At 37.2% G+C, this 72,089-nt stretch overlaps 1 protein-coding gene across 1 annotated transcript; it reads right to left on the bottom strand.

Moving 5' to 3' along the window:
- Positions 1–61,450: 61,450 nt before the first annotated feature.
- On the bottom strand, positions 61,451–65,705 carry LOC149208306 (uncharacterized). The gene is made up of 3 exons (XM_089398296.1): positions 64,025–65,705; positions 62,840–63,621; positions 61,451–62,281 (listed from the first exon to the last, which is right to left on the bottom strand). The coding sequence occupies exons 1-3, from the start codon at positions 65,703–65,705 to the stop codon at positions 61,451–61,453; spliced, it is 3,294 nt and encodes a 1,097-aa protein (XP_089254422.1).
- Between the last annotated feature and the right edge of the window lie 6,384 nt (positions 65,706–72,089).

Here is a 72,089-nt window from a genome sequence, read left to right as displayed (position 1 = left end):
CCATTTTGTTGTATTTGTCGATCGTGATGGTCTTCGTCAATTATCTGATTGGAATAGGATCCTTCAGAAGTGAGGAAATTTACAATATCAGGATCGTCATTGAATACTCTCAAATTTGTAATGTTGTCAGGGATGGACGGTCTAAAGATTAATTCTATTGAGAATCTATCTGGACTAAAATCTTCGGAGGGAATAAGCTTAGAGGCTATGTTAGCCAAAAGGTCTGCACTTGCGTTTTGGAGTCTCAGGATTGACGAAATATTGAATGCTATAAAATGCTCAGTCAGATCTTGTACTAAAGATTGATAGTGTTTTAAATGACCTGATAGGCAATGCATAGTATTACGTACCTGTTTGGCGACAATCTCAGAGTCTCCGAAAACTTGAAGATACTTGACGTTCAACCCGATTGCTTTGTACAAGCCTTGCACCAAGGCCTCATATTCTGTTGTATTGTTTGTGCAATCGAATTCGAGTCTGCATGTGAGCATGGTTTTATCTCCTTCTGGACTAATCAGAACGCATCCTGCTCCTGCTCCTTCGTTAGATTTAGAACCATCAAAATATAACTTCCAAAACAAAGATGTATTTACAGGTTTATCTAAAAAATTAACACATTTTGAACTATCAGTTTGAGAAAAAAATTCGACTTGGGATAAAACTGAATTTTCTAAGTAAGGTGACGTATGAGCATTGAAATTGCCGAGAAAAGAATCTACCGAGTAATTGCCTATGATGCTGTTATTATATGCTACTGCTTCATTTTCTCCCTCTAATTCCGTTACTATGTACTTCTGGTGTAACTCTCATTCAACCTTTATTTGATTCGGTTTACCATTGTAGGGCAACCACAAGTGCGACCAGTCAGTTGAAAAGTATCCATGGAGTTTCTCAGACCAATCCTTGCTAAGAATTAAGCCATAGAATTCTGGAATATCAGCCACTAGAATGTCAATAACCTGACATACCTTTGGGTTGGATGACAATCTTATGGTTACTTGGTTAAGCTCACCAATCACTTCGACTTGAGATCGATCAAGCTGAACTATGCGCACCGCGGATTTTTGTGGTTGAACATTTAACTTGGCACATATTGATCTGGGTAAAATATTCGTTGAAGCACCAGAATCTACCAAACAATTGTGCACATTTTTATTGAAAATCTCATAAGTGAGAAGAAAAGGGGGAGTATGAGACCTTGATCTTCCTCCAATCAAGGCGATGTCATTTGGATTAATCTTATTGGTCGCGTTGGTTGGAGGTTTTCCCATGTTGTGGGGAGCTCCAGCTGTAGGCAAAGATGCAATAAGTACGGCATGTAATTCTTTCATCATTATCTTCTGTTGATGTTTCAATTTGCTCAATTCGTAAAGGGTAATATTAGCCCTAGTCTTTTTCATGTCATCAATAATATTGTATTCCATTTCATCCGACACTATCAGTGTTTTTGATGGAGTTGTTTGTTCTGATTGGACTGGGCTAGATTGAGTCACTTTAGTGGTCGTTTTCTTTGTAGCGATTTTATCTTTTGCTGTAGAGCTTGCGCTCTTCTGCTTAGGGGTATTTTGGGGAGGATCAAGCTGATTTTTGCTTCGTGTACTAACTGGAAATGCTTCTTGATCTTCTTCTTGTGGGAGGATGAAATCCCACATTCCTTGTAATTCCACAACTTCTTCGTCATCAGTCTGCCCTTCAGGGGTACTTTCTTCTTCTTCCTCTTCCTCGGATTCGACATTTGAAATAGCATTGGGTGGTTTTACATCCATTGAAGGACCTCTTTTAAAAGCTCTGTAGGGATTTTTTGAAGAAGTTTCTGCTACTTGTTTTTTTATGTCAATCATCTCATTAGACATAGTCTTTAATACTTTCTGCAATCCTTCCAAATCGAAAGGGTCTTTTGTTTGTTTCTTCTTGGAGTCCTCCTTGAAGGTGACCTTTTTAGACTTGCGTTCCTCTATCGCGGATCTCTTTTCTAGGGCTATTACGCATTTATCCACTACTATCGCCTCTGTCAAATTTTCGACTAAAGTTGTTTTATTAGCCCTATCTACAAAGATTGCTAAGTTTGATGGTAAGGCAGTAATATACCATTCACATCGTACTTCTTCACTGGGTTGGGAAGCAGTGGGAATTTTGTTGAGAATTTTATTGAACCGTAAGTTGAAATCTTTGATAGGTTCTCTAGCCTCGGCTTTAAGATTGGATAGGTCATTGATTAACGTTGTCGTTGATCTGTCATCACCAAACTTGGTAAGGAATTGATTTTGGAAGATATCCCAACTTGTGATAGACCCGGAGGGTAATGAAAAGTACCATGACCCGGCTGTCCCTTGCAGTGTATAGGGAAAAAGCCGAACAACAGCATCTTCGTTAGTAACTCCGTTGAGATTGATAGAAAGCATGAAATTGTTTATGTGTTCTTCTACTAGCATGCCTGCTTCTGGATTGAATTTGGGTAGCCATTTCTCAGGATGGGCCGGTATTGGACTCAAGGGCGCAGGCATTAAAACTGCCCCAGGGTTGTTCCATGGAGACTGGGCCATCATTGAGCTGCTAATAGAGGGAAGTGTAGAAGATGATCTTTGTAGTTGGGAAGATGAAGATATTATGATCACAGATGGTTGAAGAAGAGGGGTTGTGGGAGTTCCGGTAGAAGGATGGATGATGGTTTGGAATGAAGGTGTGGGTGGTTGACTTCGCGGTGAGATAGTTGAAATGGACGATGTAGATGAAAGAGTCTCACTGTCAGACTCTTGTTGTAATTTCCTGGCTCTTTTCCTGGTGGGAAGAGGTAATTCAGTTGGCTGGATGCCAAATTTTTCACTCTTTAATCTGGTCAGGGGATGAGCAGGGTTGTACTGCGAAGTCACGCTGCTTTGAGATTTATCAAACCTCTGAGTAGAAATGGAAAATCCCTGAAGTTTGTGAATCAGAATTTGAACTTCAGAAGGTTCAATGGTAGATTGGTCTGAAATATTAGGGTGTGTTGCAGCGGTTATTACTCAAACGACTTCTGACTCTGGATTTAAACGTACCGGGGAAGTCGAGGGAGTTGATGAGGGTGATTTACTCTTAGAATGGTATTTAGATTTTGATTTAGGTGCCATTCATAGTTCAAGCCCTCCTTCTAGCGCCAAATATCCCGAAAATCGCGTCGACAACAAGGGGGATACCCACCCGGTCCGGACCTTGGTTGGCAGCTCCTTATCCATTTGGTATAGCGGGTCCGACTGGGGATAAAGGGACCAGTTTCCCGATCTAAGGGTGTGTGTGTGCAGAATTGGATGTTTCTGATCTAAGAGTACTTAAAGCTAATCTAATTCAAACTTTTAAACTAACTCTATGCTATTATAATCTAATGAAAACAACACATCTAATCTATGCTAACCCGAGTGTATTTCTTCTATTATGCGATCTAAAGAGATTTCGAATAATAACTAGTAATAAAGATAATTCAGCTATTATAAGAACAGAAATCAATTAAGATGAACCATTTTACATAAAAAGTTAGGCAAAACAGTCGTGAACAGTGTATCGCATAATAAGTTATTCATATATCAAACATAAATAAGTGGCTCCACCGTACAAAAGTGCCAAATGGTAACTCAAACATTCATGCAATAACATATAAACAACTAAAACTGTATATCACTTTAAGAATATAAGCAGAAATGGTCAAGAGATAAAAGTACCATTTATGACTGGTCCTACTCATAAGCTTCAAGCAACAATGATCTATCTCTCTTTGTTCTAATATCTACCAAGAGTACAGAAGTGCAACATCAGTGGCAGACATTAAAATGCAAACATTAATAAACCTTGATCCATTCATTCATCAAAACCTCCTCTGAGGGTGCAAAAGTGCATGTTCTGAGGATGAGTTTTTTGACAAATTTTTGGACCCTTCTCTAAATGCATGGTAAGGGTTTAAGTACTGCTAACTAAATAACTTAATTACATAAATTTAGGACACGGTTTAAATGACCTCCCTTTTTCTAAAGCAAACTTATTTCTAAAAAAAAACTGAATCTAATTCCTAACTATTTTCTGCATTCGCTCCTTAATGCTGCGAGCATTCAACATTTGTCTGGGAAGAGTCGGCTGGTTGCCTTCTGCTTTTGTTTGAGTTACGCAAACAAAAATGGCAAGCGCTGGCACCATTTTTAGTAAACTAGAAGATATTTTTGAGAATCTTCCTCTAACTGAGTGGATTTACTGCGTGTATACTTGGTAGTAACCCAGATTTCCTTGAAATCGCTTCTGCTTTTGCTATCTCAGTTTCCGGACTTGTGGATGACTAAGCAAATTAAGGACTTTGTTTTCTGAACATTTTTCTTAGCGATGCGCGATTAGAGCTAGGCGCTAATCGTGCATCGAAAACTGCCTCTGTTTTTGATCCGGGCTTTTCTGGTGCGTTTTCCGCCTTTTGCGCCTTTTTCCTTTACCGGGTATAAGCTTCAGATTTTTTGCAAACATGCTGCTTTTGTGAGCTTTTGACCCTGAGTGTCGAATCGTCTATTGATATCAGCATCTGTTCAGTAATACTCTGCAATCTATGTTTTCCGTTGCATGTGGCATCCCTTCTCTTTTTCCTTAGATGTTTCCTGTACATTGTTTCATTCCTGCAGTTCACGCAAAGGAAAAGAGTAATGATAATGAATATTGCCATGAAAGCTCTAAGTTCTACGAATATATAAAATAATGCCACTCATCATGACTTGAATCTTCGAAAAACACAAAACTGTCTTTCATTAATGTTTGGCGTATGATCATTAATTTCCTATAAGGCGCGCGCTCAATTTTGGTTTATGGACAGTTTTTTCTTAAATGTTGAGCCAAGGAAAATTTGCGATGGGCGATCGCAGATCGCAAATTATCGCAGATCGCAGTTCATAGATCGCAAATTATCGTAGATCGCAAATCGCAGATTATCGCAGATCGCAGTTCATAGTTATGTCATTTAATCATTGTGCTGATATATGCGATGTCGCATATCGGCCATCGGAGATTTTTTAACATTTTTCATTCATAGGCACTTCTTAATGTATGCGATGCGATATAATTTTACGGAGTATGATGCACTAATTTTTTTGAATTTTTTACTAAGGGTCCCCCTTTGCTTAGTGTTATTGCTAATACTAAACAAAGAGGGGGGTTGTTGGTGGCCACAACACTCTACTGTTAAATGTGTTTAAATTGTTTTATCTGAAGATTAATGATTTGAAGGTGGTGAAATTCCTAGATTTGGGATTGAAATTGGTGGATTGTTATATTTTGTGGTTGATTAAGATTCTTGTATCTTTTGAAATTTAAAGCATTGTGCATCTAGTGAAATTAATCATTTTTTTGGAAGCCATGGCTATGGAGCAGTGCTTAGATCTACTGGTGCAGGATAAACGGCGGAGTGTTATTATGGAAGCTGACTCTGAGATTATTATTAACACAGTCAAAAAAATTAGTTGGGGCTCAGAGCCGGAGAAGGTTTCTAAACACTGGAGGCTGATCCAGGTCTTCCAAAGGATCCAGATCCACCTCAGAGGCCTACACACGGTCAATTTTAACCATGTGCGAAGGCAGGCCAATAAACTTGCTGATCTACTGGCTAATCAAGGTGTGAAATGTACCATGTATAGGGTTTCGACAAGCGGGAATAGGTTGCCTCAGGATAATTTCATGGATCAGTGTGACACCTAAGTAGTCGAGGATATGATGGTGTACCACACCAAAACAATGGAAGCTCTGTCCAATAATTTGGTTGATTTATGAGATGCAAGTTTTACCTTTCTCACTTATTCTTATGTTGCCAGGAGGAGTCTACTACCAGAGTAGTTTTTTGGAGGTAAGGGGTAGTACGTTGCTCAGGCTCTCATACAGCGGCAAAAGCGAAAGTGGTTGCTACCGAAACCAAGATTCCAAAGGCGAAATGAATATTCCTAATACACTGTCAAATGTTGCATTTCCATTAGTGGAGTGGTTTCCGGCATATCGGGGGCCTCTCGGGTGGAAAGTGGTTTTAAAAATTTGGGTGCGATCACACTCCTCGGGTGACACGTGACTGTGTGGCAGTTTTGTTCTCCACCCTGATCGTGCGTTAAACAACAGCTCCTTAGCTCGGAGTGATATGTTCCTCTGCCGTAGGATCAAGTCCAGCGGATCTACGAGTGTGATTTATCGTGCATGTCTATGGGGCCTCATGGTTAAAGGGCAGACTTCTAGACGGTGCAATATTCAACTCCACCATTGGATCAATTCGAGGGGATCGACGGTCAGGAATCTGTCGCGATCAATGATGCTTCCAAATGGTTTTTTGGCGGGAGCCTTGGCTTTGTGAGGTACTCAACTACAGTTGGTGGAAGCAATGTGTTTTGAAGGCAAAATGTATCAGACTTTCTCCTCCTTTTTTAGATTGGTCGGGTTGCTTATGTGGCCTTCGTACTTGTTGCTTTTTTGGGTGTTGTAGATTTGTGGATTAGGGACGGAGTTTTAACACTTAATTCATGACCCTAGGTTTTTTGAAAGTAGGGTTTGTTTAAAATCCATGTTACCTTGTGGATGGTTGTATTCTATGTAAATATTTTTTGGTTTTAATGATTAAAAAGGTACAACTCTTGCTTCAACAAAAAAAAAAGAAATTAATCATTTTGATTGAATTATTTAATTCTCGTTATATGTTAGATATTTTGCAAATTTTTCAAGCAATCATTAATTATTTCATAAGCAGCAGTTGATAATCAATTACTTGGATCATTGACTCCATAAGGCACTAGTATTAATCATTTAAAATATAGTCAAATTCTAAATCTTGATAAGCCTTAATCAAGTATTTGATTGCCTTGACGTGTCTCCCAAACCAGCTGATTCCCAGCTAGTTCTCCTTTTTCCCATAGGGTCTACCCCCCTTAGCCTGTTATAGGGAGATGGCTTAAACAGAGAGATCGGTGATTAGGGTGGCAACCCCCGATCTGAGCGTTGTCACGGTGCTTAGACACTCTATGCGACAACATTTTTTGGCACCGCTGCTGGGGAAAGATATATATATATATATATATATATATATATATATATATATATATATATATATATATATATATATATATATATATATATATATATATATATATATATATATATATATATATATATATATATATTATTATTATTATTATTATTATTATTTTTTTTTTTTTTTTTTTTGTCCTTGGTTTCCTCGACATTCATCTCATTCCTTTCTTTCATCGCTCGCCAGGATACGTTCCTTGTCCTTGGCCCCTTCCTTTTGAATTTTTCTGAGTTATACTTTTTGTCCGGGTGGCGACTCCACTTCCTCTATCCTCTGCAAGAATGTATACTAGAAGACATCCAAGAAGTTTGGTTAATCCTGCTCCTGATCCTGAAAGGGCTCTCAGAGTACGATTACACAAAATCTCTTCTCATACACTTCTTGTTAATCTCGAACAAGAATCCCTCTCTGATATCTGCCTACTTTTTACTAACCTAGTTGAGCACAACATCATGGACATATTTGCCCCTTGCGATTTTTCTAACATTCAAGGTTATCCCAATGATATTCCAAAGCATGGGATGGATAAATTATGTATCTTTCAGGGAAATAATGCAATTAGTGCTAACTCGCATCTGAAATCTATTAGTTCATGGGTGGGTAAATATGCAAGGGCTGCTGATTTTAATCATAAAGACGTAAAAATGACCCTTTTTGTTCTTACCTTGGAGGGGGATGCTTTAGATTGGTTTACAGAAAAGCCTCAAAATTCATTTGATTCTTTGCAATCGATTGTTAATACCTTTAAGGAAAAGTATGGGGATAAGAGAGAAGGAAGGAATCTCGTAAAAGCTATCAGTATCATTAAAAAGAGAGAAAATGAGATTGCATAATAATTTAACAAGAGATTTAATGATATTATTAAGGAATTACCTCAAGATTATAAACCTACCGACAAATCTCTTCGAGACTTTTATATTGATGCCTTTAGCCCTAAGCCCTCTTACGAGTTAAGACATGCTAAACTTCCTGATTATAGGGATTGTCAATCTTTAGTAGTAGAGCTTGAAAAAGATAAGGCAGCATCTGGGAAGTCTAAAATCCCAGGTTTTGATAGGGCTTCAATGAAATTGAAAGAACCCAAAGGAAAATACATTCAAGAACCTGATAATGATCTTGTTCAGAAATTACTGCAAAAAATTGAAAGCATGGAGATTAACCAAGCGAAATTAACCTCTAACCATGATAAGGGAATAACTACTTTTCAGAATAGGTTGGTCCAAATGGAAAGAGCTCAAACATAAAATTTCCAGCCTAGAAATAATAATAATAATCGAAATAATAATTGGCAGAAGAAAGGTCAATCTAGTGAGCAGAGACCACCTAATCTACTTGAACATACTAATTTGGTCGATGATGCTCTGCCTTATTTTCGGGCTTGTGATGCTCTTCATGAGGAGGCAACTTGTCTCATAGTTAGAAGGATTTTGGATAATGGAATGTTTGGGGCAGGTAATCAAATAAATTGTGTGGGTAAATAGTTTTCTTTTTCTATGGAAGACTGGATGGAAGTTAAGGAAAACAGTCGAGATGTTATGCATCCCACATCAGCTTTTAGTGTAGATAATTTCGAGAATGAAGATGATATTATGATTAAATTATATGGCGAAAAACCTTCTCCAGAGAAAATCATGGAAATCGATAAAGATAAGGGTTTGACTTATCAAAGAATGGATAAAGATCAAAGCAGGAATCAAATTCCCCCTCGAATTTTTAACCCGAGTTCAAACTCTGGATTAGATGTCGATTTGGGAAGTTGGTTTAATAATGCAAAAAACTAGGTTCCTGTCTCCGAGATTTTGAAAATTCCTTCCCAAAGGGCTAAGTTACTAAAAGCTATCGAAGCTCCTCAAGTGACTATTTATCAACAGAAGGCACCAGAGGTTGATTATCAGGATGCTCCTATATATTTGCAAAGTTTAGATTCGGATAATAGGGATCATCAGCCTTTATTTATCACTTTGATGGTAAATGGGTATAAGTTAAATAATTCCATGCTAGATTTTGGTGCATCGGCTTGTGTCATGACCAAGAGGGTCATGGAAAAACTTAATTTAAAGGTTTATAGGCCTTACTACAATATATGTGCCATGGATTCTAAGAAGATTGAAGTTCATGGTCTGATCAAGGATTTACAAGTTCATTTATCAGTTTACCCTAACATTATGATTGTTATGGACATTGTTGTTGTTGATGTGCCTGATGCTTGGGGTATGCTTTTATCTAGAAAATGGGCCTCTGGTCTAGGACGGAGTATTAAAATGAATTGGTCATATGCTATGATTCCTTCTCCTAGAGGTGATAGATTTGTGAGACTAAATAGAGAGCCCAAGAGAAGATTCCATGTTGAAGACCCTAAGAGACCTCATAATGAGATAATTAAGAACAATCTGACATTAGGAATTATGCTATCATTTCTAATTTCATAATTCCTCCCGATGATAAGGTTGATAAAAAGATTAGGGATCTCAATGATAAATTTTGGTACATGTATTTTGATGGTGCATCATCTAGGCATGGTTAAGGTGCAGGAATCATATTAAAATCTCCTCTTGGTCATATTGTCAAATTTTCCTATCGGCTGGAGTTTGAAGCAACCAACAACGTTGCTGAATATGAAGCTTTGTTGTTGGGTCTTGAGTTGGCAAAGGCTTTAAGAGTTAAGTTGCTTAGCATCAAGGGGGATTCTGACTTAATTATCATGCAAATTAAAAATAAATTTACATGTAAAAATCAAAGGTTAAAGAGTTATCGAAATGTCATGTGGGATACTATAGAATAATTTGATGCCCTTGACTTGGAGGCTATCCCAAGAGAGCATAATAGTTCGGTAGATGAGCTTGTTGTAGTTGCTTCTACTTTACTCTTATCTGATGGGCTAATTAAGGATAAGATAAAAACGGAAGTTATATTTAGACCTTTTGTTCCAGATAACTCAGAGCATTGGTAAGTTTTTGATGACGAGAAATAGGTGGTTCGTTTTCTTGATAATTTGGATGAGTTCGAAAATTTTCGGATAGATTCTAAGGAGGATGGATCTGATGATCAAGAAGATATCATAAATCCTATTCCTAGAAATGTGGTTGCTTTAGAATAGCACTTTGATCGACATGATGCCACAAAGATGAAAGAGGAAAATGAAATGGATCCAGGTGAATACATCGAGGTAAACATTGGTACTTCTAAGGATCCAAAGATTATTAAAATTGGTAAGGGTACTATCATTGAAGAAAGAAAAAAGTTAACCAATTTACTTCATGAATATCAGGATGTTTTAGCATTTTCTTATGATGAATTAAAAGGTTATAGGGAAGAGGTCATGGAGCATACTATCCCTTTAAAAGATGAAAATGCTAAACCCTTTCGTCAAAAGCTTAGGCATATTAATCCTAAGTTAGCCCCTTTGGTTAAAAAGGAGCTTTCGAAGATGCTTGCAGCAAGAATTATTGCTCAAACGAGGCATTCAACATGGTGTTCCAACCTGGTGATTGTTAGGAAAAAGAATGGTACAATAAGACTTTGTGTCGATTTTCAAAACCTTAATCTAGCATGTAAGAAAGATAATTACCCTTTTCCAAACATGGAGACTATGTTTCAAAGAGTAACTGGTTCTAGAATGATGTTGTTGTTAGATGGTTTTTCTGGGTATAATCAGGTATGGGTTAAGAAGAAGGATCGTCACAAAACTACATTCACCACTCCATGGGGTACTTTCAAATATATTAGAATGTTGTTTGGATTAACCAATGTTGGGGCTACGTTTCAAAGGTCTATGGATTATGCCTTCAAGGGTTTAATTGGGAAATTTATCAAAATTTATCAGGATGATCTTACTGTTTTTTCTAAGGATGGTATTAGTCATATAAGTCATCTTAGGCAAGTTTTTGATAGATGTAGAGAGTACGAGATTTCTTTAAGTCCGGCTAAGTCTGTTTTTGGAGTAACTAAAGGGAAATTACTTAGTCACGTCATTTCTAAAGATGGAATCAATATTGATCCTGAAAGAGTTGAGGCAATCCAAAAGATTCCTCTTCCCCATAATCTTAAGTCCCTTCAGTCTTTTCTTGGAAAAACAAATTTTCTTAGAAGATTTATTCCAAATTACACAGAAGTAGCTAAGCCTATTCAAAGTCTTTTGAAAAAAGATGTAAAATTTGTTTGGAAAGAATATGGCAAAAGGGCTTTTCAAGAGATCAAAGGTGCTATTGCAAGAGCCCCTGTTTTAGTCAATCTCAATTACTCTAAGGATTTCATGATTTTCTCTTTCGCTTCTGAGGATACTATTGTTGGTGTCTTATTGCAGAAAAATAAAGATGGTCACGAGCAGCCTATTGCTTTCATGAGTAGAGCGCTTCAAAAGTATGAATTAAAGTACAATACCATGGAAAAGCAAGCCTATGCCTTAGTCAAATCTCTTAAGCATTTCAAGACTTATGTGGGTTATTCCAAAATCATTGCTTTTGTCCCACATTCTGCTATTAAGGATATATTAACTCAAACTGATTGCTTAGGGACTCATGCTAGGTGGGTTACTAAAATACAGGAATATGATTTAGAGATTAGACCCACCAAGTTAGTCAGAGGCCAAGGCTTGGCTCAAATGATGACCGAAGGTAATGAAAAAGCTCTTGGTTTGATTGTCTTAATGATTCATCTTAGCCTGAGCTACAGAGATTAGGAGAGCATGAGTTGTACAAGGACATTATTTATTACCTAATAAATCTTACATGTCCTAACCATTTAGTTGCTTATAAGAGAAGGGTTCTTAGATTAAAAGCCACTAAGTATTGCCTCATAAAACATGGCCTTGGATGGAGAAATCCTAAGGGCATAGTTCTGTTGATGCCTTGAAAATTGCTACATCAACATCGAGGAAAACCACCCGGTCTGAACCTTAAAGCAGCTCCTTTTCTGTTTGATGTGGTGGCTCTGACTAGATATAATGGGACCAGTTTCCCAATGATATATGGGTTGGATGGATGATTGGTTTATAATATCTAAAGGGGGTGATAAGTGCTCTATTATAGAATGCAAATATATATATATAAGTAACTAATATATCCCGAGAATTCTTTCTCTTAATGCAATTCTCGATTGTTCTTATTGACAAGTAAACATGAAGATGACTTACTCATAAATAAAAATATTCATTCATATGATAATTACTTTGTTCAAGTAATTGAACAAAGTAATAATTAAAATATTATCGCACTGATCGTTATATATCACTGACATATACATATGAAAGATGACAATTCAGAAACATTCAATAGTGACAGGTTAAAGAATTGTTATAGAAACATATACACATCAATAATAGCAAAGCTGATAAATGTTGATTCATATAGAAGCATATAGCAAAGACATAGATAGCAGTACCGTATGCATTTGGGTCTCCTCCGATGTGAATCTCATTCAAATCCTGCCTTTTAATATGAGAATACTTTCATATGAAGCAAAAGTGCATACACATAGAAGCCTTCTTCATCAAAATTCCGAATTTTGGTCCAGTCTTTTATAAAAATATATATATCGAAAGTACAATAGTGCAACCTCTAATTTAAGTCTTAATACAAAAAATTGAGGACCCTTTCCAAAACATTGAAATGGTCTATAAATACTACAAAAATAACAAACTATGAAAGAAAATATGTTATGCATTGGTATAACCGAAACATAAAAATATGGGACTCATCCCAAAATAGCAGTACTGCAGTCGGTCAAAAAGGTTCGCTGTATTGGCTGATCATTTTGTGATCAGAGCTGACAAATGCCAAGCATTGGCTGGACTTTTGGCAGATGACTCATACGTGAGTGTAACTGAGCTGTGTATATGGCATCGGCAAGCTTGGGGATCATGTGACCAATCGCATCAGTGAGACATTTCATCGTTGTTTGCTGACTATGTGGTTTCACAAGGAAAAACCAAAAGGTTTCCCATGTTAATCTGTGAATGCCTGAGATCAGTTTTTCCTTTTGCTCAAACTCCTATTTCCACTGATGTTCTAATGATTTTACTTGTGCGATTTTGCCTGGTGAACATTCTGTTATTAAGTTTTATAGATACAGACTGTTGTTGATTAATTCAACCAGGTTAGTTATTGCTAATCTGCATCTGGATGTTTCTCTCTCAGCCTGCATTAGCTGAGACTCCCATTCGGTAAACAGAAATTCTTTATGCGATTCCTGGATCTATGGTAAATTGGCGGTTTTTCCCTCCTTCAAATCTTTCCAAGACAGAAAAAACATTAATTTCTCATCTTCTTTCTCTAACTCCAGCCTTGCATCCACTGATTTTTCAATCATGGATGATGAGATATTGCACAGAGTAATTGCCAATGAAATATTGTGACATAGTAGGTTCAACTGCCAAGACAATGCCTTGGTAATTTCTAGGGCCTTAGTTCTAAATTCTCCTACTTGGGAATATTCCTTGAATCGCTCTATCTGAACTGTCATTTGAGCGATTTTCTCTTCTTTTGATTTACTTACCTATTCATTTAATAGTTGTAACTTGCTCAATGCTTGAGACAACTCCTACTGCTTATGAATGGCTTGCTCATCAATTCTTTGCTTTTCTTTGAGAAATTTCTCATTCAATTGTTCATTAAGCGGTTTCTGTGCTGCTAACTGTCGTTCCAGCTATTCTATCTTCTGTTGTTTTTCCTGTGACTGTGCCTCTAGCAGACTAATCACTTGGTCCTTTTCTTTCAATAAGTTACTGACCTCAGATGCCTTATCCATTGTTGTCGCTATATATGCTCTGGCATACTGAGAAAGTTTGGTTAGATATTCGGAAAGATTTACTTCCTCCCTCCACACCACATTCATCATTTCCATTTGAGGAGTCAAAAGAGGAGAGTGATCAATTTTCCTCTTTCTCCTTTGCCTTTTGACTACAACCCTATGCTTAGGGCTGTAGAAGACATCTAGTGGTGGTATCTCTTCTACATGCAAAACAATCCCATTAGAGGGATTTTCAGGGACTATCTCTATGTCTTTATGAATCTTGGGTGGGTCGCTTGTTCCTTCAGTGGGAACTGTGTTGACTACTGATTTTTGCGCTATGGACACCTCTGGTGTAGTGAATCCTTGGGTATTGATGATAGAATCGAATTGTTCCCATTCCTTGACCAACTTTGGGTCAACATTATTGTGTGTATCAAGGGGTTCACTACCTGTTACCCGTTGCTGCTCTGGTTCATGTGTCTTCTTCTTCTCCCAATTTAATCTTAGCCAATCCTTTAACCTGGAAAAACAATTCTGTTGAAGAAAACAATTCATCAAAGATATCCTCTTCATGATCAAATCTAGTGAGTTTAGCCTAAGAAGTAACATTATAGGCAACCTTTTTAGGGTCATATTGCCTTGTTGGAATAGTTGCGAGATTTAACATCTGACTTTTCTCGGCCTCTTTCTCTGCATGCTTATAATCATGCAATGTAAAAATGCCACACCGAAGGTGAATTTCTCTTCTCCAAACCAACTTCACACTGATGTTAGGTCAATTTCTGCTTCCTCAGATATCCTAGGGGCGGGTTATTGAATATAGCATAATATACAGGTAGAACAAAACCATTACAAATTCTATACAAATGATTCTTATAATGGACCTTCCATAGCTCTTTGTGATAGATATGGATAGGATTGAGATCCTGGGAAGTCCATTTCCATCCAGGAACGGGGTATTTAGAATTAAAACAAATTATGTCGAGAATATAGGCACTGTAATAAAAAGGAGGAATGACCCAGGTAGTTGCATACCTCTTTCTTCTATATTCCAGTATCTCGGTGGCTATTCTATCAGAGAGAATGTTTACCCAATCCATTACATAACCATGAATTGTAGCCTCCATTAATGGGACCGTGTCTATGGAGAACTTAGCATAATCGTGGACTCCCCACAGTCTACACATCATAGAGCTAGCATAGCAATAAGGAGAGGCTAATGAATCAAAAGAATACATACCCGATGTCTCGTGCTTATGTTTATTCAGGAAATGCCTCCAGTGCCTGATTGGGTCCAACTCTATGTCATTTTCTTTTGCGAATCCCTCCATAAATGCCTTGTTATAGCACTTTTCTGGCTAAGGTGGATGATACATTTGCCTGAGATCCTCTGGTTTAAATGACCCGAATATTTTTCCATCGGCCGTGGAAAATGTTCGATCTGTGGTTGGAATTTTTTCAACAACCCATCTAACCACATTCAGTATATGGCAAAACTTTGGCCCGCCCTGCTATTTTGTGTAGGTATGAACAGGCCGAATCTTTTAGAGTTACTTCTGATTTGCTTGTGGAATCAGTGGTAGCTTCCTCTTCTATTTCTTCAAGTTCTTCTGCTTCTATTAAATTATAGATACTCTCCCAACTTGTGTTTCCTAGACCAAGGCATGTCGTATCTGATATTAATCCTTTCTTATTCGGCTCTAGTTCTTTAACTACGACAGGGGCCTTGGCTTTCTTTACTTTCTTTCCCATTTTCTCCGGATTCATGAGCTCAGAGTAATTCTGCACAGAAAATGGAAAACGTAATAGAGAAATATTTGCCACTGAAAGCTAATACGGAAATGAAAATAGTTAAGGCAATTCACATATGATAAACCGAATGTAATTAAGAATCACCACGGGTGAAATCCTCAAAGGATTCACCCTTAACTGTGAAATTAATAATCGTCATAGCTGCCAATCGTAGTGAATAAATGTCATAATTACCTGTCACATCGACCATATGTTGAATGATTATTTCAAGCGTGTCTTTATATTTCTCCGATCAGCGATAAGTGATAAATCGCAAATCGCAATCGGGAGATTCAACAGGTAAGGTTTGGTGTGAAAGCCCTGATAGCTCCGATTGCGATAAAGTAAAATTATAATAAGGCGGAGGTATGCTTTTAAGTGAATTGGTTTAATTTATTATTTTAAAAGACTTATGCATGCAAACCATATCTCTTAACGATTTATCCTTGAAATGTGTGCCTTATTTATGAATCGCAATCGGGGAATCGGCTAGTGCTTTGGCTCTTTGTCATATGATAACTCTGATTGTCGATTGCAATTACGTTTATCAGATCGGAGGTTTTGATGAGGACCCTTTTTGAGTGTATCCTTTGATCATTGCAATATGCGATCTTCGATCGCTTTATCACATCGAAGAATTATTTATGATGATTTGTTCAAAGGAATACTTTATCTTTCATTCAAAAGGTTTCATATAATAGTTGAATTACATCAGGCCTTTTGATAAAAAAAAATTATATATGATATGATTAATGCCAGGCATGTGGGTTTATTAAATCACAAATTTCACTAAGTCTTTTTAAAGGGACCCATTTCTAGCAAAAGGTTTTTTGTAAAAGTTTTTTAGAAATGGGGGGTTGTTGTACAACACAACAATTTGCAATTCACTAGGAGAAACAGTTATCTCTAAGAAAATAATGCAATATTCTAATTTTCTTAATCTGAAAACTTTTGAGTATAGAGAAAATCTAAAATAACTAGATAATCATGAACTATGAATATAATGAAAAATATTTCTGCTATCTCTTTCTCATCTCCAAAACAAAAACATTCTAAGTTTAATTAAGCCTTGATTGGTTGATAAATATAAAATAAGAAGATTTATCCAACTTAGCTTATATAATGGCTCCATTGTCACAGGTAGAGCCTCTGCTGCCATCAAACATTTATAGTCTCGACAAGGTTACCTTTTAACCATTCAATCATTCATTGTCCCATCCATTTCAGAGTATAATTTTTAAGAGTAAATCCAAAAAGATATGTTCCCACATATTTTCATTATTGCATTTTCCATATTCTTTATTTCTTTATTTTTAAAAGATAAAAAGCCATTGTCCTGGTTGGGTGGCCAGTTATTGACAATGCCATTCACTGGTTGTAATTTAACTGAACAAGTTGGCTCGTGATGAGACCCCTTGTCTTATAATTATAAGCCATTACCCTGTTTTGGTATGCAGTATTGGTAATGTCAGTTGAATTAGTTCCCTATGATCATGGTAAGCAGGCTCGTAATGAGACCTCTTATCTCTTATATCAAACATATTTTAGAATTACACTCTGAAAAATCATAAACTTTTGTGGATGGGGTGAATGATTTACTCCTTAAGAGAACATGGATGATAGTTTAAGAGTTGAAGATGCAAAGTTTGGATCAGTCTTTTCTTTTTATTGATAACCTTATTTAGGCTTTTAAAAACTTAGGATGATTTACAGTATTTTCAAGGTTTGAGAAGATTTTACAAAAATAAAAGGGGTTTTCAGAGTTCAATTATACCTAATTTCCTAGAACTTTCTTCTTTTCCTTCAAGGCTTCCATTTATCATAAGTAAATATTAACACCATTTTCTTTTAGCAACTTTTTCAAAATAGTAAAGACCAATAGAAGGCGTTTTACAACCTTATTTTCTAAGAAACAAACAAAACTACAAATTCACACAAATATAGTTGAAAATTGAATATTTACAAATAAGAAGGGGTTACCTCCTCAAGTAAATAATTGTTTCAAAATAAGCCCATTGACAGGAAGAGAATCTCCCTTTCCTGATAGATCTTGCAATATAAATGTTGATGGGCCTATCTTCTCGATGATTTGAAACGGTCCTAGCCACATTTTTTTAAATTAAATGTGTTTTCCTTTATCCTCGTGTGCTTTGTCCCATTTCAAAACAAGATCACCAACTTGTAAAAAATTTGGGCTGGTAGAAATTGTATCAAAAGAAGACTTAATAACTTGTTGATGCTTTGCATGTGTAATTCTGGCTTTCTCTCTATCTTCTTCTAATTTAAGGATCTGATTGTATCTCAATTGAATAAAAGATGAGGGATTTTCTTCAATAAACTACACCAGGGCCAGGGAAGGGAGTACTAATTTTGTTGGTATGACAGCATCCTTTCCATACACCAGATTAAATGGAGAAGTGTGTATTGAGGCCTTCTATGTTCTGCGATCTTCCCATAATGCAAATATTAAAGACTTATGCCAATTCTTTTGATTCTGATCAACAGTTCTTTTAATGACTTTGATGAGATTTTTATTGGTGGATCCTACTAAACCATTACCCTGAGGATAGTAGTTTGCAGAGTATTTCAATTTAAACCCTCTTTTGATAGAAAATTCAAGTATAGTATTACTAGAGAAATAAGATGCATTATCAAAAATGAGAGCGTTTGGTACACCAAACTTGGTAATCATGAACTGATTTATGAATTCGATGATTGCCTCAAAGTTGACTGCCTTTAAAGGAATTGCTTCTACCCACTTAGTAAAGTAATCCATGGCTATAAGGATGTACTTGTGTTGTTCGGAAGAATGGGGAGTAATTTCTCCAATGCTATCCAATCCCCATTGTTGAAAGGGCTGCTCAATGTTGACTAGTTGCAAAGGAAAAGTTGGCTTTCTTTGTCTTCCACTGACAATTTGACACGTTCTATATTTCCTTACATATTCATGGGTATCTTTAAATAAGGTGGGCCAACAATACCCAGCATGTATAATTTTGTGAGCTGTTTTATCAGCTCCAAAATGTCCACCTGCTGGACCATCATGTAATTCCTACAAGACCTTTTGGGCTTCAGTTTTTTCTAGGCATCTTAACAAAATCGAATCATAATTCCTCCTAAACAACACATCAACAACAATCACGAAGTTTTTTTCCTTCAGTCTTATGGCAGGTTTATTTTTATAGGAAAGATTAGAAGGAGCATATCCATTTTTCAAATAAAATATCAAATCTGCATTTTGAGATTCAGGAGTGATGATACTTATCTCATTGATTTCATCAATATTGTTTGAATCTTCATGTTCTTGAATGTTAGAAGCTCCTGCTAACAACCTAAAAAAACATTTTCCTTTGACAATCTTTGTTGGTTTAATGTCCAAATCATATTCTTGTAAAGTCGTAACCCAGTTTTTCCTCTTTTCTCCTAATTCCCTTTGCACTAGTAATTGTCTTACTGCTGAAAAATGGACTATTACTTTGATATGAGTCTTTAAGAGGAAGGGACTAAAGTGTTTAATGGATTTGAACACAACGAAGGCTTGTTTTTCAACTTCAGAGTAATTAAGCTTAGCACCTTGAAGATTTGAACTATAAAATGATATCGGTGCTTCCATGTTTTGATCGTTGATTCGTGTCAATACTACTGCATAAGAGATATCAAATGCTAGAGTATATAAAATGAACTGATCAGAAAAATTTGGAGTATTTAATGCAGGAGCATTTATGGTTGACTGCTTGATTGAATCAAAAACCTCTTTTTCTTTATACCCCCATTTGAACACCGAATTTTTCTTGATCATATTCTGTAATGGTAAAACAATTAGGGAAAAATCTGGGACAAATATTTTTACAAAATTAATCTGACCTAGGAATGATTGCATTGACTTTTTGTTATGAGGAAGTGGAATATCATAAATCTCTTTGATCCTTTCTGGATCAATGTAAATACCATCTTTTGAGACAATGAATCCTAAGAGTTTACCTTGGTCGAGAGCAAAAAATGACTTCTTGGGATTTAATGAAATTCCATATCTTATACAACGTTCAAAGATTTGCTTCAAATCATGCAAATGATTTGATCTTTTCTTGGAAAAGACAGTAATGTCATCCAAATAGACAACTACTGACTTATTAATCAGACCTTTGAATGCTATATCCATTACTCTTTGGAAGGTAGCTCCAGCATTAATTAAACCGAAAGGCATTTTCTGGTAAGCATATGTCCCCCACTTAGTTCTGAAAGTAGTCTTGAGTCTGTTATCGGGGTGCACCAATATTTGGTTATATCCAGAAAAACCATTCAAGAAAGACATTAATTCAGAACTAGCTATTGAATGAATAGTTTGCTCCATTGTTGGAAGAGGGAAGTTATCCTTTTGACTAGCTTTATTAAGATTTCTGAAATCAATGCAAATTCTAATGTCACCATTCTTCTTTCTAATAGGCACTAAGTTAGAAACCCATTTTGAATGTCTAACAGGGAAAATTATCTTAGCCTTTAAGAGTTTGTTTAACTCTTCTTTAATCTGACTTTCTAGGTTCGGATGATAATTTTTGTTGTACTGGCTTCTCTTCAAATATCATTAGAATTGTATGATGTATGATAGAAGTATCATATGTTTTCAAGTCATAATAATTCCATGCAAAGACATTTTTATATCTATTTAAAAGTCTAATAAAAGAAAGTCTTTCTTCTGAAGTAATTCCTAATCCCAGATTGATAGTTTGTGGTTTGGCCTCAGTGCCAAGATTTATTAATTCAAACCTCAAAGTGGAGCTCTGAAGTTTTGAATTAGTAACCTATTTAAACCTATCCTTGATGTCATAAAGATCTTCAAGCTTGACCACTGCTTTAGGTATAGAATTCTCCTCAAGTCTTTGCTTCATTTGAAGATCATGCTCACTCTCATCAATAATCTGGTCATCATAGGATTTATCAAAAGTCAATAAATTCAAAATGTCGTTGTCATGATTGAACACCGCCCAGTTAGGAACATTGTCGGGAACCGATGGTCTAAAAATTAATTCAACTGAAAATCTATCTGGGTTTTAATCCTCGGGTGGTAGGAGCTTAGAAGCGACATTAGCTAGTAAATCAGCTTCTTCATTCTGGGATATAGGAATGGGAGAAATATTAAACACAAGAAAATGAGATATAAGATCTTGAACCGAGGACTGATAATGTTTAAGATGACTATAAAGGAAATGTATAGTATTCCTTACTTGTTTAATAATGATTTCAGAGTCACTGAATACTTTAAGATACTGCACTTTCAAGCCTATTACTTTGTAAATTCCTTGGATCAATGCCTCATATTCAGCAGTATTATTTGTACACTCAAATTCTAGCCTGCAAAATAGCATAGTCTTTTCTTCCTCAGGACTAACTAAAATACATCCTACTCCTGCACTTTCATTGGACTTTGACCCATCAAAATATAGATAACAAAATACAGGTTTATTTACAATTTCCTCAGCAATCTTAACACACCTTGATGTATTTGTATGAGAAAAATTTTCTGTTTGAGATGTGAAACTATTAACTGAGAAAGGTGATGATTAAACACTGAAATTACCAAAGAATGATTCAGTTGAGTAGTTGCCAAGGATGTTATTATTGAATGCTATGGGCTGATTCTCTTGATCAAATTCTATTACAATATGAGTCATGTGCTTCTCTCGATCGATCTTAATTTGATTTGGCTTTCCTTTATAAGGAAGCCACATGTGAGACCAATCGGTAGAAATGTAACCATGAAGTTTCTCAGACCAATCTCTGCTTAGAATCAAACCATAAAACTCAGGAATATCAACAATTAATATATCAATTCTTTGAACTACTCTTGGATCAGCTGACAACCTAATGGTAATTGAATTGATTTCTCCCAATACTTGGACCTTAGTTCTATCGAACTGAACAATATGCACTGCAGACTTTTGGGGTTCAATATTCAGTTTTGAACAAACCGAAGCTAGCATTATATTGGATGAATCCCCTGAGTCTATCAAGCAGTTATGCAAATTTCTATTATAAATCTCGTAGGTCAAGAGAAAAGGAGGAGTATGGGAATTAGATCTATCTCTGATTAAAACGACATCCGTAGCTTCTACTCTATTGGATGGTGGCTTCCCTGTTCCATTAGCTGCCTTGGATAGTACAGCGCTTGGAAGAGGAGAAGAAGGCACATCATTTAATTCTTTAAGTTAATTTTTGTTGATGTTTAAGCTTACTAAGCTCAAATAAAGAAATATTTTCCTTAGTCTTCTTCATGTCTTCTATGATATTATAATCCATAGTAGGGGTGATTTTAGGGGCGAATGTTCGCCCTTTGGCGAAATTAAGGGGTTTTAAATTTTTAGTGGGCGAATATTTTGTATCGTAGTACATTTTTACAAATCACCTCAAATAGCCCACCTTATTTTAAGGGAGAGGGTAAAAAAGGTAAATTTAGCCCTTGAAATTAGAAGTTACAACCTTCCATTCGCCCATTTTCAAGAATAGGTTTTATTTAAGTGAATCCATTCGCCCATTTTCAAGAATATGTTTTATTTAATTGAATCCTATGGGCCAAAGGCCCAAATACTATATTTATAAAAGAGGTATGGTAAATTAATGAAAATATAAATAAATGAGAGGTATGGTAAATAAATAAAGCATTTTTTATATTTACTCCATAAGTCACCTTATATACATGCAAGGGTGTAAACAAATAAAAATATAAGTAAAGTGGAGGTATGGTAAATAAATAAAACATCTTTTTATACTTACTCAAAAGGTATGGTAAATAAATAAAAATATAAATAAACTAGACACATGGTAAATAAATAAAACCTCTTTTTATATTTAGTCCATAACCCTCGTTCTATTTATGAAGGCTCAAGAAAGAGGTTTTATTTAAGTGAATCCTATGGGCCAAATACCATATTTGTAAAAGAGGTATGGTAAATTAATAAAAATATAAATAAGCGAGAGGTATGGTAAACAAATAAAACATTTTTTTATATTTACTCCATAAGTCACCTTGTATTTATGAATGGTATGGTAAATTAATAAAAATATAAATAAACGAGAGGTATGGTAAACAAATAAAACATTTTTTTATATTTACTCCATAAGTCACCTTATATTTATACTATGGGACAAATACCATGGACTAGATTGTTATTAATACCATGCAAAAAAACATTATTAACCCTAATATTAGTATTAATAAAAATAAAAATGGCACATGGTATTGACCCATGGTATTCACCAAAATGGCACATGGTATTGACCCATGGTATTCACTTGGAATGTAGCCTATTTAAATGGGGGAATTAAACCAGCATAGATCCATCTTTACTCTGGATCTACTAACCCCCGAGAGGTATCAAATATCGTGATATGCAAACTAGCATAGAGTGAAAAAATATTTGATCCGATCAAGAGTAAAAATGGATGTTGTAATTTAATGTATGTTAAACATTTTAGCTTGGTTAAAATAAAAATCAACTATAAATTTTATTAATTTTTATAAATTACTAATAGTAATTTTTAAGCTCCAGGTTTATGATAACCCATGGTATTGACCCATGGTATTCATGTGAGCATAGACTATTTAAAGGGGAAATTCTATCTTAGATCCATCTTAAATCTGGGTCTACCAAGTGCTCAGAGGGATAAATAGATTTCATCCCCCTAAGAGTGGTAGATGTGGAGTTAAGATGGATATAGGTTGGTTTTTATGATAATGAAGATATTAAATAGACTTAGGAAATTATATTTTAAAAACATCTTAAGGTGAATGGTTAAAGCATAAACATTGGACAAGTATATTTGTATACTTCTGTTTTAAACTGAAACAAATCCAGGGATAAAAGGAATGGATTGATTGCACTAGTCATCCTTCTATAACTTTCCAACATATGCTGGAGTAAACAGATTGTAATTTGGGTAATTTTTCTAATTGCAAACGGGAACATACTTGTGTATTGGCAGGGTGGTTACGAGGTCCTAGAAGTGGAGTAAACAGATTGTAATTTGGGTAATTTTTCTAATTGCAAATAGGAACATACTTGTGTATTGGCAGGGTGGTTACGAGGTCCCTAGAAGTGATGAATTTGAATTTTTCTTGGTTTTATATATAGTATTAGGTTTTTTCTCATGCTTTATGTGAATGGCACAGGTGAATTTTATCCTACACCCACTAGGTTATCGATATGTAATTTCGGTAATTTTGATTTCAAAAGATATTTTAAAGAAATGCAATGATTTCATTTGTGTATTCAATAAACACAATATTTTATAATTGAGTAAAATATTCGCCATGCCTGGTGAGAGATTCGCCAAAAAATTATATATACATATCATATTATTGATAAAATCGCCTTCCATTTTTCCTATATACCATGGAGATTCGCCCATTTATTATACATGTAAATTTAGGGGGGGTTCTTAAAATTTTCCCTGATCCATAGAGTCCGAGACTATCAATGTTTTGGATGATGAGGGAGGATCTATAGATGTTGACTAATTTCAAGTAGGTACTATTGTAGACTTCCTTGTGGGAACCTTATCTTTGGTAGTAGGACCCATATTTTTCTTCTTTGGAGTTGGTTGAACAGGTTCTATGGTTCCTTTACTCCTTGTATTTACTAGGAATGCTTCTTGTTCATTTTCAGTATCAAAATTTGGCAAAATGAAGTCCCACATACCATGACATTCAACAACCTCTTCTTCCTGAGCTTCCTCTAATGATAGGATCATATCTTCCTCCTCATCATTGTCTAGATCTGATTAATTAGCATTAGATATAGCATTAGGTGGTTTTGTTTCAACCCTTTTGAAGTTTCTAAATGGCTTCTTAGTTGAGGTCTCAGCTACTTGTTTCTTAATTTCTACCATTTCATTTGACATAGTTTTTAGAACCTTTTGGAGACCTTCCATATCATAAGGATCTTTAGCCACTTTCTTCTTTGAATCATCTTTAAAAGTTACTTTTTTGGATTTTCGTTCTTCAAGGGAAGCTTTCTTTTCTAAAGTGACGATACGTTTTTCTACAGCGATAGCCTCTTTCATATTCTCTGCTAGAGTGGGTTTTGCTGCTCTGTCTATGAAGATTGCTATATTGGATGGTAAGGCAGATATGTACCATTCACTTTGAACTTCTTCGCTAGGTTTATAAGCAGTAGGAATCTTGTTTAAGAGTTTATTAAATCGTGAGTTAAAATCTTTTATAGGTTCTCTTGATTCTGTTATCAGATTTGAAAGATCATTGATTAGTGTTGTTGTGGACCTGTCATCACTAAATTTAGTTAAGAACTGTTCTTGGAAAATATTCCAACTATTAATGGATCCTGATGGTAATGAAAAGTACCAAGAGCCAGCTACTCCTTGTAGGGTATATGGAAAAAAGCCTAACAACCACGTCTTCTTCAGTAACTCCCTTTAAATTGACTGACAACATAAAGTTGTTTATGTGTTCATCTGCCAGTATACCCATATCTGGATTAAAATTTGGCAACCATTTATCAGGATGAGTTGGCAATGAATTCAAAGGTGCAGGCATTGTGACTATCCCTGGATTGTTCCATGGCCTTTGTGCCATTGTGGGACTACCAATAGAGGATAGTGCAGATGATGTTACAAGTGGTTGGGAAGATGATGTTGAAGTTCCAGTACCTTGTTGAGTAACAATATGAAGTGGAGGAGTGGATGGTTGACTTTGAAATGAAGAAGATGAAATGGATGATGATGATGAGAGAGTCTCACTATCAGACTCTTCAGGTGTCTTCCTTGCTCTTTTTCTTTTAGGCAGAGGGAATTCTGTGGGTTCAATACCAAATTTTCCACTCTGTAATCTAGTAAGAGGATGGGAAGGAACGTATTGTGAAGTCACGCTACCTTGAGATAAATCAGATTTCTGTGGTGATATCGAGAATCCTTGAAGTTTATGGATTAGAGACTGAACTTCAGGAGGTTCAAGAGTGGATTTATCTGAAATTTTTTGGGGTTCAACAGTGGTTGTTGCTTTCTCAACTTCTCGCTTAGAATTTGGAGATTGAGAATGCGAGGGAGAAGTTGGAGGTGATGTGGAGGGAGATTTACTCTCAGAATGGGCTATAGGTTTGTATTTCCTCGCCATTCACAGCTCATGCCCTCCTTCTAGCGCCAAAAATGTTGATGCCTCGAAAATCGTTGCATCAACATCGAGGAAAACCACCCAATCCGGACCTTAAAGCAACTCCATTTCCGTTTAGTGTGGTGGCTCCGACTAGATATAATGGGACCAGTTTCCCAATGATATATGGGTTGGATGGATGATTGGTTTATAATATCTAAGTACTCTATTCTAGAATGCAAAAATATATATATAAGTAACTAATCTATCCCAGGAATTCTTTCTCTTAATGTGATTCTTGGTTGTTCTTATTGACAAATAAACATGAAGATGACTTACTCATAAATAAAAATATCCATTCATATGATAATTACTTTGTTCAAGTAATTGAACAAAGTAATAATTAAAATATTATCTCACTAATCATTATATATTACTGACATATACATATGAAAGATGACAATGCAGAAACATTCAATAGTGACAGGTTAAAGAATTGTTATAGAAACATATACACATCAATAATAGAAAAGCTAATAAATGTTGATTCATATAGAAGCATGTAGCAAATACATAGATAGTAGTACCGTATGCATTTGGGTCTCCTCCGATGTGAATCTCATTCAAATCCTGCCTTCTAATTTGAGAATAATTTCATAGGAAGAAAAAGTGCATATCACATAAAAGCCTTCTTCATCAAAATTCAGAATTTTGGTCCAGTCTTTTATAAAAATATATATATCAGAAGTACAATAGTGCAACCTCCAATTTAAGTCTTAATACAAAAAATTGAGGACCCTTTACAAAACATTGAAAGGGTTTATAAATACTACAAAAATAACAAACTATGAATGAAAATATGCTATGCGCTGGTATAACCGAAACATAAAAATATGGGACTCATCCCAAAATAGCAGTACTGCAGTTGGTCAAAAAGGTTCACTGTATTGGCTGATCATTTTGTGATCGGAGCTGACAAATGGCAAGAATTGGCTGGACTTCTGGCAGATGAATCATACGTGAGTGTAACTGAGTTGTGTATGTGGCATCGGCAAGCTCAGGGATCATGTGACTAATCGCATCAGTGAGACATTTCATCGCTGTTTGCTAACTATGTGGTTTCACAAGGAAAAACCAAAAGGTTTCCCATGTTAAGTTGTGAATGCCTGTGATCAGTTTTTCCCTTTGCTCAAGCTCCTGTTTCCACTGCTGTTCAAATGATTTTACTTGTGGGAGTTTGCCTGGTGAACGTTCTATTATTAAGTTTGATAGATACAAATTGTTGTTGATTAATTCAACTAGGTTACTTGTTGCTAATCTGCATCTGGATGTTGCTCTCTTAGCCTTCATTACCTGAGACTCCCATTCGGTAAACAGAATTTCTTTATGATATTCCTGGATTTGTGGTAAATTGACAACTTTTCCCTCCTTTGAATCTTGCCAAGACAGAAAATTCGTTAATTTCTCATCTGCTTTCTCTAACTCCAGTCTTGCATCCACTGATTTTTCAATCATGGATGATGAGATATTGCATAGAGGAACTGCCAATGAAATATTGTGACATAGTAGGTTCAACTGTCGAGACAATGCCTTGGTAATTTCTAGGGCCTCAGTTTTGTTAACGCTCGAACTTTCCTCAGGCTGAGGAAGGCAAAACTCAAGGCAACATCAAACCACCCTCAACCTCGTAGCTAGCCCTACGAGGATAGGAGAGGGCTCTCTCCGGGTCAATCTCGGAAAATATAATCAAGGAGGCTCGAGATGACTGAATTGATAGCTAATTTTAGGCTAGGTATGAAGTACAAGGGGTTTGAAATAGATTTTTTGAAATTTTGGTGAATCAAAGGGAAAGGCAATTTTGGGTGCGGGGATGAGACACAGTTTTTGCAGAGGTCTGAATGGAGCAAGGTAGGCAATTGTTTTGATGCCTTAAAAGCTAATGAGGTGAGTTGATCAGACAGGTGAGGAGCTAAGGAGAGCAAGGAAACTTCAACAATTCTCCTTAAACAGATGAAAACATAGAAGATCAAACAAACTTAAAGGCAGAGCATACAAGTTATGAATTCTACCTTAACACTTCATTTGTTCAATTGCAGAAGATGAGAGAAGGAAAAATGATACACATAAAAACTTACAAATACAGAAAGAAGCACACCATCAAAAATAAAGCCACATGAATTCCAAAAAGTGTTGGAAAACCCTGGTCTTTCCTTTGCCAAAATGCTAAAGTAAAATGTACAATAGAGTCTCACAACTTTTCCCCAAGAGTTCAACCATGAAAATGACTAAGAAAATACATAATATAGGCAAGCTAACTCATTCCCTTGCCTCTAGGGGTCAAGCTCATCATCCTACGAGCTGTTTCAACCAATTCTAAACATGGAGCAGGAATCTAGTTGACTAAAACAACTTATCTCTACAAAGAAGGAAACTGATTCATTACATTATTTTCTTGGTAATTTGTGAATGAACCATCTAGAAGGAGATAAATAAGTGTCAATTGACCTTACATACATCAAATTACATCATGTTTGGTCAAAAATCACATCAAGGAGTGAAAATGGTGAAAACTGGCCGAAATCCTGAGCTGAAAGGTGAAAACTGTGCTGAGAAACCCTGTGCGCCGCGCGCCTGAGCCCTATGCGTCGCGCACCTTTTCACCTACTTTTGGGGCACTTCTTGGCATCCAAATTGAGCTCACGATAGCTCGTTGGAAATATCTGGATGTCTACTTTCCAACCCAAGTATAATTTTCCAATTTTGTGTCCATTTGCCCCTCCAAAAGTGAATTCTCCCAAGACTGCTTCTTGTGTGTCCAAAAAGGGGCAGTGAGGTCATTTTTTGCATGTTTTTTGACCTTTTGGGGACCCAAACCTTGATGAAATGTCTTGGCCATAACTGAGCATGTATATTTTATCATGAAAAATCCAAAAATGCAAACCATTTGTGATTTGGATCTCCCAATCGTATGAGTCGCGCGCTACGCGTTGAGCCAAAAAACCTGTTTTTAAACCAAAAATTTCAAAATTGACAAAATTTTCTCCAAATTTCTTGAAATTTGGGCTGGCGGTCCCCAATAAAGTACCATGTTCAGCTAAAGAGGCTTCAACCAAAATCTGAAGATGATCAACCTCCTTTTGTCTTTTTTGCCTTTTGACCGCTTTCTTCAATTTTGCCTTAAGACTCCTAATTCACGCCTTGCAAACTAGGTTCCGGGTCTTGTAATGCATAGTCGTGTGTTTTAATAATGCATTGTCTCTGTTGGCCTTTCTTAGCCGCTCCTCCAAGTAGATACATGTCGGATGATATATAAACTTACCCTGAATGAAACTGTGGTGTGAAATTGAATGTAAACTGACTTTTGATCTAAGAATGTTGTGACCAAGGGGAAAAACAAATGCACAAGGGAATATTAGGAAGGGGAAAATATCAGGGAATTAGGGAATCTTGAAATAAAATGTAAGTAGGTAAGGGAGGGGAAATGTAGATAAGGGATTAGAGTTTTAGGGTTTGAGGATTTTGAATAGTGTTAAGGAGTTTTATAGGGGTGAGGGATTAGGATTTTAGGGATTGTGGTGTAGGATTAAAGAGGGAATGAATGAGGGGGTTTGATGAGCAATTTTGGGAATGAGGGACATAGGGAAATGAGGAAGAAGGAAAACTTGGTGACAAACTGTTCTCAAACCCGACAGCAATTTTTTCATATTGGCAAAGGAAGGCTTTCAAAATCTTGTCTCAACGGCCATTATCCATGAACACACCACATTCACCATCAAATACAAAGCAATTGCAGTGGATGAGAGCCTACCTGGCAAATTGATGCAAAGCTTGGAAAATTTGATGATTTTCCAAGCAAGTTTGTGAAGTTTTTGATGGCGTGTGGCGCATCAGGGGCACGCAGCGCATCAGGGAGTAAATCATAGTGTAAAAATACACTGGCGCGGCGCATCAGGGGCGCGCGGCGCATATAGCCCTGTGCATAGCACCTTTTTGCAGGAGACTTTTTGAGGCCTTCCCGGTGTCCAAATTGGGCGCAGGATAGCGCGTTCGAAAGGTCTTTGAGTCTACTTTCCAACCCAAGAATAATTTTTCAATTTGGAGTTCATTGTCCCTATCAAATGTCAAATCTCCCAAGACTGGTAAAAATGTGCCAAATGAGGCTGCCTCAAGGCAAAGTGCTGTTGTAGTCAACATTTGAATGCCTTCCTCAACTCCAAATTGAGCTTATGATAGCTCATTGGAAAGATATTTGTGTCTAGTTATCATTTGACGCATCAAAAAATTAATTTGGCCAACCAAGCTAGGAGAAAACTTGATTCTCCCAAGGTCACTTTAGAGGTGCATTCGATTCTCCTGAGGCAACGATATTTTTGACATTTCTCTAAAACCATGACACCTGTGTAAAAAGTGAAGGATTTTTTTCTTCCTTGTCCTGCTTTTGACAAAACCCTCTCTCAGTTTTCCAAAATTCAACTTTTATTGCTCAAAAACATCATTTTAGTGAAACCTATCCCGATGTGTAGAACAGGGGATTTTGTCGAAATGAAGCGAAATGAAGGGGACAAGGGGCTTCTAAATCCTTGAGGAAATTTTAGGGAGTAGGGAGGGATGTTAGGAAGTAGGGGAAAGTGGAATCTCAGAGATCGAGCGAGAGGAAGGGGTCCAAAAGGGCAAAACACAGGCCCAACCTAGAAAATTGCCAGGTTGTAGCAAGAAACTAGGGATTGTGCGAAAATGAGGAATTTGGGGGATCTTAGTGATGGGAAGCATTTTATAAGGTACTTTAAGGATAGGGGAAGGTGTATGAACATCAGGATACAAGTTTTGCCGATGATTTGACCGTCCAAGAGAAATTGCCTTCAAAACCCTAGGAGAGGGAAATGACCTTACCTAGGCACAACTGACGCATGAACAAGGTGTAAAATGACTCATTAGACACTGACATGATAATGACAACCCTATGAATGATGATAGACTCAGCTGAATAGTGACATAGATTGGCATTTGGGCAATTTTGAAAAGAGTGAAAGCAAACTCTAGACCTAATTCCTAGTGACCAAATTTTGCTTGAAGACTCACTGAAATGACAAAATTTGACCTTGACACTTCAAAATCACTTTGTAAGAGCACGTTTGATCACTGGAGGAAGGCTGGAAATACTGACACTAACATTGGCTCCAATGGGGATGGTAGCTCCTTGGAGGTGCCAAGAACCGCAAATCTTTGGGAGAGCTAGACAGTGCCTTCGTCCATTGGGCTATGGAGTCAAAACTCAAGCTAAAATTCATGACTGAAAACCGACACAAACTACCTTAACAAAAAGACTGAAAACTGACTCACAAATGACTCATGATTGACTTAACTAAAACAAGAACTTACAAAGCTTATGGAAGGGCAGCAGTCCATCAAGATTTGAAATCATGATGACAACCACCTGTGTTTCTTACAAGACAATATACCATCAAACTATTTCAAAATGCCAATGCAACCAATCAAGTAGATGCCTTCTTGATTGATTCTCCCAATCAAATCTTCTAGTCAATAGTACAAACCTATCACTGGGCATCCAAAAACATAGCTGACCATAATCTCCTTCATCACTGAATATTACAATGATCACCTTCACTGCTGACTGCAACAGATCTACCATTGGATCCTAGAAAACAGGAAGTCTTGTCATTGCCACCTCCTGTTGAAAGAACAAGGTGACCTTGTTTCAAATTATGATCTGCCTTCATCATGTGCTTCGGTAAAAGTATGCTCATGGGCTTCAAAAAACTCTGAACAGGTAGATGAGTAGATCTCCTCTTATAAAAACATTTCAGCACATGAAACATATCAAGAGGAATCTGAATGGAAATCCTGAATGTTTTGATCTTCTGTGGTGTGAATGTGTTGTAGGTCATTTGTATATGATATGACAGCCAAGTTATCATGTTCCTTATTACATTCATCAATCATAAGAGAAGAAACTTCAGGTGATCCTTGAAGCACAATATGATCATTTATATCGTCTACCAGAAATTCATGCAGAGAAATTTTTTCACTTGCTTGAGCAAAGATCTCACCATGCTGTTCATGAGCTGACTAAATGACCTCCTCATGAAGATCTAGTTCTGGTGAGATGGGAGCACTTATATTTGTAACTCTGTTTTCTTCATGCCAGATGATCTCAACAGTCGAGTTCTTCTTTATAGGATTCAGCACAAGGTATTCTTGGTCATCATGATCTGAATGTTGATCTGAAATAGCTGACTTGACTGCATTACATTCTGAAGTTGAATCTTGACTACCGTGCACGTTGTCTTCTTCTGTGGGCAGATCTGAAATAGAGCCCTCTCTTTCATCATCTTCCACCATATGACCATCTTCAACCTGCTGATCTTGATTCTGCTGCAAGATGTCCTGATCATCTTGACAAGTATCCTCTAAGTTTTCTTTATGTTGCTGAAATGGATTCTCATACAAAGCCTCCATGATTTCTCCATCCATGAAATCATTATCACCATAAAAATTCTCTAGATCTTCAATGAAATTATGAACATGGCTACAACAGTTCTGAACTAAATTTAAGGAGGGATAAGATTCCTTATACTTTTCAAAGAACATGGTATGAAAATCCTTTAAACAGTAAATAGAAGCAGATGGCAAACTTTCATACCAAGATCGGGCTTCATCTTCCAGAGTAGCCATAAACATCTTCATCAAACAGTCTTCAGGAAAGTTGATATTTAATTTATGCACATGAATGTGAAATTTCACCAGATGAAGAGCAGCATCATTACCTTCCATATTTCTGAACATAGGCAAATTCTTTGACCAATCTACCTTGGGCATTTTATTTGGAAAACCTGGGATGTGATCTCGGCTCATGGGAGCGTATCTTCTTGCAATCCGATCCATCTTGAGAAATCTCAAAGCTACTGATCTCTCTGCAGTGGAGTCACCATGAAGCACAGGTTGCTGGATTCTTCAGTGAATGGAGTCGCCAGGTGAAAGATTTCAGCCTTCTTAATGTCTGATCGTTGCCCACCATCAACCATCAGATTTGAACTTGATACATGTACTGGGGAAATTAAAAAGTTAGATGTCACATTTACAAGCTAGACCGGAGATTGACTGAAGCAGCGTTTATCTACTTCCGCTAATGCAAAGCAAAAGCGTTTCAAAGGCTACCTGGCATAACTTCAGGCTCCGTCTGTAGCTATAAAACAAATGACATCAACAAGCAAACCATTTTCTTCCCCAGTGGAGTTGCCACTATGTTAACGCTCGAATTTGCCTCAGGCTGAGGAAGGCAAAACTCAAGGCAACATCAAACCACGCTCAACCTCGTAGCTAGCCCTACGAGGACAGGAGAGGGCTCTCTCCGGGTCAATCTCGGAAAATATAATCAAGGAGGCTCGAGATGACTGAATTGATAGCTAATTTAGGCTAGGTATGAAGTACAAGGGGTTTGAAATTGATTTTTTGAAATTTTGGTGAATCAAAGGGAAAGGCAATTTTGGGTGCGGGGATGAGACACAATTTTTGCAGAGGTCTAAATGGAGCAAGGTAGGCAATTGTTTTTATGCCTTAAAAGCTAATGAGGTGAGTAGATCAGACAGGTGAGGAGCTAAGGAGAGCAAGGAAACTTCAAGAATTCTCCTTAAACAGATGAAAACATAGAAGATCAAACAAACTTAAAGGCAGAGCATACAAGTTATGAATTCTACCTTAACACTTCATTTGTTCAATTGCAGAAGATGAGAGAAGGAAAATGGTACACATAACAACTTACAAATACAGAAAGAAGCACACCATCAAGACATAAAGCCACATGAATTCCAAACAGTGCTGCAAAACCCTAGTCTTTCCTTTGCCAAAATGCTGAAGTAAAATGTACAATAGAGTCTCACAACTTTTCCCCAAGAGTCCAACCATGAAAATGGCTAAGAAAATACATAATATAGGCAAGCTAACTCATTCCCTTGCCTCTAGGGGTCGAGCTCATCATCCTAGGAGCTGTTTCAACCAATTCTAAACATGGAGCAGGAATCTAGTTGACTAAAACAACTTATCTCTACAACGAAGGAAATTGATTCATTACATTAATTTCTTGGTAATTTGTGAATGAACCATCTAGAAGGAGATAAATAAGTGTCAAGTGACCTTACATACATCAAATTACATCATTTTTGGTCAAAAATCACATCAAAGAGTGAAACTGGTGAAAACTGGCTGAAATCCTGAGCTGAAAGGTGAAAACTGTGCTAAAAAACCCTGTGCGCTGCGCGCCTGAGCCCTACGCGTCGCGCGCCTTTCCACCTGCTTTTGGGGCACTTCCTGGCATCCAAATTGAGCTCACGATAGCTTGTTGGAAAGGTCTAGATGTCTACTTTCCAACCCAAGTGGAATTTTCCAATTTGGTGTCCATTTTCCCCTCCAAAAGTGCATTCTCCCAAGACTGCTTCCTGTGTGTCCAAAAAGGGGCAGTGAGGTCATTTTTTGCATGTTTTTTGACCTTTTGGGGACCCAAACCTTGATGAAATGTCTTGGCCATAACTGAGCATGTATATTTTATCATGAAAAATCCAAAAATTCAAACCATTTGTGATTTGGATCTCCCAATCGTATGGGTCGCGCGCGACGCGCTACGCGTTGAGCCAAAAAACCTGTTTTTTAACCAAAAATTTCAAAATTGACAAAATTTTCTCCAAATTTCTTGAAATTTGGGCTAGGGGTCCCCAATAAAGTACCATGTTCAGCAAAAGAGGCTTCGGCCAAAATCCGAAGACGATCAAGCTCCTTTTGTCTTTTTTGCCTTTTGACCGCTTTCTTCAATTTTGCCTTAAGACTCCTGATTCGCGCCTTACAAACTAGGTTCCGGGTCTTGTAATGCATAGCCGTGTGTTTTAATAATGCATTGTATTTGTTGGCCTTTTTCAGCCGCTCCTCCAAGTAGATACATGTTGGCTGATATATAAACTTACCCTGAATGAAACTGTGGTGTGAAATTGAATGTAAACTGCCTTTTGATCTAAGAATGTTGTGACCAAGGGGAAAAACAAATGCACAAGGGAATATTAGGAACGGGAAAATATCAGGGAATTAGGGAATCTTGAAATAAAATGTAAGTAGGTAAGGGAGGGGAAATGTAGATAAGGGATTAGAGTTTTAGGGTTTGAGGATTTTGAATAGTGTTAAGGAGTTTTATAGGGGTGAGGGATTAGGATTTTAGGGATTGTGGTGTAGGATTAAAGAGGGAATGAATGAGGGGGTTTGATGAGCAATTTTGGGAATGAGGGACATAGGGAAATGAGGAAGAAGGAAAAATTGGTGACAAACTGTTCTCAAACCTGACAGTAATTTTTTCATATTGGCAAAGGGAGGCTTTCAAAATCTTGTCTCAATGGCCATTATCCATGAACACACCGCATTCACCATCAAATACAAAGAAATTGCAGTGGATGAGAGCCTACCTGGAAAATTGATGCAAAGCTTAGGCAATTTGATGATTTTCCAAGCAAGTTTGTGAAGTTGTTGATGGCGCACGGTGCATCAGGGGCGCGCGGCGCATCAGGGAGTAAATCATAGTGTAAAAATACACTGGCACGGCGCATCAGGGGCGCGCAACGCATATAGCCCTGTGCATAGCACCTTTTTGCATGAGACTTTTGTAGGCCTTCCCGGTGTCAAAATTGGTGCATAGGATAGCTCGTTGGAAATATCTTTGAGTCTACTTTCCAACCCAACAAGAATTTTTCAATTTGGAGTTCATTTTCCCTGTCAAAAATAAAATCTCCCAAGACTGGTCAAAATGTGCCAAATGAGGTTGCCTCAAGGCAGAGTGTTGTTGCAGTCAACCTTTGAATGCCTTCCTCAACTCCAAATTGAGCTTATGATAGCTCATTGGAAAGATATTTGTGTCTAGTTATCATTTGACTCATCAAGAAAGTCATTTGGCCAACCAAGCTAGGAGAAAACTTTATTCTCCCAAGGTCACTCCAGAGGTGCATTCGATTCTCCTGAGGCAACGATATTTTTGACATTTCTCTAAAACCATGACACCTGTGTAAAAAGTGAAGGAGGTTTTTCTTCCTTGGCCTGTTTTGGACAAAAATCTCTCTCTCATTTTTCCAAAATTCATCTTTTATTGCTCAAAAAAATCATTTTAGTGAAACCTATCCCGATGTGTAGAATAGGGGATTTTGTCGAAATGAAGCGAAATGAAGGGGATAGGGGGCTTCTAAATTCTTGAGGAAATTTTGGGGAGTAGGGAGGGATGTTAGGAAGTAGGGGAAAGTGGAATCTCAGAGATCGAGCAAGAGGAAGGGGTCCAAAAGGGCAAAACACAGGCCCAACCTAGAAAATTGCCAGGTTGTAGCAAGAAACTAGGGTTTGTGCGAAAATGAGAAATTTGGGGGATCTCAGTGATGGGAAGCATTTGATAAGGTACTTTAAGGATAGGGGAAGGTGTATGAACATCAGGATACAAGTTTTGCCGATGGTTTGACCGTCCAAGAGAAATTGCCTTCAAAACCCTAGGAGAGGGAAATGACCTTACCTAGGCACAACTGATGCATGAACAAGGTGTAAAATGACTCATTAGACACTGACATGATAATGAAAACCCTATGAATGATGATAGACTCAGCTGAATAGTGACATAGATTGGCATTTGGGAAATTTTGAAAAGAGTGAAAGCAAACTCTAGACCTAATTCCTAGTGACCAAATTTTGCTTGAAGACTCACTGAAATGACAAAATTTGACCTTGACACTTCAAAATCACTTTGTAAGAGCACGTTTGATCACTGGAGGAAGGCTGGAAAGACTGACACTAACAAGTTCTAAATTATCCTACTTGGGGATATTCCTTGAATCGCTCTATCTGAACTGTCATTTGAGCAATTTGCTCTTCTTTTGATTTACTCACCTATTCATTTAATAGCTGTAACTTGCTTAATGCCTGAGACAACTCCTGCTACTTATGAATGGCTTGATCATCAATTCTTTGCTTTTATTTGAGCAATTTCTCATTCCACTGTTCATTAAGTTGTTTCTGTGTTGCTAACTATTGTTCCAGCTATTCTATCTTCTATTGTTTTTTCTGTGACTGTGCCTCTAGCAGACTGATCGCTTGGTCCTTTTCTTTCAATAATTTATTGACCTTATATGCCTTATCCACTGTTGCCACTGTAGATGCTCCAGCATACTGAGAAAGTTTGGTTAGATCTTCAGAAGGATTTACTTCCTCCCTCCATACCACATTCATCATTTCCATTTGAAGAGTCAAAAGAGAAGAGTGATCAATTTTCCTCTTTCTCGTTTGCCTTTTGACTACAACCCTATGCTTAGGGTTGTAGAAGACATCTAGTGGTTTTATCTCTTCTACATGCAAAACAGTCCCATCATAGGGATTTTCAGGGATTATCTCTATGTCTTTATGAATATTGGGTGGGCTGCTTGTTCCTTCAATCGGAACTATGTTGACTACTGATTTTTGTGTTGTGGACACCTCTGGTGTAGTGAATCCTTGGGTGCTGATGATAGAATCGAATTGTTCCCATTCCTTGATCAACTTTGGGTCAACATTATTGTGTGTATCAAGGGGTTCACTACCTGTTACTTGCTTTTGCTCTGGTTCAGGTGTCTTTTTCTTCTCAGGAACCTTTTCCACTACTGGGGCATTCTCAGCAATTTTTTGTTCATTCTGGCCTTGTGGTTGAACCGTTGGGGTTATAGCTAATAAATCCAAAGGTAGGGTTTCCAATCTCTAGGCTCTAAGCCTATTGAATTCTTCTATTCCCAACTTAATCTTAGCCAATCCTTTAACCTAGAAAAACAATTCTACTGAAGAAAACAAGTCATCAAAGATATCCTCTACATGATCAAATCTGGTGAGTTTAGCCTGAGAAGTAACATTATAGGCAACCTTTTTAGGGTCATACTACCTCGTTGGAATAGTTGCAAGATTTAACATCTGAAATTTCTCGGCCTCTTTCTCTACATGTTTATAATCATGCAAGGTAAAAACGCCACACTGAAGGGGAAATGTAGGCCACATGTGTTTCTTGGAATCCCTAAGGGTCTTTGACGTTCCCGCAACTATTATCTGATATGCTAATTACCTAGCTAATAGTTTATCGGGGACGTACAGAGGAAGAACATGAGGATCAGTGACGCTGCCAAAAAGCCTTACATAGGTGAATTTCTCTTCTGCAAACCAACTTCCCACTACTGTTAGGTCAATTGCTGCTTCCTTAGATATCCTAGGGGCAGGCTTATTGAATATAGCATAATATACAGGCAGAACAAAACCATTACAAATTCTATACAAATGATTCTTATAATGGGCCTTCCATAGCTCTTTGTGATAGATATGAATAGGATTAGGATCCTGGGAAGTCCATTTCCATCCAAGAACGGGGTATTCAGAATTAAAACAAATTATGTCGAGAATATAGGCACTGTAATAAAAAGGAGGAATGACTCGGGTAGTTGCATACCTCTTTCTTCTATATTCCAGTATCTCGGTGGCTATTCTATCAGAGAGAATATTTTCCCAATCCATAACATAACCATGAATTGCAGCTTCCATTAATGGGACCATGTCTATGGAGAACTTAGTAGAATCGTGGACTCCCCATAGTCTACACATCATAGCGCCAACATAGCAATAAGGAGAGGCTAATGAATCAACAGAATACATACCCGATGTCTCGTGCTTATGTTTATTTGGGAAATGCCTCCAGTGCCTGATTGGGTTTGACTCTATGTCATTTTCTTTTGTGAATGCCTCCAGAAATGCCTTGTTATAGTGCTTTTCCGGCTGAGGTAGATGATACATTTGCCTGAGATCCTCTGGTTTAAATGACCCGAATATTTTTCCATCGGCCGTGGAAAATGTTCGGTCTGTGGTTGGAATTTTTTCAACAACCCATCTAACCACATTAGTATATGGCAAAACTTTGGCCCGCGCTGCTATTCTGTGTAGGTATGAACATGCCAAATCTTTCAAAGTTCCTTCTGATTTTCTTATGGAATCAGTTATAGCTTCCTCTTCAAGTTCTTCAGGTTCTTCTACTTCTATTAAATTATAGATACTCTCCCAGCTTGCATTTCCTAGACCGAGGCACATTGTATCTGATATCAATCCTTTCTTATTCGGCTCTAGTTCTTTAACTATGACAAGGACCTTGGCTTTCTTTGCTTTCTTTCCCATTTTCTCCGGATTCATGAGCTCAGAGTAATTCTGCACAAAAAATGGAAAACGTAACAAAGAAATATTTTTCGTTGAAAGCTAATACGGAAATGAAAAGAGTTAAGGCAATTCACATATGATAAATCGGATGTAAAAAAGAATCACCACGGGTGAAATCCTTGAAGGATTCACCCTTAACTGTGAAATTAATAACCGTCATAGCCGCCAATCGTAGTGAATAAATGTCATAATTACCCGTTGCATCGACCATATGCTGAACGATTATTTCAAGCATGTCTTTAGATTTCTCTGATCAGCTATAAGTGATAAATCACAAATCGCAATCGGGAGATTCAACAAGTAAGGTTTGGTGTGAAAGCCCTGATAGCTCTGATTGTGATAAAGTAAAATTATAATAAGGCGGAGGTATGCTTTTAAGCGAATTGGTTTAATTTATTATTTTAAAATACTTATGCATGCAAACCATGTCTCTTAACTATTTATCCTTAAAATTTGTGCCTTATTTATGAATCGCTATCGGGGAATCGAGTAGTGCTTTGGCTCTTTGTCATATGATACCTCCGATTGCCGATTGCGATTATGTTTATCGGATCGGAGGTTTTGATGAGGACCCTTTTTGAGTGTATCCTTTGATCATTGCAATATGAGATCTTCGATCACTTTATCGCACCAAAGAATTATTTATGATGATTTGTTCAAAGGAATACTTTATCTTTTATTAAAAAGGTTTCATATAATAGTTGAATTACATCAGTCCTTTTGATAATAAAAAATTATGTATGATATGATTAATGCTAGGCATGTGGGTTTATTAAATCACAAATTTCACCAAGTTTTTTTAAAGGGACCCATTTCTAGCTAAAGGTTTTTTGTAAAAGTTTTTTAGAAATGGGGGGTTGTTGTACAACCCAATAAGTTCTTAGGTGCGCTGACAAAATTTAGTCCAAGAAGTTGGTTTCTGAGTTTCATTCGGGGTTTCGTGGTTGTCATTATGCTGCTAGAACTTCTGCCCACAAAATTTTAAGAGCTAGTTATTATTGACCTTAAATTTTATTTATGTGAATAAGTTTGCTAGAAGTTGTCAAGCTTGCCAACTATTCACTAGGAAACAGAAGCTTGCTACCCTGCCCTTACAACCTGTGGTTTTGGAGGCACCTTTTCAGCATTGGGGTCTTGACTTCATTGGGAAGTTTCATGAAAATTCCAGCAATGGCTACCCATGGATTTTGATTTCTAACGATTATTTCACTAAATGTGTTGAAGCCATCCTTGCTAAGAATGCCACTGAAAAGGTCATTATGGATTTCATTGAAAATAATATCATTACTAGATTTGGTGTCCCTACTAAGATCACTACTGATAATGCCAAGGCTTTTAGTTCTTCAGAATTTTCATCTTTTTGTTTCAAGTATGGCATTTTCTTATCTTGTTCATCAAATTACTATCCACAGGGTAATGGTCTTGCTAATTCAAGTAATAAAAATATCGTAACCATTATCAAGAAGATAGTAGGAGATAATAAGCGGTCTTGGGATAGCAAAATCAAGTATGCTCTATGGGCAGATAGGATTACTAAAAAGAAAGCTACTGGTAAAAGTCCTTTTGAATTAGTTTATGGCTTGCATGTAACCTTACCTGTGCACCTGAAATTGCCAGCTTATCAACTCCTTCAGCATTTTTCCACTAATAAAGATGATGTTCAAAATAGAATTGATCAAAATGTGGAATTGGATGAAGCTCGTAGAACATCTTTTGATAATATATGTAAAAATCAATCTAACATTAAGAAAAGCTTTGATAAATCATCTCGATCTAGATCTTTGTAGGTTGGAGATATGGTACTTCTTTGGGATTGCAAGAATGAAAAACTAGGAAAGCATAAAAAATTTGACAGTTTGTGGCTGGGACCATACATTATTCGAGACATTGCTGGACCAAACTCATTCCACTTGAGCAGATTGGATGGTGAACCACTTGACTTACCTGCGAATGGCCAAATGCTCAAGCTATTCTTCAAAGATAACATCTGATGCCATGGGGCATCCTTTGTATTATATTTCTAACCCTACACCTTGTCATTTCAGCATTTCATTTCTGTCTTAGGATTAGATTTACTTTTCATGTTACTAGATAGTTAATAAATGAAGAGCTTATATCTTTCCTGTTATATGATGATTTTTGGATGGACGCTACTTATGTTTTCTTGTGTGTTGCATGGATGCAGATTTTGGATTCTCACATTCCTACAATGCAGCAACGTATCCCCAAGTAGAGCCAGATATTGACCACTATGTGTCAACGAACCATAGCAGTAAACCCCATTTTTTCGCAAAAGGGATAGCGCTTGATCAACGTGTCCGTGTCGTTCGACTATCATCATCAACCTGATCATGTTATATTATAAACCATTTCTGCATGTGTAAATTGTAAATAATCTCAGTAGATCTATGTCATGTATGTAATCGCCTAGGTAAACCTGATTTTTTGATGATGATCTACATTCCAGAAGGTTTTTTGTCTCACCGATCCATGATCGGCAGAGTTTTCCTTCAGCCTTACCCCAAAGCCGGAATGGATTTTGTCACCAGAATGTTAGGAGAGTCCTAGTGTGCTAGATCGAGTCTATGTAAAAGTGATTTGGGAATAATCCTAACTATTTGGCTAGGTTATTTTATTACAAATTGCTTGATCTACTAGATTATATTTGTGTCGCAGAACTGGGTAGTCTGTGAGGGTCTTGTTCAAATGGGTTTTCCCCCTTGAGATGTAAAAATGTAAAAATTCATGATGTAAAATGTCTTGACGGTTAGAAAAATAATTTATCCCCTCATAGGTCCTAGGTCCTAGGTAAATTTAAATTTTCCAGAGGTAAAATTCGTGGGTCCTTTAAAAAATTAAATCTTAACTAGTCCAGGGACTAAGGTTAGTTGATTATTTGCCAAATTTTATATCTTACGTCCCTGGGGTTAAGTCAAAGTCAAATTTTTGAGGAAATAAATGAAAATTTTAAATTTTTGAATATATTAAAATGCATTTAATTGAAAAAATCGAAATTTCTTCAATATTTAAAATTTCAACGGATGAGATTAAAAGAAATTTTGATCCTCATCAATGGTCGAGATCACTTTGACAAGGATCACTCGAACTAACCGTTGGGAAATTTATCTTTTAATAGGGAATCAGTTATTAGTTGAGATCATTCGATCTTGAGTCGTGTGCTAAGTGAAAGCTCTCTTGTAAACTTTTTATGAGAAATAAAGAAAGACTTTGGGGTTAATCTCTGCTAGTGTTACTCTTTGTGGAGACGTTTTATTTTCATGCATAGATTTCTTTTAGCCATTGATGATAGCTTTAAGAAGAGTGATTTAAGCACAGGTATCTTGTTTGATCGCTGGAGTTCGAATGGTAGTTTAAGTTCTCAATATGATGGCAGGTATCTCCATTAAATCTGAATTTTACTATCATTTTCTCTCTCTACGTTAATGGTTAAATTGAGTTGTGCAGGGAATTCCTGATTTTGAGATCATTGGGCATTCGAGGAAGTTTTCAGTTAGACCAGCCAACTCCCGATTAGCATTTTCTGAAGAGCTCAGCTTGATTTGATCCCGGGCTTGTCATTAAAAATTTCATTATTGATGCATGAAGGGTTTTCTCTGAAGCACATCATTTTAAATCATAAATTTTAAAAATATGTGTGGCATAATGATAGATATGGCTACTTAGAGCCTTTAGCTTGTAATTACTGTAATTATTTAGCTAGGTATTTGAGGTTTTTAATTTCATCATTGTATATATGCTTTCTGGGTGTTTTGTTTTTTTTTGTCATTACAGGTTGCAGATCTGAAGGGGAATTCTTGTTTGAAGCAAGATCTAGGCCCTGGAGGGTAAGATCTGGCCTCAGAATCAACTCTTGCAGCGGTATTTATTTCAGATCTTGAAAAAAAATTCAGGCAAATCAGAAGCAGGACGATTTAAAATTTCTATTAAGATTTCTGGAAGATTTCGAACGTTCCTGGGCCACCTATGTGCTGCTACCTAGGGTTTCACTTTTACAGGAAAATTTTGATTTTTTTAAGGCAAACTATTTAAAACCCTATCCGCACTTGCCCATTCCTTCCTCACGCAACTCTGTCAATTTCACACTGCAAGTCTATCCTCTCTACACTGCTCCATATGTTGTGGCTCCACCTGCAAATACTCACGTCCATTTAACTGTGCGCTACCATACCTATGCACTTCATTCGCTCAAGCTCTTGCGCGACTCCCTTCATCGTTCTCCCCTTCTCCTTTACCGTGTGGCATCTTTGTCCAAGCGTCAATCAATCCATTGTTGCCTCAGCCCTTTCTCTCTATTCTGCACTCATGACAAACCCTCGAAGGTCTGTCTAGCCTGCCTAAGCTCTCGCGCTGCCAACCTCAACTACATTTTTATTCCTCTCTACCTAGCATAAACGTCATCTCCCCTCCATGCAGTGATCTCCTCCACTTGTGTGATGTCCGATTAGCTCCATCCAGCCATCCCTCTTGCGTCCTTAGCTTCATCGCAATCCATTCCATACATCTTCTACTCCCTTCGTCTAACACACTGCCCTTCGATTCACCTATGTATTTCCTTTTCTCTCCATGCGAACCCCTCATCATTGAACCCCTGACTCCTCTTCTGATGCCATTCGACCCGCGTTGTCCGCTGATTCTCCACACCTCCATCTGCCATTCTCTCATCCCTATCTGCAACCTCTGCCTTGCTTGATTTCTTCCACCGCCATCCAAGTTTCTTTACACCTGCAAACAAAAAACAATCAACAAAAGAAAAATTCGATTTTTTTTTTGTATGGTATGCCATTAGGTTAGGTTTCGTTTTGTTTAATTTCGGTTTACATATTCTCAAAATAGGCATGTATACAAAAATTTCTTTTTAGTATCATTTGAATTTTAGGGTTAGATAGATATAGCTTAAGTGTTAGCGTATTTGGTTTTATTTTTATTTTAACTTTTCAAATCAAATTTAAAAATAAATAAATAATAAAAAAAAAAATTAAGCTTAGCACATTTAAAAGAAATTCACCTAAGAAGTAATCAAGTTAAATTTAAAATTTCTTCTTTGTGCTAAAGGTAAATTTTTGTCATTCCTCTGTTGTTAAATGTGTTTAAATTGTTTTATCTGAAGATTCACGATTTGAAGGTGGTGAAATTCCTATATTTGGGATTGAAATTGGTGAATTGTTAAATTTTGTGGTTGATTAAGATTCTTGTATCTTTTGAAATTTAAAGCATTGTGCATCTAGTGAAATTAATCATTTTGCTTGATTTATTTAATGCTCGTTATATGTTATATATTTTGCAAATTTTTTCAAGCAATTGTTAATTATTTCATAAGCAGCAATTGATAATCAATTACTTGGATCATTGACTCCATAAAGCACTGCTATTAATCATTTAAAATATAATCAAATTCTAAATATCACTAAGCCTTAATCAAGTATTTGATTGCCTTGTTGTGTCTCCCAAACCGATTGATTCCCATATGGTTCTCCTTTTTCCCATAGGGTCTACCCCCCTTAGCTTGCTATAGGGAGACAACTTAAACGGAGAGATTGGGCATCAGGGTGATAGCCCCCGATCTGAGCATTCTCACGGTGCTTAGACACTCTGTGCAACAACAAGGCCGAAAGGCAACTAGATACCAGTTCAAACTTTTAATATGTAATTATTCTTTTTGGAGCAAAAAACGTTGTTAATTCAGTGCCTCTGTCAGTTGTTACTTTGAAGTTAATGAAAGAAGGTTGCGCTTGATACATCTCTGTATTCTGAGTTTTTATTAAGCAGAGGCTTCTGGCAACTTTGGGCCCAGTCACAAGAAGTTCCACTACTCCTTTGTGTTATAGTTTACATTCAGTATCTGTAATTGATTTAATGTTTAGTTCTTTTATTTATCTTGAAGATTTGTGACATCGATTTATACCGCTTTTCACTTAGATTTATATTGAAGATGCGAGATAAACTTAAGTAAGTGCCTTGATTAGAATGGGTGAATGTTTGTTTGATTTCTATTCAAATTGAATAGATGTTATCATAGATCTTGAGAGACAAGACTGAGTAACTTCTACAGATTGCAATATAGAATGTTTGCCATTTAGGAATATTTTATAGCTGTTGTTTTTCACTTACTAATTGTTGTTCAATTACCAATTGTTGATTGTTGTTCATTTATTATCATTGTTTAGTAATGCAGATTGATTTGAGTTGTTATAGATTGGTAGTGTTGTTCGATAATAATAGTTGCTTTATTTGATTAAGTGTGATTAGTCTCAAGCTTATTTGAATAATTCTCCATGTAATTATCATTTGCATTCAGTTCCAATTGGTTTTGGAACAAGTTGTATAGAATTACATAGGGTGTTGCATGAATTCCTTTCATAAATAGTTCTTTGCAGAATTGTGTGAATTGAATTGAAGAATTGGACTTTAATGATTGCAACAATTCATCATTAGATAACCTCTAGCTTCACTGCACATATAGTGTTGGCACTCTTGAAATAGAAAGACTTAACTCGGGTTGGCAACTAATGTAGGGATTAAGATTTCCTGTAAAAAGACATCTTAGTGAGCCAACAATCTTCATGGATCTTCCTCAGGCCAATGACACGCCTTGTGGATCCAAGGATGATACACTCTCACAAAGTGGTCTTCGACTAAGAGATGTGAGTCATATGGATTGAAACTTCTGGTGTTGATGGTGAACCTCTTCAATTCTTCCATCTCAGCCTCAGCATGCTTGAAATTATGGATCTCATACAACCCGATCTACAACTGAAGAGCGGACCAAGGTTCCTTCTTATTCCTATGCAGTCTCATTAACAACCCTGCCAAGATGTGGTATGAAACCTCTTGCATGACCAGTTTATCCATGGAAAACTTAGGAAAAACATGCTGAGCCTTCTCTTCATTGTACATCTGAATGAAGGTGCCAAGGGGTGAGGCATACCAATCTACTATGTTAACCAATGACTCCATCGCTACTTGTGACATGCAAGTCATATCCTGCTCAAATATCATCTTATATACTGGGATGACAAAGTGGTCTGATAGCTGTAGTATAGCTCCACGGAAGCTACACTTAGAGAACAACCTGAAATAGGTGTGCACAGAGGTTTCTAAAGGTGTACATGCCCAACCCAAGCCAGGGAACTACTGACAGACACAGATTACATCAAGAATGTAGGAAAACATGAAGAGATTTGCTTGTTGACCCTTGGGCGGATGCTGGGCATCTGCTACTTGTCCCTTCAGCTGGAGAGCCAACATGTCGAACCAATTGAAAGGTTTCCCTTTGTTCGCCAGCCGATCCAATACAATCACCCAACTTTGCGTGAAGGTTTTTGTATTCTCCTGGCCATGTAAGTGGCATGCAAAGATGACCAAGAACTGATAAGCCTTCCACAATATATTTGTCTTGTATACATGGTTGGGTTTTGTCCTAAAATTAGATGGATCTCTCACCTAACTCTTCAAGGTGTCTCTTGAATTTACATTGTTGCTGGGATTGGTGAAGGGTGCATCCATTGTGATCGTCGGATGTAGCAAGTGATACATATCCTAAAAGTTCTCTACCACGAAGGTAGCAAGTTTTGTTCCACTGGCACTACTCAACACCATTGTCTCTGGATCAGTATACGATACATTCCATCGGATCATGTTCACACATGGAAATTTAGGATACCTGCATGCACCCAGTACAAGCCAGAATTGTGTAAGTTGACATAGGCCCTGCGGTCCTCCAGATTCTCCTCTAAGGTGCCTGAAAAGATGTCATTGATATCCTTCCATTTGATCTTGTTCTCCTTGTCTATGAACAACTTAGTGTCTTCATATATGGGCAAGCTCATAGACACTTGCTCAACCACATCTCCATTCGCGCTCTCAATGGTGTCCTTTGACCCTACTCTCTTGAAAGCCATTATACCTATACTTCTGAGAGACTGATGAACACCTATGATACATGGAGACAGATCAACACTCATGGCAAGCAAAATATCAATTGAAAACCAAAAGAAACATAGGACTGACATGCTACACACTTGGGTGACTGAGTGGAAAATTGCCTGATTTTCACTAAGAGTTTGGGAGACTGGCTGCCAAAAATGCACAGAGCACAGTCCAGACTGCCAGTGAGTTGAATGACTACTGAAACTACATAGAGTGCACTCCATCTTGGCATTCTATGGATCGGAACTACCCAATGTGCAGTTTCAGTCACCATGACTGCAACCCGAGAAAACTACATTGTGCAATTCTAGGGGCCAACTAAGGCACTGCCTCTCAGAATTACATAGATAAAATCCTAAGAGGCCAATGTGAGTCAATATCTACACAATTCCTAGGAGAAAGGAAAGGCCTTCAATCCCATAAATGCATAGTGCAAGCTGGGCAAGGCAGGGTTCGGGCAAAGGTAGCTTAGACCCATCGACAAGAAGCTAAAAACAGTAAGGACTGAATGCATGTGCGAAACTGGTTACAAAAATGAGTGAATGAACATTCATGCAATAAGTAAGTGTAGTATTCAATAGAAAGGGAAAGACAATGAAGTGTGTGAAGCGAGTCACCACAACGGCGATCGTTAGTCCAGAAACAGTGTAATGCATGTGACAACAAAGAGATGCAATGGAAAAATTGAAACAATGCTTCTATAAGATAACATGCATTAAAATGATAGCAAGTGTTCAACAAAACCAAGAAAATAAGACTCACACAAACTGAAATACAAAAAGTGACAGAAAAACTGCAAAAGATGTGAAAATCAGACTTACCCAGAAAAATTTGCAGTAAGTGTGTCGAAGGTTCTTAGATGCATTGCGGATGCTAGAGCTCCAAGATTGAAGTGAAGAGTGAGCTCTGAAGTGTCAAATAAATAGTTTTGACAAGATCGAGGCTTATGATGCACAAGCCACAATTATAGGGAAAAGTGACACTTGGTGGGAGGTTTCTAAAACGGATTTTGCATGTAACCCCTAGCTACTAAAGATAGATCGCTAAAATACAGGGATGCTTTTTTCTTTTTTGCATTTTTCTTTTTTGAGAAAAAGTTGCCCATGCATGCAAGGCAAGATTGCATAATCCTGGAGGGAACCGGTCAACTTGTCAACACATGCAATGTACAACAAGCCTCGGGATGAATTCTGCATAGTTTCTGGGCTGAGTGGCTCTGGCTGCCCTCAAGCTCTATGCAATTTCTGGACTGAAGCCAAGGCTGCTAGCCAAAACTGCACAAATTCTGAGAGAAAGCCTAGTGATGGGCTTATCTACGCAATTTTCAAGGGGAAGGTAGCCTACATGCTCTGCGCCATTTTGGAGAATAGCTGGTTGTCTTGATGCTCTGCACAATTCTAGAGAGAAAGGTTGGTTACCCTCCTATTTTGCGCAATTCTTCAACTCATCAAAAGAACCAGTTCAAGACCAAGTCACGGGAAGTCAACTTACGAGTGAAAGGAAAACAAGTTAATGAACACAAGCTGATAATCCAAAGAAACTCAATTTAAAGCATAAATACATGGGCAGTGCAAGACATGCTACTACGGATGGTTAGTAGGGAGGCTCCAAAACGAAGCTAAGGCAAAATTTTGGAGGATGGTTGTAGCCGCTATAACACAGTGTTAGTATATTTAAATGAAAGTAGAAAAAATGATTCTTCGGTATATTCAGGGTACAATTAAGTTTGGGAAATAATAAAATTCATGGGGCACTCCTTTGTTGATTGGTTTCACTTATTTAAATTGGGTTGGAAACCTTAGTGATGGGAATTTTACTGCAGGTTATGTTTTCAATATTGGTTCCAAACTTACCACTTGGGTTTGTAAGAAGTAACATGTTATTACTCTTTCTTTATTAAAATTCGAGTATTGGGTGGTGTTTAATGCGAGTAAAAAATTCTTGTGGATTTGACAAATCATTTCAGAGTTTTGATTCCAGCAACAACATCTAACCACCTGCTAGTGTGATAATCAAAGTGCATCTTGCTCACAAAATATGTAGTTCAATATTAGCGTAACAAACACATTGAGCTACAACTGCACTTCATTCAAAATATCATTCATGATCGAGTTAATGAAGTGTTATTTTTCTTACAAATGATCAAGTTGCATATTTTTTCACAAAGTCTCTTATAAAAGAATTTTTTTTTCTAAAATTTGATTTATGTTAGAAGTTCGGAAAGTTGTCATTAAGGGGAGTAGGCTCTACTTCCACATTCCTTCTACTATTTTGTCACATTTATAAATCCTTCACTCCTATCCTAAGTTATTCTTGGGGGATGTTAGGATATTTAAAAACATAACAATTAGTTACATTCAATTAGGTCTAATGTGTCCATTAGGTAAAAATGTATTTCTTAGTGTGTTTCTTTAGTATGCATTAATTGCATTTTAATATGTTGGTGACGATATGTTCTAGACATAGAGTGATCTAATAGATCATATTCTTATCGATACTAATGATAATTTATCCATGGCCTAACACCCGATTGTTCCACGATCTATATTAAAGAGAATGGAGGGTCAATGCTAGTGATCAACTGTGAGAACCAGCTCATGTAATATATATATATATATATATATATATATCTTGCATTAATAAAATTTCCTCAAGTGAGCACATTGGTTAGGGCCATGGAATGTTTCCCTCTTAGATATATTTAACCATGTAAAAATACTATTGTTCTGATATTTGATCTTGTTGTGTGAGTGGTTACTAAAGGTGTTCATCTTGTATGGAATGCTATATTTTCTTGAACATATAGGGTTTGATGTTGACAAGGGTTTACCTTAGCTTTACTTCAATTATGTGCTCGATTCCCCTTTCAGGTGGAAACACTAAGGGAATATCTTGGAATACATTTTTGTTTTTTTTAATCAATTTTTAAATCTAAGGTCATTCAACATCAACTAATTTTGAGCCCATTATTTCCAATTGGTGGCATTGCACAATATATTTTGGTGCTCCCTTTTGGATTAACTTTACCATTTTAAGGCTCCCGGATGCGGGTGTACATAACAAGTATTAAGAGGGAGGTAGAATGTGATGGCAAGTGGCCCTGCCACATGGCCTTCTGTAACCCTGCACTCCAATCTATAAACTGGATTAACGCCGGCCATAAATGGCGTTTAAGCTGGCGCTACCTTCAACCCGCCTACATCCACCCGCCTCAGATCAGATCAATGGTGACCTCAGGTGAAATTAACTCCACCGCCCCAGTCTTTTATCCTCTGCCTCTGCAATGCCAATGTCCCCAGACTGCAACAACTCCAAGCTCTCGCACCGCAACGAGTAGGCGATGAAGCATCCTTTGTTGCACTGATCTTGGCCTGGATTTCATTATACTCAAAGCCTGCTCTACAATCTCATCCTCCACTCGACGTCTCTAGCTAATCCTTCCTCTGGGCCAACCTCTGAATCTTCTGCACCCTCTTGTCACCCTGAGCCGTCTACCTGTATCAACATGACCAGAACTCGCCATAGAATGCGTAGTCGCAAAGACGGCAGCAGAGGTGGATTCCCCGCTCTCCTCCGTCCCCAGCCTCTGAAACCACCTCCTCTTCGACTCATTTGACTTCAGGCCGCTACCCAAATACGTGTAGTGGCAGAGGCCGCTCACGGCCTCTCCGCCTCCATCCGACGCACTCTGCTTCGCCTCCCAGTGGAATTCCCTCCATTCCACAGTCGCCCCTCCACTCAGCTCAATTCTCTTATCGTTGTTCACTGAACCAACCCATGATCACTGCCACCATTTCCATCACCTTTCATGAGGAGATGCAAACTACAGAAGGTGGTCGCCACTCAAGCACGACGCCTGCTAGAGCCGAGGGGAGCACACATTCCATTACCTCCAATGAAGGGGAGCAGGCCACAGAAGGCGGATGCCATACCGGCGCAGCGCCAGCCACGGTCAAGAAGAGCACACACTGCGCTCGGCTGAAGCAGAACACTCCTCCTCCACAGCAGGATCAGAACAATCAAGCCGATGAAGACATGGACAGATGTTTTGTCGTGGAGGAACACCAGGCGAAGCAGGATGAGGACACGAGGGCATCGCAGAAGGAAGAAGCCGACACGGATGAATACAGGTGCTTCGTTGTTGAGGAACACCCGTCGCCTCCGCGTCACACTTGATCGGCCACTCCCCTTGCCACGTGTTCACGAGACTCAGGTTCTGGGACTCAGGATTATGTTTTTCTATGGTTTTTTGTTTTGTGAAAATTGCTGTCATATGGCTACCTGGAGGATTTTTTGTGTGTTTTTTTGAAAAATGGTTAAATTCTACGTGTATTTGTTGGTTTCCCTTGCGGGGGCAACAAGATAACTCATGCAATCTTATTTTTGAACTAGACTGGTTTCCCATTCTGGGCAGTCCAGACCATGATTTGCTGATTATTGCCATAAACTATGGCAAGGACATGCAAAGGCCAAAGCCTCAGTGTATTATTATTTTATAGTAATAGAATTTAGCTTAATTTAGAAAAAAAATAAACTTTACCATTTTAGGGGACAATACAAATTGATTTTCCCGTAGTTGGAATTGATATAACTTATATCTCTCCCATTTCTATCTAAATTTTATAAAATGTTTTTGGTGGTTGGTAGAATAAGAACCTAATGTTTGTATTCTTTAAACTCCTAAAACAACATCTACTCCTCCCAAGGGTGCAATGTAAAATTGGGATCTATGTTGTTGTTTTGAATCTACAACTTAACCTTCTAACATTTTCCCTCACCTTCAATTTTGTTTTCTCCATCTACCACCATGACCTTCATATTGGAAGTCAGGTATACGAAAATATTTCATCTCCTTACAAGATTCATGTCTACAAAAGTATGGGTACTTATTATATCTGTTAGGACCATTACATTGTTCTCTTTTTATCTTCCCTTTCAAATTTAATGTTTGTGGTTGGGATATACTTGTTATAGCTAATAGTGGTATTTGTGGTGCACTCTCATTATTTGAATCTAGGGAAAAAAATTGAGGATCCTTGAATTTTTATTCATTTAGTTCTTCATTGTCTGAATCATCTTTTGCTTCACATTTATGTAAGTTTTTGATGTTATTTTTTTTATATACATTTATGTTTATGGTCCTATTTTTCTCCAAAACTCTTACATTTTCCTTCATTTATTCTTTGGGATTCCTGAGACTATGTTTACCTCCTCCTCTTGAATGTGAAGGGGCATATCTTTCCAAATCTATAGTTTAGGGTGGCTTTTTTCTTGAGTATACCTCATCAAGCCTTTGTAATGATGATCTTTAAAAAATATTTTGTAGCTAATATTTTGTAATTATATGTAAATTTATCTACGTTTCCCTTTTGTTAGTCTTGTGAGTTCTATGAAAAAGTTTTCTACTTTGATACTTGGAATATTTTAAAGAATTCATCCCTAAATTTATTCAAACTTATCAAAAAGTATTTTTCTTTCACCATATTGACAAATTATATGTGTATTTGATTTTTTTCATCATTATTGGTCACATGGATTTCAAAATAATTTTCTACATTGTTAAATGATACCATGCTTTGTTTTTCATTCCCATTAAACTTTGGTAGTTCATTTTTTATTATTCAAAAATTGGTTGATTTGTGTATGATGGAAATTGGTTAGCGATTACTATGTCATGAGGGGGTGTATTCACTTGTGAATTTTATGTAATGGAGGTGCTTGGTGGTGGGTTATAACTACTCGGAAATTTTGATTGTGGGATGACCATGCATAGAGAACTAATTCATGCTACAAGATTTGTTATGAGGTCCTTCAATTCAGCATGCTTTTTGTTAATCCAAGAACATAAATTTGCTTGTTCCTGTTGTATTTGTCCCCCTCTAATTTGTCATGTTTCTCTTGAAGTTCCTTCTGAAGTGTTTCCAACTTTCTTTGTCCTTACACCTTTTCCAATATTGAATTTATCTCAACCATATTTTTGGTCACTAATGGGGTATTTATTTTATAAATTTTGACTAAGTGATGTTGACACTAAATAGAAGGAATGATGATAATTACACAAAATTGAATTTTTGGAAGCATGTGGCCATGATGAATTTGAACAAATTGTATATATTTGAATAATTAATTTCCTAGTTATACTTTATTGTGTGAGAAACAATGATTAATTATAAAATTGTATGGCACATTAACTAAATGTACGACACTTAAATGATACAATATTTGTATTATAGTTGTTGAAATCTTTGATTTGATGGCAAGGTATGGTGGTGATTGTATGATGATTGTCTTAGATGACAATGGTATACAATTGTATATAATTTTATAGTAGCAACAACTACACAATGTGTACGATACTTATATACAATAGTGTTGGTGACTATGTGTATGGGAAATTATGGTAGGTGTGGGCCCATTTGGCTTTGATACTAGATGATGTAGATGCATAATTCATTTTTCTCAATTCATGGGAAATAATAAAATATAATGTATAAGAGTGAATAATGAGATGCTTTGATTACAATGAGGGTTCCATTGAATATGCACAAGGGGATGCCTTGATACCTTTTAAGAAAGGTTTTTTTTTTATTAAATATTTAATTTATTATTTTTTTCCTTATTTTTTTATTTTATTTATTTAATGACCTTATCATTTTATTATTATTATTATTTATGTAACACATGTCCAAATGAAAATTCTATTAGGTAGAGAAATATTAAGTATTATTTTCTAACTTTCTAATAACTCATAGAATTTAATATATTATTTTCCATGTTAAGATATGATGTGTGTTGGGAAATCAAGTGCAATGAAGTCTAACACCTTAATTTATTTTCTTGATAATTACTTGTTAATATTAGATGCCTTATTATTATTTATTGTGTTTTCTTCATCAAGTAATTATGCAATCATTCAAATGTTTAGGAAAATATAGAGATCGTAATGAGACAAGAGACAACAAAATTAGGTTGGTAGCTAGGGCAAAACCCACAAGGGGAAAACCCAACAATCCTTCTCTTATAGAATCATATCAAAATGAGAGATATCCAAGACCAAGACCAAGACCAAATTTCCACCAAGATACCAAGTCCAACCCTCCTCCAAGTCACCTCCAAAGTCAAAGTCAATGTTGGTCAAACTACTCCAAATCTGGTCAAAGTTCTGAAATTTGGACCTGCAACAAGGGGCCGAAATTTGGCCTGTGGTTACCTCAGAAATTTCAGCCTTCTTCCATAGAAAACATACCTTTCACACATGTGAACTGCAATAGTCAAAGATTCAGTCAATGAGGGAATATTCTTCTTGTTTTGACTTCATCTTCTCTCTCCTTTGACTCAGATTTATCTTCTCCTTCGCTACATTTAGATGTACTTCTTGTGATGTGTTGTGAATGTGCTCAAGGAGGTCAAATTATCTCTTATATATAGTTTTCCAGGAGGGTCGAAGAGGTGTCACTCTAGAGGGTCAGGTCGACTTGTCCAAGGAGGGTTGACTTAGTCATCTTGTGGACTAATGACTCAAAATAAAATTCAAATTCCTTTTCTTAAAAATGTCCAAAGGGGACATGACTCAAATAATCTTTCTTTTGATTCATAACAAATTATTTTTGGCTCTTTTTTAATCTAAGCATGAAGAACATGCTTTGAAAAGAATATAACAAATACATCAATAATAAATTTATATTACGAAGAACAAACCTAGTTACAACTTCAACACTCCCTCTTAACTGGGGAGGTATTCATAATGACTCAACATGATAATGTCAAGTTGAAATATTCATATAATAAAGGATCCAGATTGATAAGAATTGTTATAAACATCGTCATGACTATAATTTTCAAACTACTAATGCCTTCACAAGTAAACTATATCTCTCCACTAGATTAGAGCACAATGCTAGGAGGCATTCAATAGGACACCACACAACCGCCTTTGTAAGGCACATACTCCACCTAGTTTCACCAAAGTATGTCCTCCATAAGACCATTTCCTAATTTTGTGTCACAATCCTTGACACAAGGAAATGTTGGTCCTCCAGACCATTCTTATACTAGATCAATGTACTTGACTTATGATTGTTAGTCCTAGTCAGAGTACATGTCTCAAGGACCTTGGTCCATGATTCTTATCCAATCTACAATTCTCCCTATCCATGTTCATGCACTTGACTTATGGTTTTTAGTCTTGGCCATTGTACATGACACACAGAGAACAAGGTGTTCATCATCACTCCCTCTCAATCTAGGAGAAGTTATCCACAAGCTCAAGCTTGTCTAAAAAATGCTCATGCTTTCCCGTAGGAAGGGACTTTGTCAAAACATCGGCTACTTGTTCGTCACTAGAGATATACTATATCTTCACAACTCCATCATGTCACAAATCATAATTTTCTTTGGACTTCCAGGTTATCTCACAATCTTCATACAACTTTGACCAATTCAAAATATCATAGTTGAATCCAACATGTTATCAAATAGTCCATTGAAAATTTATAACTGCTTCATAGCTTCCATATATTCTTCCTTCACAGTGCAACAGAATCTTGCTTCATGCTTTATCAAGGATTCATAGCAAATCCCAAGTAGAACCAACCATTAGTAGTATCTTTATTCATCATCATCACTACTAATCGAATCAATGTCTCCTTGAATCAAATGTATCATGGAACCAATCATCTGTTGGTATAATGGTGGATCAATAATATCATAACTCTCCAACTTCTACTAAATGGTGTTGTCATAGGTCTATAATTTGCCATTCAACCTTCTGGAGGATCTTGGTCACAAGCTTCTTTTAGTTTTCTACCAAACCTCAAGTAATAGTGTATCCATCCAAGATATGTTTGATAATTCTTTCAACTCCCTCTAAAGATAATATCTCTAACATATGATTTCTTCTTGAATCACTCAATTTTATTCCAAAGTATGAGGTCTTCTTTAATCATGAGACTCCTTTTTCATGTCCTTCAAGAATCAAAGGTAAACTTTCTAGCTAAGACAAGTGTCTTATTATGAAATTCTTCCTTTTATTGGGATAACTTCTTCAAGACTTGCTTTCATGCTTCCATCAAAGGCCAAGTGTTGAATTCTTTAATGCATACTTCATACTTCCTGCTCCCCCCATAGAATATACTTTAATTTGTCCTTCAAATTGTTTTCTCTACTTATAAAAGTCCAGTCATATAAGAAAAATTTTCTTTCTGAATTGCTTTTCACTTATTACTTTTAGTATCAATGGCTCATTCTATGATGTATAAGGTCAAATTTGCTTCATTGAATTTAAGTGAATGTTAACTCTTTCTGTTTGGAAGAATCTCTAACATGCTACAAGCTAGATATTGATCCGAACTTAAATAGGAAAGCAATGAATTATAGATATAACCATAAATATAGAGATGCAATAGAAATAATACTTCATTTCATTAATATCAAATACTGAAATATGCTTACAAATAGAAATGGAAATAAACTAGCTCAGGTGATGGTAGCTTATCTCTCAAAAGAGATGTGGCGGCTACATGCCTCTAAATTGTTTTACAATGAGGCTCGTAGACCTATTTATTATTGAGAAACAATGGAAAACCATAAACATTCAAAACCCTAACCCTAGGAGATGAAGTTCCAAAACTATGGGCTTCGTTTGGGTAAATTGGTACATCAACTTCCCAGGGTTGTAACGTTGTGATACGATTTCTATTTGATGTGCACAATACCGCGTTAGAAAGATCTATCCAGGGACTACAATTTCTGATCGACCAACATTGGTTAAAAGCCTTCTTTAGGCCCGATTTTCCTAAAAGACATCATTTAGGGTCTCAAAATGGCTCTGAAAGTTTAGGACCCGAAAAACTGCCAAAAAAAGTAAATTGTGCTACAATTACAGAAACTGAAAAACTAAAAGAGAAAGTGGTGGGGGTCCCAGTGGAATAGGCGGGTAGCCACCAACATCCACCTGGATTAGATATTGAATTCTTAACTACTCTACCCTTTACAAAGTTTTCGTTGCCATCTTGTTGCTTCCTTACTTCCTAGAGAAAAATTTTAGCTTGATTTGGATTTGCATGATGAAATACGAGTCTTTCTACATTATGTGGGAACATATTTGGTCTTCTTCTTATCCACCTGTATGTTTCTTCTAGATTTTTGTGATGGATTCTATGTAGACAATAGTCAAGGAGACCTCTCTTCATAAGAAATTTGGAACATACTACAATGAATCAGTTCTCTCTTTCAGCTACTTCATTATAGATGACTATGAGCTCCCTCTTAAATTAAATATCCTTGAAAAAAATTACAATTCACAGATCCCAATAAACTTCTCTGTTATCCCCCATATATCATATAATTGTCTTTACATCAATAAATACTATTATATTTTCCATCTTCTAAATAAGAAATAGATATCAAATTTGACTACAAACCTGGTATGAAAGTAGATTGTAGATCTATGTACACATGCCATATTTTTCATCATCGTTAATAGTAGAGATCCTTATTGTCTTCAACCTTAGGTTTCTTTGGAGCTTCTTAATCTACAATTATTAATGCTTGATGTATTTCCTTCCTCTTATTATTCTTAGGGTTATTGGGATAATCTCTCTTGAAATGCACATATTCATGACAACCATAATATTAACTTTAGACATATCCTTATTTGTATAGGACTTTTTGCCATTGTTTTTGTGTTAAGATCCAAATTTTCCAAACTTCTTTCTTGATCTAGCTGCAAAAGATTATTAGGTTGAGTATCATTTTTAGCCTTTAGTCTTGATTCCACTAGAACACATTAATACCATAATCCTTCAAAGGTTTGAGTTTCTTTTCTAGCGTAGATGCCTACTGCAAAACCATCCCAGGCTAGAGGTAGAGCATTGGTTATAGAAGTGATCAATTCAGATTTAGATATGGTTTCACCATGCCCTTGAAGTCAATCTTTGATTTTTGATATATTCATAAAGTATGAAGCTATGTTCTCTTCTTTTGACATCCTTGTTCCATAAAGTTGATTCCTTAGATATATCTTTCAACTGGTTGTGTTGATGGAGTATGATTTCACCAATGTGTCATAGAATTCCTTGGATGTAGACAAATATGAAACAAATGAAATGAGATGGTCTTTGATGGACTCAAGGAGAATTATTTTAGCTCTAATTTCTCCCTATTGTATTTGGCCACTTCTTGAGCATTGTTTTTATCTAGTAGAGGAACATTTCCTTCAACAAATTGCATGACTTCATTTTCCTTAAGGACTAAATGTATCCTCATCTTCCAAGCTTTGAAGTTGGATGCTCCGTCAAGCTTGTTTCCTTCCTTGCATATATGTCCCATCTGATTGGGAGCATTAGACATATAGAATAGAAGAGTACTTACTTGAAAGTGAGAGAGAAAGTTGCAACAATATGAGTGCTATAATGATTTATTCAAGAGAATTATCTTCAGGTTTCCTTCGTTAGCTTTGATACCATGTTAAGAAACCAAGTGCAATGAATTCTAACACCTAATTTCTCTTCTTAGTAGTTACTTGTGAATATTAGATGCCTTCTTATTACTTCTTATGTCTTATTCATTAAGAAATTATAATATCATTCAATATTTCAAGAAAATAAAGAGATCACGAGATAAAAGACACCAAAATTAGGCTAGTAGTGAGGACAAAAACCACAAGGGGAAAACCCACCAATCCTTCTCTTATAGAATTAGATCAAAATGAGAGGTATCTAAGACCAAGAACAAGACCAATATTAAGACCAAACTGCAACCAAGATACCAAGTCCAACCCTCCTCCAAGTCACTCCCAAAATCAAAGTCAACATTGGTCAAACTACTCCAAATATGGTAAAAGTTATGAAATTCAAACTTGCAACAAGGGGCCAAAATTTGGTCTGTGGTTACCTAAAAAAATTGGCCTTCTTCCGTAGAAAATAAACCTTTCACACATGCAAACTACAGTAGTCAAATATTTGGTCAACGAGGGAATATTTTTCTTGTTTTGACTTCTTATTCTCTCTCCTTTGACTCAAATTTCTCTTCTTCTCACTAGTTTTAGATATACTTCTTGTGATGTGTTGTGAATGTGCTCCAAGTAGGTCAAAATTTATCTTATATATAGTTGTCCAGGAAGGTTGAATAGGTGTCACTTTAGAGGGTCAAGTTGAATTTCCCAAGGAGGGTCGACTTGGTCATCTTGTGGATTAATGACTCAAAATAAAATTCAAATTCCTTTTTCTTACAAATGTCCAAATGGGACATGACTCAAATAATTTTTATTTTGACTCATAATAAATTCTTTTTGACTCCTTTTTACTCTAAGCATGAAGAGCATGCTTTGACAAAAATATAATAAATACATCAATAATAAATTTATATTACAAAGACTGAACCTAGTTACAACTTCAACAATGTGGACATTATCAACCCATATTACATATGTCAACTCCTAATATAAGAAACAAGTCCTAGGAAAACTAAGGAATGTGAGTAGTGATAGATGGTATGACTTGGTGGGTAACTTCATAAGATAAATTGCATAGCCAGGTAATATTTATTAATAATAATAATATCACAAAATATCAATCTTATACGAATAATAATATAATAATATTATTTAAAAAAATAGTATGAGAATAATATGTTGTAGTACCCCTTAGTAATAGAATAATGTGTTATTGCCCCAAGGCTTAGCTCAGTTGGTTGAGTTCTCATTGCTAAGTACCTCATTAGTCGGGAGGTCACGGGGCGAAATCTCCTCGATGCCCTTGGGGTTAGGCCTTGCTTGTTTGGTCGGCAGGTAGATCCCTTCGGGTTGATATGCCTGGATTTTTCCCGTGGATGTAGTAGCCACCCAATGTCTATGAACCACCCTTAAAAAAATAGAAAAATGTGTTATTATAAGATTAACAATAATATTAACAATAAGATAATAATGTTAATGACATATTATTAATAATATATTCTCTTTTTTTTTCTGAGTAAAGACTATTCTATTATGTATAAATAAAAGAGGAAAATATTTACAAAGAGGTTGGAACCTCTGAGGGGGCTAAAGCCAGCCCTCTGTCAAGAAAACTTCTGCCATCAGCTCTTAACTGTTTGTTTACATAGATAAAAAACGAGAGCCCAGGACTCTGTAGAACTAGACACCACCACCAAAAAGCAAAAACAAGAAGACGATGGAGAATTACACTGAAAAAAACTGACGTGGACATCAGCGGCAGCATTAAACCGCTTAACAAAAACCACTAGTTTATCGGACCGTCGTCGACCAACGAGCGGTATCCATATGAACGAGCCCGATAAAATCTTCTGTTGATGCGTGGCTCTCGACTGACGTCATCATTTCTGACTTTTCTGGACGTAAAGTTCCGCCAAAAAGAGCCTTCTGAAATCCTCCACCGCCGTCCGATCTACTCCATCAATCTCCGCCGTTGATTGATTCTGCCTGAGGTGGTAACTCTGCATCTTCGTTGTTGGCTTTGCACGGAGATCTGACCCATTCAATCATCACATTGTCTTCAACATCCGTAATATTGCAACCAGGAGGCATCACTGGATATAGAACAGTGCCAGAGAACTGCGCCGGTGCACAAATAATGACCTCCTCGTGTGACGAAGTTTGCTGAAGACGCGCATCCTCTTCATGACCTTCATCCTGCTGCCCCTCAGGAAGAATGGGGATATCCTCTACCCTGCCTCCTTGAGAATCCTTAGAATTCTGAGAGGGAGTCCTTTCCATGGCATGTTCATCAGAGCCAGGGGGGTCATCTTCTTCCTCTGAGAAGATGACCGTGATAATGGCAGAGATAGTAGGCTTCTTTAGCTTGCTTTTAAAAGTGAAACAGGAGGAGTGGAAAGAACTGGAGAGGGACGGACCAGAGTGGTCGGATGATGGAGAGGCTGGCGAGACAGAAACAAGCGGGGAGATGCGTCGAGGAACAGGACCTCTCCTTCCTCTAACACCCCCCCGTGTGCCCCTCCAGGAAATTCCTCGAGGTCGAGCCATACCAGCAATGATTGATAAACTGAGAGGACAAAAGGGTTGGATGAGGAAGAAGAACGCCCCACCCCAATTTGAAATAAACCGTGGATAACAGTACTCAGAGTAGAAAGTGCCCAGAGAAAGCACCACACAGATAAAAAACAGAACCCCGAAATAAATACCAGAATTGTCTGAATGATTCCCACACCCAGCCCAAACAGCTTCAACAGACTCCATGACCCGACCAATTGCAGTTATATACCCAAGGAAAAAACAATGACCATACCAGATGCGAGCCAGAAGAACCGTGATTAGATGCTTGAGGCTGGCCTGTTGCGGTCTTCGATGGAGCCCTGATGGCTTCCAAATGCTTAGTACTGCACCTAACTCCTGTGAGCCAAATCGACCTGGAATGTCTCTGCTAGAATGAGCCAGAGAGAGTGTCGAGCTCTGGGAAATTGAAATAGATCGTATTCTCATCATCCTGAAGTACTTACTCCGCATGATGTACACCCAATTCCTCATTAATGGGACTTAATGCGCTGCCAAAAGTCGCCTACTTGCTCTACGATGGTGCCCAATGTCGGCGTCGCTCGTATGGGCATTAACTGCTCATAATATCACCCGCATCCGGGTGCGAGTTCTCCTGCGGCTGCATATCACTAGTAACTATAGTCTTGAAGATGGAGAGTTGATTCTCTGAAACTATGTTGGAGATTGAGCCTTCAAAGAATTCCCTTCCACTTTCCACCCCTATGTTTGCAAGAAAGTCAGCCAATTTATTCCCTTCCCTTCTAATGTGTTTAAAGGAAATTGCTTGGTGATTGGTAAACCATTGTTTGAGAAGCTCTAGTCTAGTGGCCAATCTCCAACTGCTACTGACCTTATATACCTGAGATCCCTGCATTAGCTTTGAGGCCATGTTGATGATGATTTGGGAGTCCCCTTCCACTATAAGAGGCAAGAGTCTCCGTTCCTGTGCCAACTTTAGTCCTCTCCATAGGCCCTCCAATTCTGCCGCATTGTTGGTATTCCAACCAATTGAGCCAACATAGGTTATTAGGGGGAGTCCCTGGTAGTTTCTGATGCTTCCTCTGAATCCTGTTTTTCCTGGATTCCCTTTCGAGGCTCCATCGAAGTTAAGCTGGTATGCATTATTTGGGGGAGGTGTCCAACTTGATGGAGATTCTAGATGCTTTGAAGAGTTATCCTTTAATATTAACGGATGTTGTAATTGAATCTGCCAGTTATCCCATATGGCTTGTTCCTGCGGGAGGGATGGGAAGTCCTCTTTAGACCATCCTTTAACAGACAGAGTTTCTTTAATGTTCTGGTGCAGTCCTTGCCAAATTTGTTCAATTGATTGAGCTTGATCTTTAAATATCCTTCTATTTCTTTCCTTCCAAATATTCCACATAAGTAATCCTAGTATGAGCTGCCATAGTGTGTTTAAGAGTTTACTTTTATACGGCTCTTGGGGCTAGGTGCGGAGAGTCCCTTTGATGTCTCCATTCACTCTTCCATCCTTTTGACATCGGAAGGCAATTTTTTCCCAGAGTTTCCTTCCCATTGGACAGGATTGCATAAGATGTAATGCTGATTCCTCTTCCTGTTTGCAGTTTGGGCAAATGGAAGGTCCAGCAAAATTCCTTTTCCTGAGATTGTCCCATGTGAGAATTCTATTGTGAGAGATAAGCCATAAAAAATTTGAGACCTTCGGCCATATGGATGGATTCCATATCCGATCCCATAATTGATCTTTCATTATCTTTTCTTTGATGAGTATTTTATAAGCTTCCCTGGTGGTGAAAGTGCCTTTTTCCTCATATCCCCATCTAAGGGTGTCCCGGCCTGCCGAAGTGAGTATTTTCCTTTTTTGAAGCTCAGTGGAGAGGGAGAGTTGAGTTTGCTCCGGGCTATGTGGTATTATGTGCCTGGCCTCTTTCCACTTTCTATGTTCTTGAGTGTTGTGTGAGTCCCAAAATCGACTCACCTTCTCATGTTGTTGTATGTCTTGATCAGCAATACCTGGAATTGTGTCTCTGAGGTTAGGGAGCTGCTGCCATGAGTCTTCCCAAAATCTAGCCGTGTGACCATCCTTCACCTCCCAAAAACTGTGTTTCTGAATTATATCCCTGTGTTGAATGGCTGAGTTCCAAATCACAGATCCTTTACTAGTTTCTGACATTCTAAGTCTCTCCTCCATGGATTTGTTGCTTGCATATTTCATTGTCCAAAGGTAGGCCCAAGGTGTTGTGGGATTGGTTAGCCATTTCCACCAGATTTTGGCCCCCATAACCATTTTACTATGTTCTGGGTCTCTTAGTCCAATTCCCCCTGCCTTTTTGGGAAGACATGCTTTCTCCCATTTTACTAATGCCCATTTTCGATTAGGTCCTGAATTACCCCAAAGGAAGTTTCTCTGAAGCTGTTTGATAGCTTTAAGGACCCATTTGGGTGCTGCCAATATGGAGAAAAGGTAAAGAGGCATGGTTTGAAGCACTGCTTTGATTAGAACTAGCCTACTTGCCATATTGAGCACTCTATGCATCCACAGGGATAATTTGGCTTCCAGTTTCTCTAAAAGATTGTTCCATGAGGCATGCTTAAGAGCCGTGGCAAATAAAGGAGCCCCCAAATACTTAGACGGAAGGGAAGCAATGGAAAAACCAAAGATACGGGCAATAGTTCTTTGGATGGATGGCGAAGTGTTGAAGAAGAAGAAGATCTGGGATTTGACTTTGTTGATGAGGGCACCAGAGGCCTCTGAAAAGTCTGCAAGAATAGATTTTAAGGGCTCGAGCTTCTTGAACAGACGGGTGACGAAAAAGCAGGTTGTCATCAACGAATTGCTGGTGTGAAAAAGCAGGGACTTGGTGGAAGGCTAGACCTTTGAGATGATGAGAGCGTAGGGCTTCTTTAATGCTATGACCTAAACCTTCAGCCAAAATGACAAACAGGAAGGGTGATATAGGATCCCCTTGGCGGATGCCTCTGGAAGGACGAAAAGTGGATGAGGGGATTCCATTGATGAGAATAGAGAAGAACGAAGAGGAAATGAGACTACTGATCCATCTAATCCAAGAGGGGGCAAAGCCAAAGGCTTGAAGGACTTGTTGCAGATATTCCCAACTGATACTACCAAAAGCCTTAGATAAATCGAGTTTGAGCAACATACCTGGTTTTTTTGTGTGCTTGAGAGAGTGGATTATCTCATGGGTTAGAATTATCCCATCTGTAATCTGCCTTCCTTCAATGTAACCAGTTTGTTCTAGAGAGATGAGAAGTGGAAGCAGGGGCTTCAATCTGGAAGCTATCACTTTGGAGACAATCTTGTATATGATGTTGCATAACGCAATCAGACGGAATTTATCCGGAGTGGATGATTCCTCTTCTTTGGGGATTAAAGCTATGAATGTTGCGTTCAGTCCTGGATACATCCATCTGAGGGTACGCGATTCTTCCACCACTTGCCACACCTCCCATTTGACCAGATCCCAAAAGTGATGAAAAAAATTTGAAGTAAAGCCATCGGGTCCCAGAGCTTTTCCTGCTTTGAGTTGATGAACAACATCATCAACTTCCTGGAGGCTTATGGGTTTGAGAAGGAGAGTGTTATGCTCATCCGTGATTAATTTGGGAATATTGCTGATGATTTTCCCGATAGCTTCTGTTCTGTTTATATCCGGCTCTTGATTCATCTTCTTGAAGTAGTTGAGGAACACCTGTTCTATCCCTTCATGTGTTTTGATGTTGCCTCCTTGTTCATTGGTCACCCGGGAAATTTGATTAATAATTCTCCTTTGCACTGTAGATTTGTGGAAGAATTTCGTGTTCTTCTCACCCTCCTTCAGCCATCTAACTCTCGATTTTTGTCTCCAGAGAGTTTCCTCCTGTGACTCTCGCTCGAGAAATTGATTCTCTAAGGACTGCTCTTTCTTGCTAAGTTCTTCCGAGCGTCCTTCAGTTATCATTCTTTGCTGAACCATTTTCATTTCTTGATTGAGGATTTCCTTAGCCTTAAAAATGTTGCCAAAGACAGAGTGATTCCATTTTTTAATTTCCCCTTTGAGATATTTCAGCTTCCTTTGGAATGAAGCCATTTTTGTACCATCCGTAAAATTGCATTTTTCCCAGGTTGCTTTAACAAATTCGTTGAAGTCCGGGTGAGACATCCAAAAAGCCTCAAATCTAAAGGGACGTCTAATATGGCAGCCAGGACGATTCCACTGGAGGGCTATCGGCCAATGATCAAAACCATAGTAAGGGAGAATAGAAGCTGTGAATTCTCCACCTACATGAACTGCATTGTCAGAGATTAAAAAGCGATCTAGGCGCGATGCTATTTGCATTGGACCTGTCTGTTTGTTGTTCCAGGTGTAGAGGCCATTATTAGTAGGAATATTTATAAGCCAATTTTTCTGTATGAAATTCTTTAATAGAGTTCCGTCCATGTTTGTTCTGCATCGGCCTCCCTTTTTTTCCTCCACCGAAGCGATCATATTGTAGTCTCCTCCGGCTATCCATAACGGGTATTGCCTATCTGTGCTAAGATTTGTTAAAGCCTCCATAATTTCATTCTTCTGTTGGGATTCTTGGGGAAAGTACACATTAGTGATGTGCCCATAGATATTGGTTCCTATTATATGGAATATTGCTTGGATAAAATTTTTATTTGCATGTATGTTGGTCATTTGAATCTTTCTTGCATCCCAAAGCACTGCAAGTCCTCCAGATGCGCCCTGAGCATCAACAGCTGCTACTATCCCCCCTGGCCAGACCTTAGTTGCTATTTTTTCCAAAACTGTCGAATTACATTTTGTTTCCTGTAGAAAAAGAACTGCTGGTTCTTCTTCCATTAACATGTTTTTTAAGAGTTTTCCTTTCCTTGGGCAGTTAAGCCCTCTGATATTCCATGAGATCAACTTCATTGGGAAGGTTTGGGATTGATGTTGTAATACTTGGTTAGCTTGGCATATCTGCCAGAATCTACCAGCACTTCTCCAATCTTGATGGTTCTTTCCAAGGTAGTTTTCCTTCCCCTTTTTTTGCTGTCTTTTGTAATGAATTTGCCGTCCCATTGGCTGCCAATTTGAACCCCTAGTGAATATTTTTTCCGGGCTTTATTGAGGACTTCCACTAGATTGTCCACTTGTTTGTCAGGTATTTTGTCGAAGTTCCCTGTTTTACAAGCCTGTTCTAATCCCAAGAGATCTAGCTCACCAATGTCTATTGATTCTGAATCCTCCTCCATGATTTGTGGTTCCTGAGAGTGACTATCGCCTTCCTTCTCATTTTCTATGCTGGGATTTATGCCATCTATATCCATTTCAGGAAGGCTCCAGTCTTTGGAGGCTGTCTTGGGCTGATTACCTTCTAGATCTATCTCCTTTTCTTTTTCTTTCGATTGGGATCGATCCATTTTTTCCTTTTCCTGAGTAGGCCCTCTTTTATTATGGGTTGAGTCGTCTGGATCTTGCGAATCCTGATTATCTAGTACTGCAAAGCTATTACTAGTAGATGGCTTTGATTGATTTCCTGGGGGTGTCTTTATAGTAACAGCTGGTTTTTTACTCGCTCTTCTGCGATTTGTCACTTTGGTGAAACCATCTACCGATGGGTTTTCCTGTTCAGATTGAGTCGTAGGTTTGCTATTTAATGGGCAGTCTCTGAAGAGGTGACCTAGGTCATGACATTTCCTACATCTGAAGGGAACATGTTCATAATCGATTAACTGAATACATTCCACATCTTCATGAAAGAGACTTACCGTATCTGGCAGAGGTTGTTTCAGGTCCATGTAGACGCAGATCCTTGCATATGAGGTATATCTCTGTGTCTTTGTATCTTCAGCTATTCTGACAAAGTCGCCCAGAACCTTGCCAATAGCTTTGAGGGACTCCTCTTCCCAATATTCCAATGGTAGAGAGTACAGCCGGATCCACACCGGCGCCCAACTTAGGTCCTCTTTATCCGGGTTGAACCGCTCAATCCATTCTCTGAGAAATAGCCCAGCAGAGTTAAAGAAATAAGGCCCTCCTTCAAAAACTCTGTTCCTATCCTCCAAACAGTTAAAAACTGCAGTGAAGAAACCCTTCGGCCCTAGATGCAGGGTTATGTGCCCCTTTGGATGCCATTTGACATTTATCCATGCTCTCAATGCTTTCTCGTTTGGCCATATTCCGATAAATTTGCCTATGAGAGCATGATCTCTCATGTATTGAATTCTGGCATTTATACGGTGACTGGGTAGTTCCACTTTTGGTCTGTGTGCAACTACTGGCTTGCATGTGGACGAGCTGACTTTCGGTTTATCTTGCTGTGCCTGTTCAGTTTGTTGCTGTTGACTTTTTCCTGTGCTTCCATCATTATGTTCCCGTTCTCTGTCGAAACCCTCAAGATTCCCTTGTTGGTTGCCGTTTGAGGGAGGCATCCCTCCTTCCCCCGGATGGGGGTTCATTGTACCCGCCGGTCAAAACCCCCAGTCTTTTGTTATCTACGTTGTCGCGATCTGATTCTGGAGTCCTCTGTTCTGCAGACCTGCCATTGCAGGTGAGTACAGGAACCCTAATCCGCTTCTCAGAGCTCAGAGAGTGCCTCGAGCTTTTAATAATATATTCTTAATATAGAAATATTTATATTATATTATAATAACATAATTAAAATTGACTCTCTTAAATAATAATTTTTTTTGTCAGTGAAAATGCTTCTATTAATTCATCCAAAGATTACACTATGGCTACCCAACATGAAAAAATCTTCCAAACTCACTCCTATTAGATTTTTTGGCTAGGAGATATGCATAACAAATGATTACAAGTGCCAAATTTTACTAAGAACACAAAAATGGAAATACCATAATGCCCTAAATAACCCTAAGATGAAGATACAACCCCCAAACATCAAGGAGCAAGATGATTTTTCAGGACTAGATTACCTAGTTTGTTACCCAGTGGATTTGGAGACCTGGGTTCAACATGGACATGGAATTCCAAATGAGTCAGTCTTGCCTCCATGCATTCCATTCACTTAGACAATCACCTCTAGACTCGCCAAGGTGAATCCAAACAATCTTGCATATTTCATTGATTATGCTACAAATCATTCATGAATCTTATGACCTCATTATGATCATCGTGCCAATTATGGCCTAGTTGTTCCAGGAGAAGGGTGACATGCCGCAATTTTAAATCCAAGGAGTCGAAAGGGGGAGGAAGAACAACATGACCAAGAGAATGGGAGATATTATGTGCCACCTCCTTCTCGCCCCATCGTCATGGATTCCCCTTTATGCTTAGCTATTTTCCCTCTTGGCCCTGTCCATCTCCATGCTCTAATACATTTTCAAACCAACCCCAACATGTTGAGCCTAATGCCTTACCTCCATCAATACACAGGGATCAAACAGTACCTCTAACATCTCTGAAGCCAAACTATAAGACTCAATTTACCCATACCAGAGAGAGATTCTACTGCCAACAACAATAGGTTAGGGATTCCTGCTCACGATAAAAAACGTAAACATAAATATGCCCAGAAAAGAACATTGGGTTCCCCACACTTTCTACCACTTCGACCTCTATCTATGCCTTCTACTAGAGGGCCTTAATTTCTAAACCAAACTCCCCTATAAAAAAATTAAACCTTGGGACCAAGCACATACTTTTGACCCCAAACTATGACTACAATTGGCCTTATCGCCTTGAATTTAACCCATGATTTCCTTAATAGGAAATGAGAGTTCCTAGAAGAAAACACAACTAGAAGTCTTCAACCCCAAACTAGACAAAATAAATGCACTACGAAAAGAAAAGGAACATCCAAGGAGGCATACCAAGTTGATGGATGCAGAACACCAACTCAGAAGCACCCCACCAATTGCTGAAATTAATTTACACCGCCCCCGAACTGAAGTGTTCCAACAGTCATGTGAACCCTAACTAATTGTTGCACCAGGGTCCCAAACTTGGCGAGTATAGCATCTAACAGTGCCATAGATAATTTCTCATTTACATTCTAGAATATTTAGCATAGAGTAATTTATCCTAAGGAGCAAGCATAGGTTGGTGGCATGTACAAACCCTTCATTGCATACATCACCTTCATGACTTCCCATAACCAAGCTTGCAAACACCAAGACTAAACTCGTCATCCCGCATATAAACATACCACCTAGGATCTCAAAATTACCATGTGCTATGTAATGCATGCCACTAGTATGCCACTTATGCCCTAGTCCAAATGACGAGAAGTGGGTAAGCCCCTTCCCCTATCCCCCATGTGACCGTGATCATCCACCCCCATTGGGGATCTTAAATAGTAATTTATTATTATTATTATTATATTTTATAGCATAACAACATTACCCCTTACTCCTCCCCCACATTATGGATATTCTCCCTCCCTTCCCATTAATTTCTCCTATTACCACTATCACTATTTAATAAAAATAATATTAAAATTATAATATATTAATGTAATCTTAATATTGAAACCTACCTTCATTTCTTTTTAACAGGATATCTCCTTCTCCTCTCAGCACTTTCAAATTACTAGTTTTTTTTATAAATTGAATATTTTATATCAACTTGAACCTCTAAGCCTTTAAATTCTATCCTTAATTTTTTAGTGAATTTCTCTTTCATATTTTATTATTATTTTTAGTCAAACATATCCATATTAGAAATTGTATTATTATTTAATAATCTTTTTATGGATATCTATCATCTATCTCTTTCATTTTAAACCTATTTAACATGGTCTAACACTCTTTAACATTCAAAAATCTTTAGTTTTTCTTGATTATGGGTGGAGCATCCACTTGAAACATCGGATGTTTCCCACACTTTACACAATTATCTCCAAAAACAAGAAGATCAACAAAAAAAAATTATTTAAATATTCACCCACATGAGAGCTTTTAAAACATGAGGGTGCACTTTTTGCATTGAGTTATCCTTTCCTCAATAGTATTTTCTACTACCCCTTATTTGCATTTTCATTATTTCAATTAGTCATTTTCCCATAGACATGCATTGTTAAGCATAAAAATTGAAGTGATGACCTCATAGTGAGGGGGAATTTCTCAAGCTTTATTTTGGATTTTGATTTTATTTTTATTTTTTTACATCTACTTCAAGCGTATATATTTTTTAAGATGAGGCTTTTCATATGAGACTATAGAGCACTAACCTTTTATGATATATGACAATCAATTATGAGTGGAAGAACAAAAATTGAGAATTATAGAAAGTGTTATGTATGGATTGGTGTATGGACATGCTACACCTTTCCAAGCCACCCAATAGTACAAATCAATCCAAGATTGGCAACACTTATGTAAAGGATGACTATGACCCATCATGGAAAAACAAGGAAAATAACATAAATTTAGTGTGTTATGATTCATTATCAAACTTAACCATTGATCACCAGTTGACAAGTACATGAGACATTAACACAATATATGAACAATGAAAAGAAATATAACAAAGTAATACATGTATACCAAGCCTTATATGAAACGTAGGAAACATCTTTGGTCAAATGTCCATGGAAAACCATAGATTTCATCTGTAGAAATGTTGATTGTGATAAGAATCAAAAGGGAAAAAATATCCTCCAGTCACCCCTACATGTCCGGGGGTAGCAATATGATTTGATGGATTTTATTATTATTGTAGAAATTAAAAATTTATATGTGTTGTTCAAGTTCTTTGCTTGCATTCAAAGAAAGATGCAAGAAAATGGTTTACTAGATTGCCTGAAAATAGTATTAATTTTCTTGATGGTTGTAGAGGTGCTTTTTCTAAATGGTTAGAAAGAAGGTTCTTTTGAACACACTAATTTATATGAAAAGGAATGAAAGTGAAATGATTGATGAATTCAATCTAATATTTGATGAGATAATTCATGATATTCCTCATGATCAACAACCTACCCCAACCACTATATTATTGTAGTACTTGAATCCTTTTCAAGGCCAAATTTGTTTCTTTCTAAAGCAAGCTAAGACAAAAAATCTAATGGGTATCAAACCAAATGTAAGACAACATGAGAAAACTTGGTGTTCATAGGGAATCTCAACATTCTTTCTTACCAAGAGATAGGGTGCAATGTAAGCTAAGAAACATGCATAATGTTGAACCATCCCCTAACCCGTTAGTTTAATTAGTGGAAGAAATGAAAATAATGGAAACAAACTTTCCATAAACAACACATTGCAAAAAAGGGTTGTATAAATGGAAGGAAATCTGCAACAAAATTGGTTTCCTCCTGAAATGTTGAGCTCCTCTTACTTGGTGTTGAATTTACATGATGTTGTACCTAGCGGACCTTGGATGCCCCTAGGCTAGCCTTAACACCTAAGTCATCAGGTTTGACAAGAAAAATTGATTAAATTCGAAGATCACTAAATTTCATTTCTAGGAAAATTTATTCGTTGAGGTTCGCAAATATCAAGGCGAACACGAACAAGCGAAACACAAACATGAATAATTTCATGAAATTTGCCTAAAATTTTATTAAAATTCATTTCAAATTCATTATGAAATCACAGGAAATTCAAAAGAGATTCATAATAAAAATAAAATTAAAAAGAATAAAACCCTAAAAGCTAAAACCTATTCACTTAAAAAAAAGGTCACCTGCACTAAGGAAATGTTATCTCTAAATATCAAACTTGACAGTGAGGGAGAGACTAATGTGGATTAAGTTAGCTATGGCAGGATGTAGTTGTGTTGTTAAATGAAAATAGAACACCATTTTTTAATAATATTTTTTATTTCTATTTTAATAATATTTTTCATTTCTATTTATTTATCTTTATCTTCACAATTTTGATATGTTAATTTTTTATTTATACGATACTACTTAAATTATATAAATTTATATATTTTCAAACAAATATGATAGAAGTGTAATATTTCAATAAAATATATATATATATATATATATATATATATATATATATATATATATATATATGAATATGTGTGTGTAACATCGCCTAGTAAACCTCATGTAAAAATACATAGGGTTAGGAATTTTTTAACGGAATGTAATATTTTTTATCATCTATTCCATATTTCTTAACTAACCATTAGATAAACCATTGTCATTACAACATAAAGTAACTTTAGGAATGGAATAGTAAGTTACATAACATAACAACCATTGTTGTAGCATATTCATGTAAAGTTCATGTTTTAACCTTGCATCATTATCATGGATCTTTTAATTAG

This window comes from Pinus tabuliformis, chromosome 1_2, assembly GCF_031772625.1.
Source record: "Pinus tabuliformis cultivar Carrire ecotype Pingquan chromosome 1_2, CPIR1, whole genome shotgun sequence".
Classification (NCBI taxonomy): domain Eukaryota; kingdom Viridiplantae; phylum Streptophyta; class Pinopsida; order Pinales; family Pinaceae; genus Pinus; species Pinus tabuliformis.
This window is presented reverse-complemented; position numbering and strand designations above follow the sequence as displayed.

Coding starts and splice junctions, on each gene's coding strand:
- LOC149208306 (XM_089398296.1), bottom strand. CDS start 65,705: ATGGAAGAAGAACCAGCAGTTCTTTTTCTACAGGAAACAAAATGTAAT. Junction 63,622..64,024: donor CAAGCACACAAAAAAACCAG/GTATGTTGCTCA, acceptor CTATTCTTGCAG/ACTTTTCAGAGGCCTCTGGT. Junction 62,282..62,839: donor ACATACAACAACATGAGAAG/GTGAGTCGATTT, acceptor ACACTATGGCAG/CTCATACTAGGATTACTTAT.